The 72,089-nt window shown below is 42.6% G+C and overlaps 1 long non-coding RNA gene across 1 annotated transcript; it reads left to right on the top strand.

Annotated features, from left to right (window-relative positions):
* The first annotated feature begins 36,572 nt into the window (after nt 1-36,572).
* Nucleotides 36,573-59,516, top strand: LOC137546794 (uncharacterized). Its single transcript, XR_011026375.1, has 4 exons — nt 36,573-36,651; nt 43,942-44,026; nt 52,935-52,962; nt 59,287-59,516. It is a non-coding gene; the product is annotated as an uncharacterized lncRNA (long non-coding RNA).
* Nucleotides 59,517-72,089: the final 12,573 nt, after the last annotated feature.

The following is a 72,089-nucleotide window of genomic DNA, read 5'->3' as shown; positions in this document are numbered from 1 at the left end:
TGATTAAAAAAAAACATTCAGTGTATATTTACTGGATTGGGTAAAAGTTATAGCGTTTACAAACTATGGTGCCAAAAGTGAATTTTCCCATTTTAAAGCATCTCTGATTTTTCTAAATACCTGACATGTTTCATGAGGTGCTAAAATTCCAGGATAGTATTAATACCCCCCAAATGACCCCATTTTGGAAAGAAGACATCCCAAAGTATTCACTGAGAGGCATGGTGAGTTCATAGAAGATTTTATTTTTTGTCACAAGTTAGCGGAAAATGACACTTCGTGACAAAAAAAAAAAAAAAAAAGGTTTCCACTTCTGCTAACTTGTAACAAAAAAAAAAATGAAATCTGCCATGGACTCAACATGCCCCTCAATGAATACCTTGAAGTGTCTACTTTTCAAAATGGGGTCATTTGTGGGGTGTGTTTACTGTCCTGGCATTTTGGGGGGTGCTGAATTGTAAGCACCCCTGTAAAGCCTAAAGGTAGTCATTGCACTGTGGGCGCCTTAGCGCAGTTTGGCTGCAAATAAGTGTCACACGTATGGTATCGCCATACTCGGGAGAAGCAGTGCAATGTGTTTTGGGGTGTATTTTTACACATACCCATGCTGGGTGGAAGAAATATCTCTGTAAATGACAATATTTAGATTTTTTTTACACACAATTGTGCATTTACAGAGAGATTTCTCCTACCCAGCATGGGTATGTATAAAAATACACCCCAAAACACATTGTACTACTTCTCCTGAGTACGGCAATACCACATGTGTGGCACTTTTTTGCACCCTAACTGCGCTAAGGGGCCCAGAGTCCAATGAGTACCTTTAGCATTTCACAGGTCATTTTGCGACATTTAGTTTCAAGACTACTCCTCACGGTTTAGGGCCCCTAAAATGCCAGGGCAGTATAGGAACCCCACAAATGACCCCATTTTAGAAAGAAGACACTCCAAGGTACTCCATTAGGAGTATGGTGAGTTCATAGAAGATTTTACTTTTTGTCACAAGTTAGCGGAAATTGATTTTTATTGTTTTTTTTCACAAAGTGTCATTTTCCGCTAACTTGTGACAAAAAATAAAATCTTCTATGAACTCACCGTAGTACTAACGGAATACCTTGGGTCATTTGTGGGGTTCCTATACTGTCCTGGCATTTTAGGGGCCCTAAACCGTGAGGAGTAGACTTGAAACGAAATTTCTCAAAATGACCTGTGAAATCCTAAAGGTACTCATTGGACTTTGGGCCCCTTAGCGCAGTTAGGGTGCAAAAAAGTGCCACACATGTGGTATCGCCGTACTCAGGAGAAGTAGTATAATGTGTTTTGGGGTGTATTTTTACACATACCCATGCTGAGTGGGAGAAAGATCTCTGTAAATGGACAATTGTGTGTAAAAAAAATTAAAAAATTGTCATTTACAGAGATATTTCTCCCACCCAGCATCGGTATGTGTAAAAATACACCCCAAAACACATTATACTACTTCTCCTGAGTACGGCAATACCACATGTGTGGCACTTTTTTGCAGCCTAACTGCGCTAAGGGGCCCAAAGTCCAATGAGCACCTTTAGGCTTTACAGGGGTGCTTACAAATTAGCACCCCCCAAAATGCGAGGACAGTAAACACACCCCACAAATGACCCCATTTTGGAAAGTAGACACTTCAAGGTATTCAGAGAGGGGCATGGTGAGTCCGTGGCAGATTTCATTTTTTTTTTGCCGCAAGTTAGAAGAAATGGAAAAGAAAAGTGTCATTTTCCGCTTACTTGTGAAAAAAATGAATATCTTCTATGAACTCACTATGCCTCTCAGTGAATACTTTGGGATGTCTTCTTTCCAAAATTGGGTCATTTGGGGGGTATTTATTACTATCCTGGAATTCTAGCCCCTCATGAAACATGTCAGGTGGTCAGAAAAGTCATAGATGCTTGAAAATGGGAAAATTCACTTTTTGCACCATAGTTTGTAAACGCTATAACTTTTACCCAATCCAATAAATATACACTGAATGGGTTTTTTTTTAATCAAAAACATGTTTGTCCACATTTTTCGTGCTGCATGCATACAGAAATTTTACTTTATTTGAAAAATGTCAGCACAGAAAGTTAAAAAAATAATTTTTTTGCCAAAATTCATGTCTTTTTTGATGAATATAATAAAAAGTAAAAATCCCAGGAGCAATCAAATAGCACCAAAAGAAAGCTTTATTAGTGACAAGAAAAGGAGCCAAAATTCATATAGGTGGTAGGTTGTATAAACGAGCAATAAACCGTGAAAGCTGCAGTGGTCTGAATGGAAAAAAAGTGGCCGGTCCTTAAGGGGGGTAAAGCCCACGGTCCTCAAGTGGTTAAACTAACTGGAACATGAAGATTTACTGGATGTATATATTTTAACAATAGCGTTCTTTAATAATCATATATATGATAATGTGTGGAGCATTTCCTTTTTCAAACAATACCACTGAGACAGAAAAAGAAGTTTAATGTAGTTTCTGTTCCAAACAAGAAACTTAATCATGCAATAATACTGCACAAAATCAATGTGGCTTTACGAGTGTTCGCCATAAAAACACATAAAAAGTGTATATTTATTACTGTAATATACAACCAGTCATCTGTATTAAACCTTCACATTAATACTTAATCTGACATTCAATCAATTCCCCTGAGAGCTAGAAATGATTTGTTTTTGTTTTGTTTTTTAATTTATTATTTTATTTATTTATTTCAGGAATACTGGTGCTACTGCTGCATATACTACTGCTTATAATAATGATAGCGTATAACGATCAGAGCAAGATCATCCACAAGGCAAACCTCGGGAGTTGCCTAGGGCCTGGAGAAAGTCTAGGGGCTTGGAGGATGCAAGCCCCACCAAATCTTACTAAAAAAGCCAGATGATCATCAGCTGTGGGCAAAAACTGCTATCTTGCCTAGAGCCCCATTTCATCTAATCCTTCTCTGATAACGATGTTGTATGTGCTATAATAATATTTGACCAACCTTGACAATTCACATGTAAAACATTTTTTTCGTGATTGTTAAACTATACCAGATTAAATACACAACAGAGATGTAACTTGTTTTAATGATCTGCTTAAATTCCTTAACCTATTTTGGTTCCTGGACGCAGAAACTACGTCCAGGTACCATGCGCGCTACCGCGCGCTCACGCGCGCTCCCGTGGCCGATCGCGCGCGGCCGATCCCGGTCGCGGATTAGGTAGCCAGGGAATCAATGTATCGGGCTATGGTGCCCGATCACTGATTCCTCTCGGAAGCTGCGTCTTTTCTGTCCGTTCCCTCCCCGATGCGTCACTCTAAGCGTGTGTTACGCTTAGAGTGACGTCATGTAAACAAACTCATGGCCGCCATCTTGTGGCCAAAAAGTAATACTACAACTGAAAATAAAAATAAATTAAAATGAACACACATTTACATTATAAATCTATTGTTTACCTCCCACCCTCCGAAAACTACCCAAATAAAATGTTTACTATAAAAAAGAAAAACATTACAATAAAAAAAACATGTAAATATTTACCTAAGGGTCTAAACTTTTTAAATATCAATGTAAAGATGAAATATTTCTATATTTTTTTTATTTTAAACTTGTTAATAGTGATAGATGCAGAATGGAAAAAATGCACCTTTATTTCCAAATAAAATATTGTCGCCATACATTGTGATAGGGACATAATTTTAACGGTGTAATAACCGGGACATATGGGCAAATACAATACGTGAGTTTTAATTATGGAGGCATGTAATTTTTTAAAACTATAATGGCTGAAAACTGAGAAATAATGAATTTTTCCATTTTTTTCTTATTCTTCCTGTTAAAATGCGTTTACAGTAAAGTGGCTCTTAGCAAAATGTACCCCCCAAAGAAGGCCTAATTGGTGGCGGAAAAAACAAGATATAGATCAGTTCATTGTGATAAGTAGTGATAAAGTTATAGGCTAATGAATGGGAGGTGAACATTTCTCACGTGAAAACCACGGAACCTGAATGGGTTAAAGAACACCTGAAGCATGAGTGATATGGAGGCTGTCATATTTATTTACTTTTAAACAATACCAGTTCCCTGGCAGCCCTGCCTATCTATTTTGCTGCAGCTGTCACACCTTAAACAAACATGCAGCCAATTCAGTCAGATTTTTACAAGAAACATCTGATCTGCATGCTCGTTCAGGGTCTATGGCTAAAGGTAATCTAGGCAGGGGATCAGTAGGACTGCTAGGCAGCTGGTTTTGTGTAAATGCAAATAAACATGTCTGTTGGCATTTAAACAGTATACGTATGTTCCCGGCAGTGGTTAGTTGGGCGCAGGGAGAAGCATGGGGGCTCTCCTTAGGCTAGACAATATAGGGGAATATAACAAATGTATTCCCCTACTGATGACCTAATTTGTCCCTTCAGACACGTAATTTGGGGGCCGACTATTGCCGTATCCCGAATTACAGTGATTTTAGAAGAAATTCCCCCTGCGCCGCTATAGCTGTAATTAAGATTAGTAATTAAGATTACAGTCTATGGTGGAGCCCGAGTCAAACGCTACTTGGTGCCGTGTAGGCGCTGAGTTGACCTGACTCATTTAAACAGTCTGCAGCCTTTTTTATTGGGGTAAAGACAACCAATTAAACTTAACTTTCAACAATTACATATTTTGCGTTTTTCCATATTTTACGTTTTCCTTGATTTATATAACACATCCACCAAAAGAGATTGCTGGTCTGTGGATCCAAGCAATCCCACCAGGCCAAGTCCATAATTGAAAATTACTGGGAAACCATACTATACTCCCAAATAAACTAGCCCGTGATAATACTTAACGTAGGTAAGGGCTGGGCACACAGCTCTTAAAGGACAATTGAAGTGAGAGGTATATGAAGGCTGCCATATTTATTTGCTTTTAAACAATACCAGTTGCCTGGCAGCCTTGCTGGTCTATTTGGCTGCAGTAGTGTCTGAATCACCCCAGAAACTAGAATGCAGATAATCTTGTCATATCTGACTATAACGTCAGAAACACCGGATCTGCTGCATGCTTGTTAAGGGTCTATAGGTAAAAGAGGCAGAGGATCAGCAGGATAGGCAAGCAACTGGTATTGCTTTAAAGGAAATAAATATGGCAGCCCCATATCCCTCTCATTACAGTTCCTTTAAATCCAGTCTCCAAGTGCCACAGAAGAGAGATCTGATTCTTTATATAAACTCCAGCTAATACCCCGAACGGCCGAGCTACACCTGGAAGCAAAACTTCAACATCAATGGTGCCAACGCTACATCTCATTGGCTCGACTCCCAGATCTGCACGGCAACAGCATCCTTCTGGAAGGTGAGTAGTTCCGCACCATCTCTAACACTCAAGAACACTGCTAGTACCACAGTACACACATTAATGTTTAGTCCTCAGCAATGGGTACTGCGGCTCCATACAAACTACAGCACCTCCATTATCCTTATAGTACATAAAGAAAACAATTAGTAAAGACTTGTTGTCTTTTATTGATGTAAGAGTCATATCAACCTCTAATTGTAATAGCTAAAGTTTGAGATTATATCACATGTGGAGGAAAACACATTTTTAGATTTTGCTAAGTTTTATTACAACTTTCAAAACATTGTAAATAGTCCCTCTATGGGAATTGTATTCCGCTGACCTTATTTTCCATGATCAATACAATATGTCTTGTTACAGGCCTGAACCATCCTCTCCAGAGACATGGCATCATCTCTGAGTATATTCTATTAGGCGACAAACAGGCACTTGCTACCCACATATATTTACTGAGTTTGTCAAGCACCTGTAGGAATCCCTGTAGACTGACCAGGAACCATGACTTATACTATTGCTCTAATGATGAGCACCCCTGTCCCCACTGAACACTTAGAAACTCCTATTACTCAATGATCTATGACCCTTCAGGGACAGCTTGCAATGGTGAGCATGAAGGGCCTGATGTGTCCTAATTTACTCTCTCCTGACACACTAAAGTGCTGTGACTTTGTGATGGGTGATGTTTTCCACATTCTGACATACTAACATGTACTGACAGTGCAGTGTTCTGACACAATTAGTTGTTCTGACAGTACAGCCTTGTAACATAGTGATGGGTTGTGACACTTCTATTTGAGAAATGTACACATTCAGCCAGCAACAGAAAGCGCAGTACTTTTATATACGCACATGCAACGTTTATTTCTTTTATATATTTTTACTATTCAGAAGACAAATATACTGTTGCTAGATTTATGTTTGCGGTAGAATATTCGCTGGCACTGGTTGATAATACATTCAGTGGTGTTGCTTTTATGTTGTAGAAATCACTGAGAGTCATCAGTTTGATCATGGAGCTACATGGGAAAAAAAAAGAACACATAATAGTGATCAGCAAATCAGAAGCTTACATTGTGGAAACTCAGGTAGCAATGTTTAGAGACACTGGCATAGCAGTAGGGGATGCAGAGGTTATGACTGCACTGGAGCCCTATGGACTAGAGAGCCCACTCCTTCATCCACCTTATTAGCTTTTTATTTGTGCTGGTAATGAACACCTTTATATGTGCATCACATAGGGGTTATCCTCAACAAACTGTTTCCTTACCCTAAATATATCTCTCTGATTCTGCAGCTACCCGTTATAGGTTTTTGGGCTCAATATCAATAGATAAAGTGTAGAGAAACCGAGAGCCCAATATAGTGTAGTATGTTAAGCATAAATGAAGTAGAGGTTATCGTGAGAAATTTATACTCACAAACGTGGGTTACCACAAAGGCAACCACTGTATAGGCAGGTGAGGAGATTAGACCTGTCCTCACTCAGGTATAAGAAGTCGCTCTCTGTAGATGCGAAAGGGGGTATATCACCCCTCCACCAGGGATAGACACGGTATAGCAGTAGGTTAACAGAGGCGCCAGCAGGATAAAAGCGGATAAAAACTTTAAAATTTGCTGGGAGGAAGTGGTGGACTTACCTCCATAAAGCAGACACGAAAGACTGTCTGAATAGTAGCAATCACATTTATTAAATAGTACCCCAAAAAAGTGCAACGCGTTTCGCAGGCCCAGCCCGCTTCATCAGGCAATAAACTTGGGGACAAAACAGAATTTCGGCAATAGCAGGTGTAGCGCCTCAATATCAATAGAGTGCTTGGGCCCATGTAAAACTCGCACTGGGACCCCAAGATTTCTTGTTAGGCCACTATTAAGATAGTCTAATGCTGGATACACATGGTGCGTTCCCACACTCGATGCGCCGCTCGATTTCCGGCCGCTCGATTATTTCCAAGCATTTCCAGGTGCATTTCAATGATTGTTAGGTCGATTTAATAATAATAATAATTCCTTTTTTTGTATAGCGCCTTTCTCCTGTCGGACTCAAAGCGCTTGCGAGGCAGCCACAAGAGCGCACTCAGTAGGCAGTAGCAGTGTTAGGGAGTCTTGCCCAATGAACTCCTTACTGAATAGGTGCTGGCTTACTGAGTAGGAAGAGCCAGGATTTGAACCCAGGACTCCTACATCAGAGGCAGAGCCCTTAACCATTACACTATCCAGCCACTGTAAAGTATGCCAAATCGACCTAACGATCCATCGAAATGTGAATCAGACATGTCGGAAATAATCGAGTCGGCACAAATCGACGGGAATCAAGCGGCGCATCGAGTGCGGGAACGCACCGTGTGTATCCAGCATAAAACCAACACCTCCAGCAGATTCTAATCCCCTTAGTCTCATTCTATATCATATTTCCACAGTGGAATATGAAGCAAAATTGTTTGTGAGTACATTTTTGGAAAAGTGGACTTTCTGGAAGCTGGCTATCCTAATTCCCTCTTCCCATTTCGGCCTGAGATTGTGGTCGGGTCATGGTACCTGCCCTGCCTGCCATCCTGGCTCCTTACAAAAATAGGAACCAACGGCATAAAACACTGCTAAAGTTCCCCTCTTCAACCAAAGGAGCTCCAACTACCATTGGATTTGCTACAGTAGCTTGTCAAAAGTGGTAGAGCAGGACAAACGAATGTTAAAGAGACACTGAAGTGAAAGAAAAATGATTATATAATGATTTGTATGTGTAGTACAGCTAAGAAATAAAACATTAGCAGCAGAAACATAAGTCTAATATTGCTTCCAGTACAAGAAGAGTTAAGAAACTCCAGTTGTTATTTATCCTTAAGAGCCATTGAGCTCCACGACTTTCAAAGTCGCAGAGAGTTCTGTCTTTTGAAGCTTGTTATCTCAACTGTCAGTCATTGTAATGTTTTTTCTTCTGGTCAAAAGTTCAAAAGTTCACTGGGCTGCTCTGTAAAATCATTTAGAATGCTGAGTAGTGTGTAAACTGCAAATATTAGAGAATGATGCAATGTTATAAAAAAAACCTATATAACTGAAAAAAATAGAGGATATTTTCTTTGCTTCTAATATTCTAGTAATTATCCATACCAATTAATTATCATTACATCATAATTTTTTTGCGCTGCAGTGTCTCTTTAAGAATAATCCTATACTGTGCATTTAAACTCATTTAGGAATTTATCCCTGCTTTTAAGTACAGTAAAACCTTGCATTGAGAGTAACTTGGTTTAAGAGCGCTTTGCAATACAAGCAAAAATGTTTGTGAAATTTTGATTCTTAATATACAAGCAAAAAAAAAAGTATACATGCATCACATCATCAAAACTGAGCCAATAGTTCTCCCTTTGGCACTGCAGGATTGTACTTAATTGTACTTAATCTGAGTGCAGAGACTGTGCAAAGTCACGTTTCCATGAAATCCTCAAAAATAACTGTCATTGGATAAGTTCCTTGTTAAACCCACACACAAAAAAAGGTTTGGGTAAAAGGAACACATGGTGGCAGCTATCTGCACTGTATAAATCCGATACATAATAATGATACCCCAGAGCCATTTGTGGCAGTATCTCTATATGCTTAAATGCAGCTTTCAATAAGTATATACACTAGTAAGCTTAATTTATTAAAAGGGTAACCTTGCAAAAGGAGCACCCATGATTTTTTGTGTTTATGAAGGGGAATATACTTTGATTGTCTATATGGAAGACTGCTGCAAAACAGGCTACAGGATACAGAATAGAAAAGTAATGGCAAGTTTTAGTAATTCATAGCTGACTGCAAATTTATATGGAAAGGAAATTTCAATACAGTAACTTTAAAGGGTGTTTAAACATCCAAAAATAAAAAAATGTCTTAAAAGATTTAGTGCACCAAATGAATTATGTAAACCATTTTTTCACTAAAATAGTTCCCTATACAGTATGTCCCTAAACTTTTTTTATTTATTTTTTTTTAACTTGGTCTGTGTGCCTATGCTGAACTGAACTTTGCAGTGTCAACAGGCTTGTGGGAAGTCTTTTTGTAGCCAAAGTAACAAGCTTATCTGAAAATGCAAATAACAAAAACTTCCCATTTTATGTAAAATAAGGACACTGAACAGAAGGTAATTTTGGCATCACAAATAAACAGTAAATATGGAAACCAGCCGAAATATTATTTTCTTTTTTTCATCTCACATTTCTTTTAAATCAGACAGTGAACACTAAAAACAACTGGGTAGGTAAGCTAAATAAATAATTTCTTATAGGATGATTTATCCCACTTTAAATTGCAAAACAACAAAAACAAAAAACATTGTGGAGCACCAATACATGTTTATGGCAATTTTAAAAAGAGTGAAATCTCTCTTTAAAGAGGATCTGTAAGTTCAAAACGTCCCCTGGGGGGTACTCACCTCGGGTGGGGGAAGCCTCCGGATCCTAATGAGGCTTCTCACGCCGTCCTCCGTCCCTCAGGGGTCTCGCTGCAGCCCTCCGTGAAAGATGACGTCAATATTTACCTTCCCGGCTCCTGCGCAGGCGCTCTGACAGCTGTCGGCTCTGAAGTAGGCGGAAATACCCAATCGCCGTCGGGTCTGCTCTACTGCGCAGGCGCAAGTTTCCGGCGCCTGCGCAGTAAAGCGGACCTGACTGAGATCGGGTATTTCCGTGTAGTTCGGAGCCGAAAGCAGCCACAGCGCCCCCGCTGGAGCCAGCAAAGGTAAATATTGAATTTACAGTCAGGTCTGTCGCCGGCTGTTCGGAGGGCTGCAGCGAGACCCCCGTGGGACAGAGGACGGTGTGGGAAGCCTCATTAGGATCCGGAGGCTTCCCCCACCTGAGGTGAGTACCCCCAGGGGATGTTTTTGAGGTTACAGAGTTTCCTTAAAGTAAATATGAAGTAACTCCCCCCCCCCCAAAAAAAAGTTACCACTTTAGAGGGAAACCTCAGAATGCTCTATAGGCTTCCCTGGTCTTCTACAACTCTTTCACTGCCAGCTGGTAACATCTTCTTCTTTCGGCTCCACTCCCGTATGTGTACAAGTGTGGCCACACTGTGCAGGCACTAGTAGGGCTCCGTCTGTGTGTGCAGTAGCACGGAGGCACTTGTGCACAGAGGAAAAAGCCATGCATGAGCAGCTCCATGCTGCTGCACAAGCATAGGCTGTATTCCATTATTGCGCAGTGCTGCCTGGCAGCCGTGCTTGTACACATAGGGGAATGCTGCAGCAATGAGGCGCTACTCCAGTGCTACTGCTGAAATTCTGTTTGTCCCCACGTTTATTGCCTGATGAAGCGGGCATAGCCTGTGAAGCCCGTTGCACTTTTGGGGTACTATATAATAAATGTGATTACTATTATACAGACAGTCTTTCGTGTCTGCTTTATGGAGGTAAATCCACTGCTTCCTCCAAGCAAATTTTGAAGGTTTTATCCACTTTTACCCTGCTGGCGCCTTTGTTCCCCGTTTGCTGTACCGTGTCCACCCCTGGTGGCGGGGTGGTCTACCCCTTTTCTGATCTACAGAGAGCGACTTCTTAATCCTGAGTGAGGACAGGTCTAATCTCCTCACCTGCCTATACAGTGGTTGCCTTTGTGGTAACCCACGTTTGTGAGTATACTCTTCTCACTAATTATCTTTACTAATTTTATGCTGAACATACTACACTATATTGGGCTCTCGGTTTCTCTAACCTTATAGTGATTTTTTGATTTAAATATGTGTTGTTGTTGTTTTTTTTTTACATTTAGTTGTAGTTTTACTTTTTGGCCACAAGATGGCAGCCATGAGTTTGTTTACATGATGTCACTCTAAGCGCAACATGTACACTTAGAGGGACGTAGGGGGACGCAAGAGTCAGAAAAAGCGAAGCCTCCGAGAGAAGCAGTCGCTTTTTCTGCGGGGTCGAGGAATCAATCATCGGGCACCATGGCCCGATTGATGGATTCCTGGGCTACCGATTCGCGGCCGGGAGCACGCGTGCACACGCACAATGGGCCTCGGGAGCGCGCGGGAGTGCACATGGTCTCCTGGACGTAGCTTTTACGTCCAGGAGGCTTAAATGGTTAAAGGGAACCTAAACTGAGAAGCATATGGATTTTTCCTTTTAAAATAATACCAGTTGCCTGACTCTCCTGCTGATCCTGTGTCTCTAATACTTTTAGCCACAGCCCCTTAACAATCATGCAGCTCAGGTGCTTTGACTGAAGTCAGACTGGATTAGATGCATGTTTGTTTCAGGTGTGATTCAGCCACTACTGCAGCCAAAGAGATCATCAGGACTGCCAGGCAACTGGTATTATTTAAATAGGAAACATCCATATCCCTCTCATTTAAGGTTCCCTTTAAGCAATTGAGCTATTATTACATTTCTAGGTTCTGTATCCTTAAACGGGACCTGAACTCATAACTTCATCTCTACTCTAAATGATAAGTAACAGCAGAATAAAGTTTTAACTACTTTAGGACCATGGTGATGAAATCTACGCCCTGTTTTGGTGGTCACCCGGCTGGCAGGACGTAGATTTCAATCAGCCAGTGCTGCACGCATATGCCATTTCCGCCGCTCCCCGTCGATCTCGCCGCTTAAACCCGATGTCTCTCGCCGCAGCTCACTGGCTCTGCCTGTCTCTATGACAGCAGAACCATGTGACTGGGTGAGGAGCCGATTTCATTGACTCATGGCCGTGTCTATCAATGTAAGCCGCTCCCATAGGCTTACATTGATAGACACAGTCAGGAGCCAATGAAAGCGGCTCCTGAAGGCTCACATGACTCTGCCGTCATAGAGACAGCAGAGTGGATGTCAGGAGGATCCTGACGTGCAGCAGTGACAGCGGTTGCGATGGGTATGCGCGCTGATACGTCGGGATTCCGTCTGTATTATACCAGCCGTCTCTGGTCATTAAGGGGGCAGAGACCGCTGGTACTTAGGTGGTTAAAGAAAAACATGTCTTTATTACAGCTGATATAAATCCTGCAATAAATCTGCATTGTGTCTACTTCCTGTTTTCGTGGGAGCCAATTAGCTGCTCTGCTGTTGCAGCAAGCTGACACAGCTGAGAGATCAAATTACACTGGTGATTATACCTGTGATTAGTGACAGTTGAGGGGGACTTAGGCTTAAAGAGAATGGGAATCGATTCAGTAAACGAAAAGCCAGATACTTACCTAAGGAGAGGGAAGGCTCAGAGTCCTAATGAACCTCCCCTCTCCTCTCCCAGTGCCCGTTCCAGCGCTGGCTCCCCCGTAGCAGTATTTGACTAAATTGGTCAAATATTGCTACTTCCGCCGCCGAAGGGAGGCTTCGGCAGTCTTCGGGAATCCGAGTGCTCCCGAGGACGGGCCGCTCCAAACTGTGCACACGCGAGCGCCCTCTATCGTGTACTCGTGCGTGCGTAGTATGGAGCCACCTGTCTTCGGGAGGACTCGGCTCCTGAAGACTTCCGGAGTCCCCTGCGGCGGGGGATTTGAATGGAGGAGCTGCCGCTGCAACGAGGGCACCAGGAGAGGAGAGGGGAGGCTCATTAGGACACAGAGCCTTCCCTCTCCTTAGGTATGTAGCTAACTTTTTTTTAATTAATCGGGAACCATTGGCTTTAATTCTCTAAATACATACAGGGTGCGTTTCTGTTGTTTTCCTTCTGTCCTGTGCAAGAGTTCAGCTCCACTTTAGCTGTATTTTTCCCCTTGCTGCTATCCTGATCATTTTATGTTGATAGTTCATTTTACTAAACCTAGTAGAAAATGCTAAAGCTGAACATTTAAAATCGTAATTTGAAGAATTTTCAGTAAGAAGAAACCTTATGTTCTTGTTATCAGTTTTCAGAACATAGCTTCTTCCCAACTGAAAATGAAATCTGCTTTATCAGTGCAATACTAATTTATTCTCCTTTCAGAATAGCAGTCGCAGTTAAGGAGCTTCAAAACTTATTTTAAGTGAGGAAATGGCAGACATGTTATGACTTTAGCGTTACATAAAGCAGATTTGCCATAAGTAGAAATAAACGTCCCTTTAAGTTTGACAAAAATACTTCTTAGAGTTCACTGATGTAAAAAATAATGGAAATTCAAAGGAGGCCTTCTAGTTGCACGAATCGCGTTGTCCCTGTCTGTCTGTTCAGAGCAGCTGCTCATCAGTTTCCCAGAGTGGAATAAGTTTGGACTGATAGCCGCAGGCTCTGTAGTAATCCGAGGTGGTGAAGAATAAACAAGTACATGTTAACAAATGCTGAATGGCATTGAGAAGATACACTAAAGAATACCCTATCATTTTTTGCTTGCAAGAGTATTCTGATGACATGTGGGCAATGACATTCAGAACAAAACAAATCTTGAGTACTTGCCATTAGTATAACCAACAGACCTTTTTTTATCCTGATATAGTAATCCTTGTACCTTCGTGCTGCAGTGATTGCCCAAACACCAGGCAAGCAGAACTGGGTGCTCAAAAATGTACATTTTCCTATACTGTATATTGCTGACTATTGCACTGTATGTGCCCATAAGCATGCACAGTGTGTCAATAGGTTGGGAAAAATTTGTTTTTTTAAATATTTGTTTAAAAGATAAACATGCCCCCTGCCAAGCCCTGTTTACCTTGCTCCCATACAGGCTTTTACAACCCAGGTTATGAGAAGCCTACTGACATCAATCTCAACCAACTGGGCAGTATTATTATTTAGTATTTACTGTATATACTGTATTTATATACTGGGCATTGCCAGCCCTAACTCTTCAAAAGGGTGAGCAATATAATTTTGTTTACTGTGGCCCTTGGCTCTGTAGCCATACCCCAGGTGAGGAGAAGCTGGGGGTGGTATCTGGCTAGTGTTGGTGTTCAAATTCAGTGTACATATATATACGCCACCGGCGAGATGGGCACAGGGTGAACTGAATGACGGCTCACCCTGCTGCCTCTCAAATCCCTGGTGGGGTTTAATATTATCCCCCCCCCCCCCCCCAACTTGTAGCAACTCAGAAGGAGAAGTAATTTGGGGTCCGGCACCCTGAATTACCCTGGTTGGAGGAGGGGAGTGTAGTATAGCACTAAAGCTATAGCGGAGCCCAGTTTACTGCCGAAACAACCTGCTTTGCAAATTCAGGTTATTGAATTCAGAAACCCAAATTCTCCTGAACAACACATTTCAGCACCTGAGCAAGCGGACAGGGTCATAGGGAGTTCACTTAGTTGCACCGCATGGCACCCTTTATGTAACTTTGAGGATAGGAATACACTAGGCAGAAACGCTAGTGTTGCGTATAAGTTTGGCATTAATGCATATAATGTTAGTCAATAGGCCGCATGAAAATACGTATGTGTTTGCGGTCTGCAATACGCATTTTTAAAAACGCTGGTCTTGCTGCATATTTTTTAAAAACGCATCTAAAACACAAATAATGTATGTCAATGGTAGTGCAGAAGTATTGCATTTTAGTGCATTTTTTATGCGTTTTGTATGCATTTTTTATGCGTTTTTTTTACAAGTTTGATGATGTATTTCCACTTCCTGTTGACTTCCTCGTGATTTGCAAGAGCAACGGTTATTTCTAAGTTATTTCTTGAATTTCTGTTTTACAATGTCGGACTATAGGGCAGTGGGGAGGGGTTGTGAAGTGGGAGTTCGTATGACAGGTCGAATTTGAGTGACCTGATATTTATGTGCTGTATATGAACAGCTGGGTTGGTGCCGTACTCTTTCCTTATCATCTTAGGTTGCTTGTTGCTTGAAATGCTTTAGAACCAAAACAGTATAATGTGAATTTTATCACTGTCTCCTGTTTATTTTCTGGCTGTTACATTTCTAAATGAGCCTTTTATTTTGCAGTTTCCCCCAGGATTCCTCATTAGTTCTGAGATGCGTCATAGTGAACTGTTATAGGAACACTGCTTTCACAGAAGATTTATTAGGTTGTAAAGTAACACGACTTTTCTCATAATTAAACAAAACAGGCCAACAAATAAACATATCAAGCTCATATTAATGAGTTGTAGAATCAGTGAGAAATGACCGGGTTAAACTTTAACTAGATAGTTATGAAGATAAATTCAAACAAAGTTGGGCAGCTTTAAAAGTGTGCTGTATCTTCTTCTCTCAAGACAATATATTTGTTTGTTTAATCATCATATTTGTTTTTGTTCCTATTTTACGCTATATTTTTATTAGATATCAAATAATCCATCCCTATTTATTTTTCATGTTTGTTACTAGCAATCAGCAAACAATTAACTAGCTTGTCAGACCATTGTTTAACAGACCGTACCCTATTCCGTTCACTGCAGTTGAGCAAATGATGGCTCAAGACAGTTCTGGCCAGTCTAACCCATAATGCTTTGCAATGAGTGCCCTAGTCTTAATATTTCTGTAACACAAACTTATAATGTAAATAGGGAAAAATGTATAAAACATCAGTATGTAAACATTAAAAAATACAAATGCAAATAGAGAAGTTAGGGTGGCCAGATGTGCCATGATAGAAGGTCCTTAACCTCCCTTAACCACTTCAGCCTACAGTGTCGAAAACCGTATGCATCCGAGCAACGTTCACCTCTCATTCATTCGCCAATAACTTTATCGCTACTATTCACAATTAATTGATCTATATCTTGTTTTTTTTCACCACTAATTAGGCCTTCTTTAGTACATTTTGCTAAGAAATATTATTTTTATAAATCCATTTTATCAGGAAGATTAAAAAAGAATTGGAAAAAAATCATTATTTCTCAGTTTTTGGCCATTGTAGTTTAAAATTAATACATGCTACCGTAATTAAAACTCATGTATTTTATTTGCTCATTTGTTCTGTTTATCACACCATTTAAATTATGTCCATATCACAATTTATGGCGCCGGTATTTTATTTAGAAATAAAGGTGCATTTTTTCAATTTGCGTCTATCCCTATTTACAAGCTTATAATTTAAAAAAATATAATAAGATACTCTCTTGACATGTATATTTAAAAAAGTTCAGACTCTTAGGTAACTATTAATGTTGTTGGTTTTTTTTCATTGTTGTTTTTTTATTAAAAAATGTATTTGGGTAATTTTTGGTGTGGGAGGGAAACAGATATTTTTAAATGTAAAATAATGTAATGTAATGTAAAACATTTATGTGGGTGTAGTTTACAATTTTTTTTTTACAGTCAAAAAAGTCCTGGAACGTACGATCACACTACCAGAAACCACAAGGAGGCTGTGAAACTTTTTTTTTGCAGAAATACCGCGGTCTCTGATTAGAGAGCGTCGGTTTTTCTACGGGGGACTTAAATTGGTGAATGGGAATTATATTCCCATTCACTGATTGGGGAGGGGGGGTAAAGGCAGGCATTGGAAGCGCACGCGATCGCGTGCCTCAGGCATCAGCAGCTGCACACTCTATCTGGATGGATATATCCATCCAGATAGACTTAAGTGGTTAAAGTATGATTATTTCCTGATTTTAGGGTCTAAAAACAGTGCAATTTTTTTCACATGCTTTTAGACCCTAAAACCAGGAAAAAAAAACACACCGCAGAGAGATGTGCAGCTTACCACCCTGGGATCCAGTGCTGCAATTCTCCCTCTGTCCTCCAGGTGGCACTGTAGCTCTACAGTGAGATCACCATCTGTCATGATCTGATCATGATGACAAATGGTGAGCTCACCCGAGGGATCCAGATCCTCCGAGGACCGAAAAAAGAATGGCTGCCAGCATCTGGATCCTGGTTGTATGTAACTATGTGAATAGAAATACCTGCTGCACACAGGCTCTGCAGATACCTCCCGGTGGCTACCCCAAGTCAGGCTCGGGATTATCGCTCCTGATAGCTATTTTTTCCACTCAAGCCTTGCTCGGGGTTATACTGCCAGGAAGGTTAAAGTGGGATAAAACTCTTGACATGACATTCAATAAAATAGAATTTTCCTACTTTGTATTTACCTATAACCTTACCATATTTGTTTTTGTGCACAAGTATTATTGTCTGTTTACAAATGACAAGTTATCCAAGTAATGTTTATCTGCTCTAAAAGCTGCAATTGCATTTTATTGCATAGCTACTGTATTTATATATTAAAAGCTATCCAGTGATCATGCATCAGATGATGCTGCATAGCCATTTTTATTGATGTTTCAATAAAGAGCTTTATATTTGTGGAAGTGCCAGCCTCCATCGTGTTTGCTTTTACTATGGTTGGCAGCTCAGTTCCAGCACTGCTAATGGTAACAATCCATTGTGAGCTACAATAAGAAAACGAAAGATAAGCTATCACATCTTTGGATGCGGCCACAAGCTGCTTATTGAAAAAGAAAGTGCTGTGTTAACTGTTTAACTGTTTAAATGCTGTTTTACTTCCATTTTTTTGTGTTTATAGGTTTTATGGTGTAAATATTGTTTTACAGCAAAGAAGTCAAGAAAGTCATCTGGGGTTTTCCTTTTATTACCTGAGATAAGTCCTGTAAGGTGCAGTTGTTTATCACAAAACAAATGGCAACATGAGGGCTTTGTTATGGTGCTTCTTAGATGTCTCGGAAGTATTCACAATTGATTTGGAGAGGTTTAACTTTCTCATCACAGAAAAGCTCCATTAACTCAGGTTAAGTAAACCAGAAAGAAAACTGTTTTATTTCGGTAGATGTACTTAAGTATTGCAAACACACCTCTTGAGAGATTTTGACTTCCCATTGCTGTACACTGCTGTCAGAAAATAAGATTGAGTTAAGCTATGTACACAATTACCCAAAACATTTGTTCATAATAGTGGGGATATTGTGAATATATGTCAGGTATCCCTACATTTCAGTAGCCACTCATTCTGTGGTCTTCTGCAGCGACTTTATTGTAGTGGCCTACGCTCCTGTTGCTACTGCTGGGGGAGGGTGTGATGCTACCATCACTGCCAGTTGGAGTGGATGTTTAACAGGTACAGGCATTATTCACACTCCCCCCAGATGCAGATGTGGGAGGTCGAGATAGGATGGGGCAGCACAAATGGAGACAAAGTGGCTCAGAATGGAAGAACTGTGGCTGTTCTCCCTGATGGTAGGACTGCATGATGCCAAAGGTGATTACCCCTGTACTTCACTATACATACTATATGTATTGTAGGAAGCAGGGGAGGATTAAAAAGAATGTTGCTGGTGAAAGGGGATTAAGGTAATAAAAAAAAAATGACGGGAAAAATAATCTGATCCTAGGTTTCCATTAAAAAGATTGAGATTGAAAAAAATGCAACTTAGTCAAAACTATATTTTTCATACTCATGCAAACATATGACTGTAATAGAAAATCAATGCTCTATATTCAAATATGCATACTAGCTCAGCACAGAAGGCAAAGCAATCCCCCAATGTGTTATCATGATGTGAGTTGATCACATTTGATATGAAAAAAAAAAACGAATGCAGCTTTTCATTACCTGACACATATGTTAAGCTGCACAGGAATGTTTAATTTAAATTCTGTATGCAGGTGTATGAAAAATGAAAATACATTGAATAATGTCTTTTGACCTTGAGAAAGTTAAACGTTACACATAAATATTGTACTTCAATTTACTATATATGGTATTAGTTCATTTCCATACAGTGGGATTGTGGTGCTCAATGTAAAACGTAGGCTATTGTCAGTAGGATGCTTAATTTTGGTAAAGCTTCAGGCTTTTATGTAGTGATATTCCATACCAGGTTGGAATTGCTTAATGGTAGTAGGGGTGCTTGACTCTGGTGCTGACGTTTTGCTGAAATGCTAGACCCTGAAGATGGCAGAAGGTGAGTATCTGTTTCAGTTAACTATTAGGGTTTGTTATAAATTAGAATGGTTAGGGGTTGGGAGACATTAATTTTAGTTGTGATAGACATCAGGAAGGGGTTAGTGCTGGGGAAGAATTGGTTAGGTTAAAGCATCAGGAAGGGGATAACGTTAGGAGGGAGGCTTGGAGTAGGCCTCAGAAAGAAGTTAACACTGGGGCACAAATGGGTTAGGTGTTGGAAACGGGTCAACATTAAAGGTGAAGTTTACTTCCCCTTATTTTTGAAACTAGTCATTTGTTGCAGTTAATATTATTACTGATTTATGTAGCGCAGACTGTTTTTCTGGGGCATTGTACAAAAGTCAACAAGACAGTACATAGAATATTTAAGTGCATAGACAATAGATACAGAACATATACAGTCTAATAGCTTAGTTAGTAATTTGTACACAAATATAGAAGAGATATATACAGTATGTATATACACATCGTCTATACAAAAAAGGCACATATAGTACAATAATGAGAACACAAGTTTTCAGGAGGAGCACCACCAATCAGCTTACACTTGGAGTGTGCCTCGGTCAAAGCCTCTGTGCCAAAAGAGACTTGCAACAGTCCATTTTCAAGTAAGACCGGCACCACTCAAAAGGAATAGTATTTGTAGCTCTTTAATCAAACAAACATGGCTTTAGCAAGACAGATGCTGTTTCGGGCCTAGCCCTTTATCAAATTGCAATAGCCTCAATACAACACCACACCATGTGTCCTTAAATATCCCTCCCCCACTAAAAACACCAATCGGTGTCCTGCTGGGCGTGGTGTGAAGCGGCGGACCTGATGGGGAACAAGTAAAATAATATGTAAATCACAAAGACGAGACATCAGCACCAATCACCTGTCACCCGTAGTCCTATGGCAGAAGACCAACAGCGCGTAGAATCCACGTCCCGCACCTCGCCATCTCACTCCAACAACGTCATGGGCTCTCCTCCCCACGCGCCGCCCCCACCAATCAGCGGCGACACATGGGAGGCAGTGCCCGCACGCATACGTGGAGCGCACCATTGCGCTCCATCAGGAGCCCGAACTTCCGGTTAAGACAGATGTGACGTCACCGCAGCTCGTCGAATCCGCCTGTCACCAAGCAACCAGTCTGCGTGTACACAATCGAGTTCAGCAGTGCAACGCAGCATGTCCGCCCGCTCCAGAGCCGGGGAAGCGCCAATTAAATGCCAAAAAAATGCCAAATAAAGGCCAAGGTATGCAGACAAAAGTCTGGCTGCTAGTCTAACACTGCAGACACAAGACTTGTCACACAATCAGCATGCCTATGACGCTACTAACCCATGTCTGGACCGGGAGAACAAGCCAAATAATAAAAAATACAAAAATATAAAAATAAAAATAAAAAATGACAAAAATTGCAGGACTATACACATTGCCGCAGACAGGTGAACGGATCAATGTCCCACCTTACATAAGGATGGTCATACATACCACCCAGAGAGACCCTCCATCAGGACAGCCATACACACCACCCAGGGGAACCTAAAAACACATAAGAAGAGCAATTAATATATAGAAGTTACAACAATAACAATATACATAATATACTTGAAGAACATGGTCAGGTAGCCAAAGCTCCCCAACAAATGACAAGCTAACGGGTATAGATACAAAAACCTAAGTCATACTCCCGATTCATTCCCTTAGGTTCTAGTGTGTCCAGCTTCCTGATCCAGGCCGCCTCTTTTTTCAATAATGAAGTCTCCCTATTGCCTCCCCGCCAATTAACGGGGACCGAGTCAATTATTGTCACCCTCAATTGTGATACTGTATGTCCCTTTGAAGTAAAGTGTTCAGAGACAGACTGGCCACGCACCCTATTACGAATCGCCGATTTATGAGACGATATGCGGTCTTTTAGCCACTGAGTGGTCATTCCAACATACCCAAGGCCACAAGGGCACTTGAGTAGGTAGACCACAAAGCTAGAATCACAAGTGTATCGACGGTTAAGGAAGAAGGTATTGCCTTGCGATGGATGTGTGAACCTGTTGCCTTTCAGCACCATTCCACACATGTGACATCCTGTGATGATCCGCTGAGCTGGCTGCACAGGCAGACAGCTGTTTGTCCATTCCTCTAGTCTGTGGGCTGCAGGTCTCTGGAACAGAGACCTGTCTTTCCATTGCAAGTTTCTGGTCTGTTCTCTTGCTGGGGAATTTGCATACATTCGTTATGCAAATCCCCTACCTGCCTTCTTTGATGACTGGCACTATAAGAGCTTTATGGTTCCCAGAATGCTTTGCTGGACATTTCCTTTCCATGGTCTGTTCCTGATGGACACTGCTGGAGTGTCAGCCATTGCTATCTAGTATAGTTAATTCCTGGGGGTTGCTTTAGGCTCCCCTTCTAGCCCAGTCAGGTTGTATTATCTGTATTGCCTGTTCTGTCTTGCCTTGCCTGTTGCCATTGTCCTGCCCCAATGGTGGTCGACAGGAAATGGTTCTGATCTCTGTTCTTGGAGTATAGCTGGTGCAGTGGTTGCTACCAGCTATCTCTTCTGTTCTGTCTCCTGGGATCGCGCTAGCTACTTTTCGCTAGTGCTGTGGATCCTATCTCTCGTTTGTCCCTGTTTTTCGTGTGTCTGTCTTGTCCGCTACGCTTGCTGCAGGCTCGGTGAGGTAACCGTTAAGCAAGCGCTCGCGTCCTCTGTTTCATTTTTGTCTGTTAATGGTTAGTTAGGCGTGCTTGTCTCTATTGTGCTTATCACGTGGAGATCGCGCATTAACCGCGTGCACTGTTGCGAATGAGTGCGGTGTTCGCAGTTAGCTAGCATTGTTATTTTCCGTATCTCCTTATTGTATTTGCTGTGCCTTTGCTACCCTCGTATTCTATTCTGATCTGCCTTGTGTCACGTCTGGCGATCGCACCTCTCGCGATCGCGTTCCTATTTCGTATCTGCTGTTGTGTGTGCGCGGTCGCGGGGTGGCGACTGGATTGGCGCACACACATACAACCTATCCCTTTGCTCAATCTCATTCGCAATCGCCTCTCTTGCGATTGCGTTCTGCGCTTCGTACAATTCCTGTCTGGCACTTGTGGAGGTACAGAGGATTGGTTCCTCTGCACTCCCCAGCGCCATCTGCCGACAGGAATTTCCCTCTACAGGTGCGTAGCACCTTTTGCTGGGTGCCTGCAAATATACGCTTGTGGAGGATTTCCGCCGTGTCAGCGCACGCGTTGTGCGCTGATCACGGAGAAAGTTCCACAATCGTTACAGAATGTCCACCCCAACCCAAAACCCCAGTGTAGACGGAATTTCCGATTTGTACGATTTTGTCGAATATTGCTCTTGTACCTTTAAGAGATTTAAAAAACTTGAACCTGAATCAGCAGACGAATTTTTGTCTGAGTGTACGAAACTGTTAGCGAACCCTGAATTCCAATGCACCCCAGTGTCTACCTGGGCCCCCCAAATGGTCTACATTCTGTTGGGGGGCGAAATGTCAATGTGGGGTTATGATGTGTTAAATCATACCACCCTGAGTCAAAGACCCCTGGAATTCTTGGCCTTTTTAATTCACAATTGGCTGAGATTACCTCAATTACCATACCCCCTTAATGAGTTGTTGTCAGCAGCTCAATCAGCTGTTCCATCTACTCTTTCATCCACAAAGCAGCCATCCAAAGCCTCTAAGTCTAAACGTAAAAGATCTAAGAAGGCTTCCCAGCGGAAAGATCCATTGCCCATGGCAACCACAAATAAAGAGGTTATTTCTGTCAAGTCTGAAATGGGCAAAACCATGCAGTATGATAATGATGTTTATAATGCATCTGCTGATCAGTTTCCAGGTTTTTTGCCCCAATCCAAAGCTTATGTGGATCCTGCTATAGGTAGGATCGCACACTACATTAAAGCAGTTAAAAAATCTGTTCTTGTTCCTGAACTCCACCCCTATGGAGATTATTTGGATACTGGCCTGTTTGAACCCCCATTTGCTTCCTGGGATCTTGGGGCCTTGCTGGAAGAATTCGATTTTGATTGGAAAGCCTTTTGCGATTTTTACATCGCAAAAAGCGAAGATGTCTTAAATGCTTGTCTCGATTCTATGTACCTTCTGATTGATTCCTATGAATGTGACAAGGATGATGTGGATCTGGTGATCTATGTATGGCAAACGATTTTGGATGAGTTGCACACACACCAACCAATTGATTCCAATAAAGAGACATCGTTGTCGGATGATTGTTCCTGCCTTTCTGGGGTAAAGCATGAGAGTCTTGACTTTGTGCAATCTGAAATGAATGAGTGTGCCGCTGTGGTTGGTTCCTGTGCGAATCCCGAAGGATTCTCTCCTGACAGTGTGCAGTTTGAATCTGTGCGATCTGATGCCTGTTTCTCGGATGTTCCTGCAGATTGTGATCGGCATGAGTCTGCCGGTTTCCTCAAGGATGTGTGGGATCCTTTGTCAGTTAGAAACAAATCTTTGAGATCTTCTGTCTGTGACCCTGCTATGGGGAAAATTTCTCTATGCAGCGTCAAAAGTAAAATTTTTATGCCTAATAAAGTTTATCCTGTTGATGTCGCCATTTCTTTTGCAAATGAATCTATGTCTTATTCTGTTCGCACCTGTGCAGGCCTGTTGCCTGATGACAGTTGCTCCAGTGTTTCTGTCCTAGATGCCTTGCAGTCTGCTCTGCAGATCGCGGAGGTTTGCGATATGGAAGCGTCAGTTTCGCAACCTAAAGCGATCTTGGATCCGCAAATTTTGCGTTCTGACTCCTCGGATTCGACATTGTTAGCCGAATCTAAGAGTGAGACAGCGCTTCGGTTTTGTGAATCTGATGCTGAAGCTTCTTTGCCTTGTCCAGAGAAGCTTTCTCTGAACCTGCCCTGTACCATGAATGAAGGCATGATGTCCACTTGCATTGACGTTTGCGAGCCTGATTCTGAAGAAAGTATTGACTCTCCACCCAGTACTCTGGATGAGTCAATATTGCCTTGTACAATATCTCCTGCCCTGCCCCTAGAGGCTCGTCTAGGTATTGCTGCTATTTTTACCTGTCTTTCTGCAGTTTTGGAATTGCAAGCTAGTTTGACTACTACGCAGAGTTCTGGGTGCAGCGAGATTAAAGTTAGGGAGTCAGTGTGTGGTCCAGTGAATATTCCTGTACGTTCCACTCATGATGATGAAATTCAGTCTCAGTTTATGGTGGAACCTTCCCTGGGACATCTGCCCTGTTCTCAAAATAAAGTTCCAGTTTTGCCCTGTAACATGGATAGTACAGAATCCTTCTTAGACAACTTGAAAAATGATGTTCCTGAGGTCTTGTTTGATGATCTAAAGGTCTCCTAGTTCCTCCCAAAGGGTGCAGAACTTGTAGGAGATGTCTCCTGCCCCCCAGGTCCTTCTGAGGTGTTGCCCACTTCAGTAGGCATTGCTGCCTTGCTGACTACTTTTGCAGCTCTTGTGGAGCTTCATTCATGTGTAGTCAATGATGATATTACAGTTACAGAAAATTCTGAATTTGAGTCCGAGTCTTCTTTTGAAAGACCAGTACCTGTGACCTTTACTCGTGATGATTTTCTGCCCGGTTCTGGTTTTGGCCTTGTCGTGTCGGACTCTGAGGTTGGCAGTTCCCCGACATGTCCTGAGGTTTCTCCTGTACTAGTGCACCCCGATGTGCTCTGTGACCCAGAAAGCCCAAGTGTGCCTCGGTTACCAGCGTACTCAGATGCTTCCTCAGTGGAGACATGTTCTGATATAGCCTGCCTGCTTGCATGCCCAGAAGTGGTCCCTGAAAGTCCTGATCTTGATGGGTGTCCTGCTAATTTTGAGTCTGGAATGATCATAGGTTCCATAGGGGTTCTTGGTGGTTCTCCATGTGAGCCTGGTGAGCGTTCTGGCTTCTTGGGATCTCTGCGGAGCTTCAAGACGTTCTGGGAGATTCCGGGAAAGGTTTTGCTTGGTGCCCTGAATACAATCAGCAATGGCTTTGGTGTTGTAAGGGACACTTCGAACAGGTATTGCGGCAGGTTTGGTATTCTTGGACGCTCCTTGGAAGGTGGTGGGTATTGTCTGGAGGGTGTCGATGGCTTCTTCTCTGGTGTCCACAGTCCTGATGGGTGTTACGCTGAGACTTGCAGTGCTGATGGGCATGTTTCGGTGGCTTCTGCTTCCGATGAGGTCGGTTTCGGATGGACTGACTCTGGAATTGGGCCTTGTCGGGCTGTCCTGACCTTCATGAGTCTTCAGTTAGAGTTTTGTGATGATACCAGTTTTGAGGGATGTCTGGAATCCATCCCTAGAGGGGGGGGGGGGGGTACTGTGATGATCCGCTCAGCTGGCTGCACAGGCAGACAGCTGTTTGTCCATTCCTCTAGTCTGTGGGCTGCAGGTCTCTGGAACAGAGACCTGTCTTTCCATTGCAAGTTTCTGGTCTGTTCTCTTGCTGGGGAATTTGCATACATTCGTTATGCAAATCCCCTACCTGCCTTCTTTGATGACTGGCACTATAAGAGCTTTATGGTTCCCAGAATGCTTTGCTGGACATTTCCTTTCCATGGTCTGTTCCTGATGGACACTGCTGGAGTGTCAGCCATTGCTATCTAGTATAGTTAATTCCTGGGGGTTGCTTTAGGCTCCCCTTCTAGCCCAGTCAGGTTGTATTATCTGTATTGCCTGTTCTGTCTTGCCTTGCCTGTTGCCATTGTCCTGCCCCAATGGTGGTCGACAGGAAATGGTTCTGATCTCTGTTCTTGGAGTATAGCTGGTGCAGTGGTTGCTACCAGCTATCTCTTCTGTTCTGTCTCCTGGGATCGCGCTAGCTACTTTTCGCTAGTGCTGTGGATCCTATCTCTCGTTTGTCCCTGTTTTTCGTGTGTCTGTCTTGTCCGCTACGCTTGCTGCAGGCTCGGTGAGGTAACCGTTAAGCAAGCGCTCGCGTCCTCTGTTTCATTTTTGTCTGTTAATGGTTAGTTAGGCGTGCTTGTCTCTATTGTGCTTATCACGTCGAGATCGCGCATAACCGCGTGCACTGTTGCGAATGAGTGCGGTGTTCGCAGTTAGCTAGCGTTGTTATTTTCCGTATCTCCTTATTGTATTTGCTGTGCCTTTGCTACCCTCGTATTCTATTCTGATCTGCCTTGTGTCACGTCTGGCGATCGCACCTCTCGCGATCGCGTTCCTATTTCGTATCTGCTGTTGTGTGTGCGCGGTCGCGGGGTGGCGACTGGATTGGCGCACACACATACAACCTATCCCTTTGCTCAATCTCATTCGCAATCGCCTCTCTTGCGATTGCGTTCTGCGCTTCGTACAATTCCTGTCTGGCACTTGTGGAGGTACAGAGGATTGGTTCCTCTGCACTCCCCAGCGCCATCTGCCGACAGGAATTTCCCTCTACAGGTGCGTAGCACCTTTTGCTGGGTGCCTGCAAATATACGCTTGTGGAGGATTTCCGCCGTGTCAGCGCACGCGTTGTGCGCTGATCACGGAGAAAGTTCCACAATCGTTTCACATCCCAAGCACGGAAACATGCCAGCACCTTTACTGCTGGCCTGAGTATGTTTTTTGGTAAGTTTGTCTCAAATCGTCGGTGCTCTCTTAAAGGACATAATTGGAGGATAGCGAAACTCCGAAACAAAAGGAAATCCATCAGTGAGGATCCTCCAGTGCCTGCGAATCACTCACGGCACAGCGTCACTGCAGGCACTGAAGGTCGACACAAACGGAATGCGTGGGCCCATCTGTCTCCGCCCCCCACCGGTACGGGGCATAAATGTAGATGGGGGGTAACCTCTCCTGCGAAACTTGGCTTTCATTTGTTCCCTCCGAGAATTGCATTTAGACTCATCACTGACTATCTTATCCACTCTACCTAACTGGCTAATGGGGATACTATTCTTAGTCCCTGTCGGGTGAAAACTTTTGTAATGAAGAAGTGAATTGCAATCAGTGTCTTTAATGTAAAGATCAGTGGAAAGTCGCTCACCTTCTCTAACTACCACTGTATCCAAGAATGAGATAGTCCTCAAGTCACAATGAGACGTCAACCGTATATAGGGACATGAGTCATGTAACTGAGTCAAGAATTCCATGAGGGTCGAACGGGGCCCCCTCCAAATGCAAAAAATGTTATCAATAAAACGCCACCAGCATAATGAATGCTGGTGGAATAAAGAATTACCATAAACAAAGGCCTCTTCATAGAGGCCCATGTATAAATTTGCATAGGAGGGGGCCACAGTCGACCCCATGGCTGTCCCTCTAAGTTGTAGGTAAAACTGTCCCTCAAATTCAAAGTAGTTACATTGAAGTACAATCTGCATTAACCTAGTACAAAACACCCTCTGCTGAACAGTTAAGTCAGTGCGAGTCATGCGGAACCAGTCTATTGCCTCTACAGCCCCATCGTGTGGGATGGAGGTGTAGAGGCTCTCGACGTCCAAAGTCACAAGGAGAACATCCTCCCCCGGAAGTTTGATCCCACTCAATTTCTCCAAAAACATGGAAGTATTTCTCAAATATGAAGGGACAGCCTGGACCAGTGGCTGAAGAATAGAGTCCAAAAATTTAGCTAATGGTACAAATAGCAAGCCGACACCAGCCACAATGGGTCGGCCAGGAGTGTTCATAAGACACTTATGAATTTTGGGGAGGGTGTATAATTTAGGTGTCACCGGGTAGTCCTCCCTGAGGAACTTAAACAATCCCTGATCTATGATGTTTTTCTTAAGAGCGTCAGTCAGGAGGTCATCTACTTTTTTACGAATCCACACAAGAGGATCTCCTGGTATGGGCTGATATACTTCCTGGACAGATAACTGTCTCTTGATCTCTGCCACATACATATCTGTGTCCATCACCACCACTGCCCCACCCTTATCAGCAGGGCGGATGGTGATGGACACATCCTGCTGCAATGATAACAATGCCTCCTTCTCTGACCTGGTCAAATTCTGATGTACAAAAAAATCACCTTTTTTACTCCCCCTTTCAATATTCTTAATGTCCTCCTGTACTTTGGACACAAAATTATCTATGACAGGATGATTGGTGGTAGAAAAGAACTGGGATTTCTGAATCCTAAAGTCTTAAGTCTAAAGCAACCATCATCATCATTATATGAATTGGATGGAAAATGGGGTAAACATGCAAAAAAATGCTTTAACCGTATACTTCTGAAAAAACGAAACAGTTCCTGGTCCAACACAAAAAAGTTCGTAAAGTGGGTTGGACAGAATGAGAGTCCATAGTTCAAAACATGAATCTCTTCATCTGAGAGGATACGAGAAGAGATATTGACCACTAGGGACTCTACAAATTCTTCCTCTGTCGTAGAACCCGTGGGCTCATTTTCTTCTTGGGGATTTCTCCTCCTACGGCGCCTCCCCCCTCTGTGCCTCCTCCGCCTCCACAGTTTGGGGAGGCATCACGTGAGGAGGCACCTGACTCATCACGGGCCGAACCAGCTCCGGAATTAGGAGGCTTCTTCCCTTTAGGTGGTTTTCTCCCTCTCGATACTGGACGGGTACTCGGTAGACGTTGCCAGGAATATACATAACCTGACACATAATCACATGCATCTCGGGTAAATTTCCCTCTCTTTTCATCCTTGATGGTTTTGGTAAGATTGTCCATTTTAGTTCCCAAAGCATCCATAAATTCCACAAACTTGTCACCAGGTAGGGTATCTTTGATTTGCTTGGTCAACACTTCAATCTTTGCTGTGAGAAGAGGAAGCTCCTGTTGAATGCGCACAATCGTGTGCAGCATTGCGTCCAAAGACGCTTTGTTCCAAATATTTGCCCAGACCTCACAGTAAGATGCATCATGTGGAAACATAACAGGCGCTATTTGGGATCTCATGGACCTAGGAATCCTTTTCGTGTGGCAGTACTCCGCCAAGGTCTTGGAGTGTAAATCCAAATTAATTTTCCGCTTCATGGTCACTTCCAGTTCCCATTGTAGAGGTTTAGGGTCTGGGGTATTCAAGAATGCTGTGCCCCTCTCAACCAGCAACAGGATCTCAGATGTCTGCTGTTCATTGTAGCAAAATGTACCTGCCACCTTCTCCATCTGGTCGTCATGATGCTCCACTCCTTTTTGGCACCAACTGAACCAGAACACAAGTTTTCAGGAGGAGCACCACCAATCAGCTTACACTTGGAGTGTGCCTCGGTCAAAGCCTCTGTGCCAATAGAGACTTGCAACAGTCCATTTTCAAGTAAGACCGGCACCACTCAAAAGGAATAGTATTTGTAGCTCTTTAATCAAACAAACATGGCTTTAGCAAGACAGACGCTGTTTCGGGCCTAGCCCTTTATCAAATTGCAATAGCCTCAATACAACACCACACCATGTGTCCTTAAATATCCCTCCCCCACTAAAAACACCAATCGGTGTCCTGCTGGGCGTGGTGTGAAGCGGCGGACCTGATGGGGAACAAGTAAAATAATATGTAAATCACAAAGACGAGACATCAGCACCAATCACCTGTCACCCGTAGTCCTATGGCAGAAGACCAACAGCGCGTAGAATCCACATCCCGCACCTCGCCATCTCACTCCAACAACGTCATGGGCTCTCCTCCCCACGCGCCGCCCCCACCAATCAGTGGCGACACATGGGAGGCAGTGCCCGCACGCATACGTGGAGCGCACCATTGCGCTCCATCAGGAGCCCGAACTTCCGGTAAAGATGGATGTGACGTCGCCGCAGCTCGCAAAATCCGCCTGTCACCAAGCAACCAGTCTGCGTGTACACAATCGAGTTCAGCAGTGCAACGCAGCATGTCCGCCCGCTCCAGAGCCGGGGAAGCGCCAATTAAATGCCAAAAAAATGCCAAATAAAGGCCAAGGTATGCAGACAAAAGTCTGGCTGCTAGTCTAACACTGCAGACACAAGACTTGTCGCACAATCAGCATGCCTATGACGCTACTAACCCACGTCTGGACCGGGCACTGGAGGATCCATCAGTGAGGATCCTCCAGTGCCTGCGAATCACTCGCGACACAGCGTCACTGCAGGCATATGTGTTTTTAGGTTCCCCTGGGTGGTGTGTATGGCTGTCCTGATGGAGGGTCTCTCTGGGTGGTATGTATGACCATCCTTATGTAAGGTGGGACAATGATCCGTTCACCTGTCTGCGGCAATGTGTATATTCCTGCAATTTTTGTCATTTTTTATTTTTATATTTTTGTATTTTTTTATTATTTGGCTTGTTCTCCCGGTCCAGACGTGGGTTAGTAGCATCATAGGCATGCTGATTGTGCGACAAGTCTTGTGTCTGCAGTGTTAGACTAGCAGCCAGACTTTTGTCTGCATACCTTGGCCTTTATTTGGCATTTTTTTTGGCATTTAATTGGCGCTTCCCCGGCTCTGGAGCGGGCGGACATGCTGCGTTGCACTGCTGAACTCGATTGTGTACATGCAGACTGGTTGCTTGGTGACAGGCGGATTCGGCGAGCTGCGGCGACGTCACATCTGTCTTTACCGGAAGTTCGGGCTCCTGATGGAGCGCAATGGTGCGCTCCACGTATGCGTGCGGGCACTGCCTCCCATGTGTCGCCGCTGGTTGGTGGGGGCGGCGCGTGGGGAGGAGAGCCCATGACGTTGTTGGAGTGAGATGGCGAGGTGCGGGACGTGGATTCTACGCGCTGTTGGTCTTCTGCCATAGGACTACGGGTGACAGGTGATTGGTGCTGATGTCTCGTCTTTGTGATTTACATATTATTTTACTTGTTCCCCATCAGGTCCGCCGCTTCACACCACGCCCAGCAGGACACCGATTGGTGTTTTTAGTGGGGGCGGGATATTTAAGGACACATGGTGTGGTGTTGTATTGAGGCTATTGCAATTTGATAAAGGGCTACGCCCGAAACAGCATCTGTCTTGCTAAAGCCATGTTTGTTTGATTAAAGAGCTACAGATACTATTCCTTTTGAGTGGTGCCGGTCTTACTTGAAAATATAGTACAATAATGGTAATTTTATCAATAATCTGCTATCTGCAATAGTATATTGTATATATGTGTATATATATATATATATATTTATATATATATATATATATATATATATATATATATATATATATATATATATATGTAATTTTACCGATTTTCTACCATTACCCTCCACACCTTAACTCTCACATGAACCGTCCCCTATATATGCATAACTCCAACCTCCCCACCTACTCCTAACACTAACCTTCCCCCATCTACTCGTAACTCTAACCCGCCCACTCCTAACACTAGCCTCCTCCCACCTATCCTTAACTCTATCCGACCTTCACCAGCCTTTATTTTACATCGGAGTTCAGTTACAGTGTAGCCAAACGCCAGTAAACTACTGCTCCCAGCATTCCTCCCACAATTCCTAAAGAATTCTGCTAAATAGTAGTGGTACTCTACCAACGTTAATATACACTGGAGTTTGGCTATATTGCAGCCAAAATCCAGTGAACAACTGTTCCTAGCATGCTTGAAACTGCAGTTTTACTACTCCAAGCTATTTTAAAGTATTTTTATCAGGTGTCCCGCCCCTAAATTTCCAGCAATAGTCAGTATTTCCCTAATTTAATATGAGTGTCCATGGGGGCACCCAAATTTCCCTGGCACCTAATTTGCCAGTTGCCACTATGGCCCTAATTCACCTAACAGTGGTATGAAAGTGCCATGCACATTGCAGGGATAATGTGTATGTTTTGGGGCTACATGCGCGGCACTAATGGGTTAACGAGCGGTGGTCCCTCTGCCTTAGTACTGGTAAAATGGATGTGTGCTACCTACGCACAGCAATATTAATGCTGTTTAATGAATCAGGGCCCTTTTGCAGTCAAGCAGTCAAATGCTTTGGGATCGATGCACATGCCACTGCCCTTGCCTTGTCTCAACCTGTCTATATTACTGTAAGACAGGTAAGGCACAACTTCACAGGAGCATGCATGCAGGGAATCCCATACTGTATCTTGGCATTGTTATGGTTCAGGAGAACATAGAAATTAAGATTATGACAACTCAAGTTGGTAAATCAGAATATTATATAAAAAATTAAAACATTCTAAACAGTATATTATATAAAACATTATATCTATGCCCAAATCTATTAGCCATAGTGCTGCAGCAGGTAAACTGCTGCTTACAATGCAATTTTCACTTAAAAGCATGTTTTCATATTAAATATATTTAATACATATTACATAAAAGATGTTACAGTATTTATCTTTTAGCTGTATATGTAAGGCTACTGAGCAAATAAGTGTTCAGTTACAGCAGTTATAACAACTAAACATCTGCTACAACGCGTCTATCAAAAAAGGGCGCGTGGAAAAAAGGGCGCGGGGTGTAGCCGAAATTGTACGTTTGAATGCAAAACCATATTTTCGTTTAATATGTTATAAACGATAATTTAGTGCTAAATAGGTGAAATAAACGGAAATTAAATGGCAAAATACCGTCTATAACAGTAAACGAATTCTGAAATAAAAAGTCAAATAGCGTCTATAGAAAAAAAACGCTATTTACACGTGTATTAAGCATAGTATTAGAATGGTAGGTTTTACAGGTATTTTACTACAATTATACCTAACTTTAGGGTCACAGATATATCTCCTTATCCCTATCCCTCTCACCTAGACCCCCCTTTTGTGTAAATACACATAATTTAATAAATTGTATATATGACATATATTGTACTATAACTATACCTAACCTTACTCTCACACAGAGCCCTCCATGTACCTATCCCTAACCCCTAGACCCCCCTGGTGGTGCCTAAACCTAAGACTCCCCTGGTGGTGCCTAAAACTAACCACCCCCCTGGTGGTGCCTAAACCTAACCATCCCCCTGGTGGTGTATATTGCACTGTAAGTATACCTAACCCTCCCTGTACCTATCCCTAACCCCTAGACCCCCCTGTTGGTGCCTAAACCTAAGACCCCCCTGGTGGTGCCTAAACCTAAGACCCCCCTGTTGGTGCCTAAACCTAAGACCCCCCTGTTGGTGCCTAAACCTAAGACCCCCCTGGTGGTGCCTAAACCTAAGACCCCCCGGTTGGTGCCTAAACCTAAGACCCCCCTGGTGGTGCCTAAACCTAAGACCCCCCTATTGGTGCCTAAACCTAAGACCCCCCTGGTGGTGCCTAAAACTAACCACCCCCCTGTTGGTGTGTATATTGCACTGTAACTATACCTAACCCTCCCTGTACCTATCCCTAACCCCTAGACCCCCTAGTAATGCCTAAACCTAACCATCCCCACTGTACAAACACGCTAAACACATATAAACAATAATATATTTAATCCTTAAAATACTTCACTCCAAATAACATGAATAAAATAATTTATATATTTGTCATGGAATAGGTAGCCTTAAAATCACGTATACATTAATAATATTAGAAGTAGAAAAAGGTATATATAATATATATACACATACAATACAATAGATAACCTTAAAATCACTTATGCATTAGAAATCTTAAAATAACAGTAATATTTAAAGCGATATTTTAGTAACTATAATCAACGCATTATAAATGTAAAAACAAAGTTAATACCAAAAGCGATGTATTTCTAATACAATCAGGTTGAGAAACGTTATTTAAGCATTATACATATGAAAATGAATTTTAAATGCAAAAAGAAGTGTAAACGAAATTTTAGTTGTAATAGGTTTGTAAGCGTAATTTTAAAACGAAAAAAACTAGTTAAAACTCATATAAGCGAAATTTACAAACGAAAAAATAAGTATAATACAAAGTCAAAACGAACTTGTAAACGATATTTGTTATAAACTTTATCCTGTAAACGGAGCCTTTTGTTAACACGATCCCTGTAAAACGCTATTTCTCGGGCGCCCTTTTTTCCTGTCGGGCGCCGAATAGCCGATATTTTGCATTGCAGTCTATGTCGGCGCCCTTTTTGTCCACTATCCCTGTGCGCCCTTTTTTGCTAGCCCGCTGCTACAACAGGACTCTGACCAATATTATCTAGATTCCTAATGCCCAAATACATCTATTGTCTACAGGGTGTCTTCTAACCCTACCTGCAGGTGTTACATAATAACAACCCAACCAATTAACCTTATAAACAGCACTTGCAAAACTGTTCATATGAGTCAAAACAACACAAAGATCACAAAGTCCCACACTTAAAAAGGCACTTGAAGCAAAATCACTGAACATTAAAGAGAATCTGTACTCTAAAATTCTTACAGTAAAAAGCATACCATTCTATTCATTATGTTCTCCTAGGCCCCTCTTTGCTGTTTCTGCCACTCCCTGCTGCAATCCTGGCTTGTACTTGGCAGTTTTAGGTAGTGTTTACAAACAAAAAACATGGCTGCTAACCAGCATGTGATAGGCTGAGAGAAGCTCAGTCTGTGACTCATACAGAGCCTGGAGGGAGCATGGAGAGGGTGTGTATAACTTCTACCTATCACAGCAGAGCAACACATTCCTGCCTGAGCCGACAAAGCCGGCAAAGGAAAGAAGATTCATTATATAACAGAGATAATACAGCCACTGTGCAACTAGGAAAGGCTGCAGTAAGCCAGACCACATTAGAACAGGTATAGGAACTTATAGGATAGAAGAAATAGGGCTGACATTTTTGTTACTGAGTCTCTTAAAGAATGACAACACTTTATGCTCCAAATCGCTCCTTCTAACTAGTGTAGACATTTGTGTAAACTAAGGACTGCTGCTTTGGTGAGTGAACTACGTATGTTTTTAAGGGTGAACTTCAACTATACTACTTATGCACATTTAATCACTAACTTTCCCTGTAGGGAGTTACAAGGGTCCTCTGGTCTGGGATATAAGAGCTCATGAAAACTGTATAAATTGGAGCACAAGACATTTCTTGCTCAGAATATGATCCAGGACCAGGATATGTATTTCATGGACAAGGCCATTAAAGGTCTAGTCTACCTTATGTGTCAAACCTGCAATACAGCTATGGTGATGTATGTATGTTTATGAAATATGCTGTACCATGTCTGCCATGTCATTGAGCTGTTTCTACTATTTTTTGTGGGCTGGCGGTAGTGGGAGATGTATCATGTATTAGCTTTGTTTATCTAGCCGAGACACTGACTTTTTTTAAGGCTAACCTGTTGTAGAGTTTGCCAAAACCTTCTACTGGATACCCATAAGAGAAAGTGCGCTCTGTAAGACAGAAAGAGAGTGAGATGTGGGAGTTGAGTTGTATGTTTGAGGAAAAGCATGAAATTGTGCTTCTCCAGAGAAGTTTACAATAATATGTGAAAAAGAGGCCGGTGCATCATAGTCCAGACCTTCAGTTAGTGGAAGGGGACAGTGCAACATAGTCCAGACCTGCAGTTTGTCAATAAGTCTCCTGTTACTTTCACAGGTACTTCTAAACACAGCACCTGTTTTCTGTGTCAATATTCTGACTATCTGCCAACAACTGGGTCTACAAGGAGACAATTCAGCAACACAGCAATAGTGAGTAATGAGAGGTTCACTGAAGAAATCTCTGCAGTGGATGGTGGACAATAAGCACTGAAACATCTTCTGTACTAAATAGATCTTTCAATATGGAGGACTATGCATTGTTTACAGATTGCAGTGTATGTGGGGAGCCAGAGCACTGATGTATAAAGATTTTTGCTAGAAGTGATTTTTACATTCTGTGGACCTCTTTTTTTGCAAAAATATAAACCACCAGGCTTAACATTTGTACATTTGAAGGCTCCCAGGGAGGCTGCAAAAGCCATATGCTTTAATAGACAAATGATATGAATAAATCCGAAGCAGAATATTTGGGGGCACCTGTTAGCGGTAGAAGGTTGGGTGCTGCATAGGTGCCCATAGAACATATCTATGAAAGTGTGAAATTTGGCGCCCATTTATCAGTTGCCTCGGGCAACCAAATTTCACACTTTTAACTATATTTCCTATAGGCACATATGCGCGGCGGCCTAAATTTTTCATTTTTTACTTGTTGGAATTGTGGAAAAGGGGGTAGTTAAAGTTAGGCCTGAGGGTTCTTAAGGTTAGGCATGGAGGGGGAAGATTTAGGGTTAGGCATCAGCAAGGGTGTCGTTAAGGTTAGGCCTTGGGGGATCTTAAGGTTAGACATGGAGGTGGAAGATTTATGGTTAGGCATCAGCAAGGGTGTAGTTAAGGTTAGGCCTTAGGGGTCTTAAGAATAGGCAGGGAGGGAAGAGATGTAGGATTAGGCATCAGCAAGGGGGTGGTTAAAGAGGAGCTTCAGCCTAAACAAACATACTGTCATTAAGTTACATCAGTTACTTACGTTAATTAAAATAGATAGGTCATATAATCTCTTTTTTAAAAGAACAGGCAAATGTTTGATGTCATGAGGACAGCCATCTCTTTGGTTGAAAGGAGGTGACAGGGAGCATGAGACACAGTTCCAACTGTCCTGTGTGCTGATCAGCCCTCCGAGTTGCTAGGCAACATGAATAACAACATAGGGAATCCCATCATGCTTTGCACAGCATCAGGGAAAAAAGCCTAAGCAGTTTTTTTTTGATGGGTGAAGCTTAGCTAAGAATGCAGCTAAAAATGATGCTTTGGTAAGAAAAACAAAGTTCTGATGCTGTGAAACTGTTAAAGACTTAAACACCAAGCCTTTTCAGTTCTGCTGAGTAGATTTTTAGTCCTGAGGTTCACTTTAAGGTTAGGTATACAGTAGGTAGAAAGAGGGTTCCGGTTGAGAATAGGTTTAGTTTTTGTTGTAGTCAAACATTGGTATAATTTTATCTCACCAGTATAATATAATCATAATTGCCCATTTGAAAAGAGTAAAATGAGAGGGGCAGGAAGGATTAACAGATGCATCCAGCAATGGTTTGATCGATACTTGAGCAGTTTTCTGCTGAAATATGATAAAGATTGAGCCAGGTAAACAAGTATATTGCTTGCTACTACCTGATTGTTTTCTAGTTGAGGAGTAATCATTTGCTTGCCACATCAGACTGTTATCAGATTGTAACTTAAAAAGGAATTTTAATGAATATAACTAAATTAATAAAATTGCTTTCTTTTTATAGTATAACTCTATAATGTGTTTGGTCAAGCTTTGCCCATTGTGAAATCTTTCTGATTTACATTCTTATATCTGGGGCAATACAAGCCTACGGTGGTGATTCCCCTGGAGTGATTGCGATTTGCCAAAATCACAATTGCAGCACCTGCAGCATTTTGCGAGTGATTTAATTCCAAAATTCTTTGAAATCGCAGTGGAAACTGGTTGTGCAATGTTAAAATCATTCTCAAAACAATAACGTTTTAGAAAGTAATTTGTGATATCTAGTGGGCCTCAGCCTATACTGCTGGTGAGGTGCATCACTAAGCAATGTTTATTTGTTGTTAAGTGAGCAAGAACAACATCTGATCTCCTAGAGTGCTTTGGGGTAGAATGCTGTCACACCGTAGCCTAGGCTAAGCATAAACATACAGCAATATATACAGTGGGTTGCAAAAGTATTGAAGTTTTCCACATTTTGTCACATTACTGCCACAAACATGAATCAATTGTATTGGAATTTCACATGAAAGACCAATACAAAGTGGTGTACACGTGAGAAGTGGAATGAAAATCATACATTATTCCAAACATTTTTTAGAAATAAATAACTGCAAAGTGGGGTGTGCGTAATTATTCAGCCCCTTTTGGTCTGAGTGCAGTCAGTTGCCCATAGACATTGCCTGATGAGTGCTAATGACTAAGTAGAGTGCACCTGTGTGTAATCTAATGTCAGTACTGTACAAATACAGCTGCTCTGTGACAGCCTCAGAGGTTGTCTAAGAGAATATTGGAAGCAACAACACCATGAAGTCCAAAGAACACACCAGACAGGTCAGGGATAAGGTTATTGAGAAATTTAAAGCAGGCTTAGGCTACAAAAATATTTCCAAAGCCTTGAACATCCCACGGAGCACTGTTCAAACGATAATTCAGAAATGGAAGGAGTATGGCACAACTGTAAACCTACCAAGACAAGGCCATCCACCTAAACTCACAGGCCAAACAAGGAGAGCGCTGATCAGAAATGCAGTCAAGAGGCCCATGGTGACTCTGGACGAGCTGCAGAGATCTACAGCTCAGGTGGGGGAATCTGTCCATAGGACAACTATTAGTTGTGCACTGCACAAAGTTGGCCTTTATGGAAGAGTGGCAAGTTGAAAGCCATTTTTAACAGAAAAGCATAAGAAGTCCCGTTTGCAGTTTGCCACAAGCCATGTGGGGGCCACAGCAAAAATGTGGAAGAAGGCTCTCTGGTCAGATGAGACCAAAATTAAACTTTTTGGCCAAAATGCAAAACGCTATGTGTGGAGGAAAACTAACACTGCACATCACTCTTAACACACCATCCCCACTGTCAAATATGGTGGTGGCAGCATCATGCTCTGGGGGTGCTTCTCTTCAGCAGGGACAGGGAAGTTGGTCAGAGTTGATGGTAAGATGGATGGAGCCAAATGCAGGGCAATCTTGGAAGGAAACCTCTTGGAGTCTGCAAAAGACTTGAGACTGGGGCGGAGGTTCACCTTCTAGCAGGACAACGACCCTAAACATAAAACCAGGGCAACAATGGAATGGTTTAAAACAAAATATATCCATGTGTTAGAATGGCCCAGCTAAAGTCCAGATCTAAATCCAATCGAGAATCTGTGGCAAGATCTGAAAACTGCTGTTCACAAACGCTGTCCATCTAATCTGACTGAGCTGGAGCTGTTTTGCAAAGAAGAATGGGGAAGGATTTCAGTCTCTAGATGTGCAACGCTGGTAGAGACATACCCTAAAAGACTGGCAGCTGTAATTGCAGCAAAAGGTGGTTCTACAAAGTATTGACTCAGGGGGCTGAATAATTACGCACACCTCACTTTGCAGTTATTTATTTGTACAAAAATGTTTCCACAACATTCCACTTCTCACGTGTACACCACTTTGTATTGGTCTTTCACGTGGAATTCCAATAAAATTGATTCATGTTTGTGGCTTTAATATTACAAAATGTGGAAAACTTCAAGGAGGCCGAATACTTTTGCAAGCCACTGTACATATTGAAAGTGTTTCTGATGCTGAAACCAAGATAATTTCCTTAAAACTGGGTATCCTAAATAATGCATTACATTCTACTTTACATTGTTGAGATACCTCCTTAAATGATCTCTCAATACCGTATTAATACTTTTCAAAATTTGATGGATAAGCTTGAATAAATAATATGTTATTCAGTAGCGTAGATAGATTGCTAATATAATGAGCACACTAGGGGTTTTAAACAAGCTGAAAACCTTTTGTGGCCCTGCTGTCCAGAGAACAGAGATGATGACTGGGGGCACAGAGGTCATGTATTTTATGTATGATAACACACTGTTAACAAAGAGTCCAGCAGTAATATGTAGACTTTGTTTCTGTCTGTCAGCTCTATATTTTGAGCCGTGTTTTGATTTATCACACAAAGATATTCATCATCATATCTGTGTTTGGAACTTGTGTGAGCGATTTTTATTCCCTAGTAATAATGTTTTAAGCTAGCATCCTCATGCAGCAGCTCTCAGCATCTGCCAGAACTGAAAAGTAAATTTGCGAACAAACTTTATTTTTTAACTTTTAAAATGGTTTATATGAAAACAGATAAAACTGCTTCTTCCATCCTTATGGTTATGGTTAGAAATGGTTTATTTTCTGTAATTGCATTGCTATGTAATGGGTTCTGGCAGTAAAACAACCTATAGACCCATTAGAGCAAGGCTGGGCTGGACTGAGGCAAGAAAGACACGAGCTTTTGGGAGCACCAGCCTCCGGGGGCATAACTCAACTCCCTATCAAACTCACTACCCTCAGTGCTGTGCACTCCCATAAGGGGAAGGGGCGGGGGCTAATCCTGCTGTGAATTGTATGCAGAGCAGAGGCAGCAGAGCATCGTACCTTACCTATTTCCAGGGGATAGGACCTTATCCCTCTCTGGATCGAAACCATGCAGCCTTTCTCTTTGTAGCTTCCAATGGCTGTCATGTAACATGCAGAGATAAGAGCTGCAAGGAGATAAGCTGCCCGATGTGCAGCTATGAGGCAGAGAGGAGTGAGGACCTGTGTTGTTGCTGGAATTAGTTCAGGGATGACGTTCTGCTGCTGCTACTCTAGCAGTCGTAGCAGCAGCGGAGCGTCACTCATACCTGTCATACCAAAGGGATAGTAAAGGATCATGGTGGAGGCTGTAATTAACTGAAGATGGGTTCCTTGACACTCACAAGCAATAAAACACTATTGAGACAGATATTAGACACCAGAATGTAGTATCAAATTATTATTGTGTATTTATAAAGAGCTGACATCTTCCACAGAACTTTATGGAACACATAATCATGTCACTAGCAACCCCTAGGGGAATTTACAATCTTACGATCTAATTCCTACCTAATCAAGTCAAAGCCACAGTTATAGTGGAAGACCAATTTTGTAGGGTGGAAACCGGTGTTCCTGGGAAAAAAAACCACATGGGACGAGCATACAATCCCCATACAGTGTCCTGCCCAACATTTGAACCAGTGACCCAGTACTACAAGGTATAAGTGCTCTTCATTATGACACCATGTGACCCCACCATGTTTCATTTCTCTTGCCTCAATATGCACTGTTGGCATATAGCATGGTCCCAAACACATCATCATATGAATTTTAGCATAATTACGTCAGTTTCAGTAACTAAAAACTAAAGTTATACCTATATTACTTTATATACAGTATGAGTTTTATTCAAGTTTTTTTTTCCATTCAGTGTTGAGCCTCCTGATCATGCAGCATGGCATAGTTAGACAGATCTACAGAGAGACAATATTATTGGTTGTGCATCTGCATGATCATAGTAACGGGGGACATGTGTTTAATGCCCTAGTTCAGGCTCATGTTTTTCATTCATTTTGAGGGGAATACATCATCATTTGCAACACACAAGGGCCCTGTGTCACTATGCACTGGTAAGATTCTCTTTTTGAATGGCCTTTTGCCACTGGCCTTTCTCCACTTTGCTCCGTGCAGGTACAACAGCTGGTTCAGTGCTGCTTTCATATTAGTTTAAAATTGTTAGGCTTACATTTTTTAGTTTATTAGGTGCCAGATTTGCATAGGTGCTGTTCTGCAGCAGCAGGAAAAATAGCACCTTAAAGAGAATATGTACTGTCCGATTTGTACAATAAAAAAAACATACCAATCGAGTCACTGTGATCTCCTGGATCCCTCTTTGCCCTTTCCGCCGCTCCCCGCCGTTAACCTGGCTTTTTAATTGCCAGTTTTAGGCAGTGTTTACAAACATTATACTACAAGTTTTTACTGCACTCCAGTCTGGGATTCTCACAGTTTTTCAGCATGTGACAGGCAGCTCCCTCCCCCCCTCAGCCTCACAAACTGCATCAGACAAGCTGAAACTGAGAGCAGAGACGCTGAGCCTGCAGGGGGTGTGCATTACTTGTATTCATTACAACAGAGGCAGCCCATTCCTCCCTGGGTCGACAAAGCTTGACAAAGACAAGAAGATTAGATATATTACAGAGACAGTGCAGCTAGAAAAGACTGCAGTAATCCAGACCACATTAGAACAGGTATAGAAACTTATAGGATAAAATAAATAAGGCTGAAAATGTTGTTACAGAGTCTCTTTAAATGATGAACTATACCAAGCAGAAAATCCCAGTATACATTTATGTGTTCACAAGGCAAGGCTTTGTAGCTTAACATATTAAAATATTATACCATTATCCACCAACCCAGAACAAATAGTGTTTTCTACTAGGAAAGCATTTGGAAGAATACTTCCTAATGCAGCACGTGTTGCGTTCTGTTTTGCATTTGGAAACCTATATGGACATCGCTTTCAGATGAAATGTAATCTTTGTTGAGAAAACAGTAATAAAATGAGGAAACAGAAAACAGATCTATACAAGAATTTTATGAAACATCATTTTAGATTTAGCTTTAGCTTGTTTATCTTCTTGTCTTGGTTTTCTCTGACAGAAAAATTCAGATTACTCCAATTAATCCAGGTTTATAGGAGGAATTGCAATACTTTCTGCTATGTGTAGCCAATTAGCCATGCAATAATAGATATTAGTAAAACCTCCATGGTGCCCGATATTTTTCATTTTTTGTGGCTGGTTTGTGGCAGGAAGGACCAGTTAAGATAAAGCAGTGGTAGAGGGGTTGTTAAGGTTTAGGCGAGGGGGGTTAAAGCTAGGCATTGGTGGGGGTTGGTTAGGGTTAGACATAGGCAGGAATGATGGTTAGGGTTAGGTATCGGAGATGGAGTGGTTAGGATTAAGCATTGGTAGAGGAAGGGGTCTGTGTGAGAACTTAGGTTTAGCTGTAGTAAAATATCGGTATCATTTACAGATATTTTACTATCGGAATTCACACTGCAAAATAGTACAATATCAGTAAATTCTACAAGCAGCTATTTTGGGTGACCAAATTACCAGGAGCCCTTTTTGCGTGTACACTTGGTTGGGGTTAGGAATAGATAGGGAAGGGTTCAAGTGAAAATTAGTGTACGGAGGTATTACAGAGATTTCACACCCATTTTTCCCCCATGCCTATTTTGCATTGATGCCCTCTAAGGGACATTTAGGGACATGAGTTGTTAGCTGTACTCTGTGAAGCATTGTGAAATTTGAGAGCACTACATAAATTATTAATAATGTCTGAAAATGACTGTTTCATCAGGTTCTTCCATCCATGTCCTACACGGTCTCCAGAGACTGATCATTTGGTCATATTACTCTCCCCAGAAGTGTATAGGCAGCAGGTGACCCTGACAATACAGGCGGTTGAATCTTTATAAGCACAAGAGCATTTTCAAAGCCCTCACAGACTGTCATATCACATATTGTTAGCCATGCCACTGCAGCTGCGATTTGCAGTATTTATTGGAATAGACACACATTACAGCTGGAGACACAGAATTTCCTGTTGATAGGATATATTATTTGGTTTGAATTAATATCAGAGTCTCATCATGATTTTCAGTATGTGATTGTGTTGTTGGGTAGCTATCCCATCTGCAAGTTTATTTACCAGATACTAATAGCGAATACAGAGATGCTTTAGAATAGCTAGTTAACCTTGTCATAAGGCAATTGTTTTATTATATAACTATACTTCATCTGGAAGGTTATTTACAAGAAGATAATAATAAATGTAGGTAGGCTTTAATATATGATACATAACACTGTCATAAATTGTATTTGGCAGAATCCTGTTACCAATTTATAAGCATTATGTATACATCGCTATACACTGATGATGACCTTCTGTTTGTAAATTATATATTTTAAAAATGAATTAACAAATGGCAAAACCACATTGTAAATTATATAGACATCAAGTTTCCTTTCAACAAGGAGTGACAACAAGATTTTCACTGGTGCTTCTTCCAGCCCCCTGTAGCCTGCCGCCTCCCCCGGTCCTAAAGGTCTTACCTATTGTGCTGCTGTAGCCAAATAAAAGTCAGTGACCCAGGGGCTACTGTGCTCCTGTTGCGCTACACATACACATTTACAAGTCTGAACAAACTACGTATGCACAGATTGCTCCCGCCCTTAGGAGTGTGATCAAGGAGGAGCGGGGCCGGGACAGTGGATGCACAGTTTTTAACGGGGGATTACAGTAGCACAAATAATCAGATTGGGAGGACACAAAGGGAGCAGACAGACTACAGGGGGTGGTAGAAGCCCCAGGTAAGTAAAGTTCCTCTGGTTATTCCGTATCAAGTTTACTTTATGCAACTAGTTGCAGCATATTTACTCATTTTTACTCATTTTAATTTAATGGATAGTACTCTTACCTTGTAGTTCTAAAATTTCAGGTTCAGGATACCATATGCATGGAGTATGTATGCTTTCCCTGTGTCTCCGGGAGAGGGGTTCCTCCCACTTTACAAAAATCTACAGGTAACAACATTTCTCATTGATATTGACTGCAAAGCATGTCTAGAACCCTTATTTCAATGAAAAAAAACACTTCTCTCCCTTTCAAGTGAATATGTTTTTGGGGGGTGGGGCGGGGGGATTGTGGGGCTCATTCACAAAATTTTCTGTTGAATTTTCTCATCTCATGTTTTATCTCCCCTTATCTAGTTTAACTCTAGATTTAAAGAGAGATCAATTGTGAGTTAATAAGTAAGGTGAGATAATTTGAAATAAAAGGTTTGTGAATAAGCCCCTGTGTGCCTGCATAAATAAAAATAAAAAAATAATAGAAGAATAAAAGAGAATAAACTTATTTCAAATCAAAAACCTTTTCACCCATTTTAAAATAAAATGTTTGTTCCTTGCTGTAATTCAATACTCTTCTTTCTTCATTACTAATCTTCTCAACTTCATCTTGAAAGTAATCTACAGCAACAAGCAGCCACACAGATCGCATCCCTTTCAGCAGGAGACTAGTCAACAAATACCAGTGTCCACTGTCCATAAAAATCCCACTTGGGAACCACGGTGATATCAGTTACCATTTCTGCATACTTAAAGGGAAGGTTCAGGGAGGGTAGTGAAAAAATAAAAATCAATTTCCACTTACCTGGGGCTTCCTCCAGCCCGTGGCAGGCAGGAGGTGCCCTCGCCGCCGCTCCGCAGGCTCCCGGTGGTCTCCGGTGGCTGACTCGACCTGGCCAGGCCGGCTGCCAGGTCGGGCTCTTCTGCGCTCCAAGGCCCGGCACTTCTGCGTCCCACGCGGGCGCGCTGACGTCATCGGACGTCCTCCGGGCTGTACTGCGCAGGCGTAATACAGTTTTTAAAATAAACATCTAAAATTTATTGCACTTACAAATTCCTTGGTAAAACATCCAGCACGAGTTTTAACGGTCTATCCCCCGTATCGGTGGCCTCTGGTGGGCTCTCTGGTGACACTAACAACTGCTAGGTCTGGCCGCCGCACTCTCAGCCGTCCATCCGTCTCGGCGTCTGCCCACCGCTCTCACACTCCACGCCACTTCCTGGGTCCCGCCCTACTAGTTTCGTCACATCAGTGACTCATCAGGAGCTGGGGCCCTGATTGGCTTGGAGTGCTTTAACTTCTAACTCCCTCCCCTTCCCTTCCCTTAGGCCAATAGAGCTTTCCTATTCTTGTGCATATTAATTAGCCATACGTTTCTTCTACTACCCGCGCTGGATAACATTCGCCGCAATTAAAATCACAAAACTTATATATAAATATGCAATCCCGCATGTTGGGCTAACCTACCACCTCTACCGTTAATTATATCCTTGCCCAACGTACGGGATCTATCAGAGCCCAACAGAGTTGCGAATGGTGAGATCTCGTTTTACATAAAATTGCATGAGAAATCCCCACACATACAATGAATATCTACCCCTTCCTCCAGTATATATCTCCCTCATACAACATACCGCCTGACCATTAATCTACCTTTTCCTAATCTATTGCTTCATCGACTACAAATACATTTTGCAAGAAAACAACAATTTGCATGAAACAACATTTTACATCACGTGTCTCCCAAAAAAACAGACCACATCAATGTCTATGTTTAGACCCTCTGGTCTCATCGTTCCAACTTCGTATATGTATCTAGTTTCTTCCTGGGATATTTTTCTAAGAATATCTGTTCCCCTCCATGCAGGTTTTATTTTCTTTATAGCACAAAATTACATTTGTTTGGAGTCACATCCATGAGTCTCCCCAAAATGTACAGGGACACTATGATTTACTCTCCCTTTCTGAACATTCCTTGTGTGTTCCCCCATCCTTTCCTTTAATTGCCTAGTTGTGCGTCCAATATATTGGTACCCACATGTACACCATAACATATAGATCACATATTTATCATTACAAGTTATGAACTGATTTATTTGAAATCGTCTACCATTGGAAAGGGATACTACCTCCTTAGTTCTTACTGGGGTGGCTTCTCTGCATGCCTTACACTTACGGCATGGAAAGAAGCCCTTTTCCTGCCAACCCTGCAGTCTGTCTTGTCTTTTGGGGGGGGTCCACACAGCTAGGCACCATAAGGTTCCTTAAGTTTGGCACCCTTCTGTAAATGGACCTTGGATGGCTTGGAATGATTGATGCCCCTTAGTACGTGATCTGTGCCCAAAATGCCCCAATGTTTTTTAATTATTCTCTCCCAGTTACTGTATTGGGAATTGTAATCTGTTATTATAGCCATCTGTTGATCCCCATCATCCCCATTATTCCCTCCCCCCAAAATAAGATCATTTCTATCCCTCTGACTAATCTCATATATTTGTTTATCCAACTCCTCCTCTTGATATCCTCTCTAATAAATGTATCCAGTTCACCCTCCCCTCCCCCCCAAACTATAAATAGGTCATCTATAAAACAAACCCATTCTTTATTTTTCCTTTCCGTAACATCCTGTATTACTTGCTCTTCCCATTTCCCCATAAACATGTTTGCCAGACTAGGGGCAAAGTTTGCCCCCATCGCACAGCCTTTGTGCTGTCTGCAAAACACCCCTTTATGCCAGAAATAATTTTTCCCCTTGCATTCCATCCTCTTTCTCCAGATAGTATTTAGCTGCTTCAATGCCTTGATCATGGTTAATATTTGTAGTATGTTGTAGTAGCAGAAACGTATGGCTAATTTCTGCATACTTGGAACACAGACAATTCTGTAATGAAAATATAAAATTAATTTTCTAAAGGTGAGCTCTGTTCCACCATCTCCCACTGCCTATGCCTTACTGTTGGCTATTGAAACTGGACTTCATATTGCTGCTCCAAAAAAGAAATATAAGGGTGTTAAAAGGGACAGTGTAGTCTGAGGGATATGTAGGCTGCCATGATGAGATTCTCTGAAAGCAGATCCGAGATGAAAAACTAACTCTAGCAAGTAACTTGTCTATATATGTTATCTAAAGTTTATATCTAAAGTTTAGATGGTTTACACAGAAAATCTATCTACAAACAGCTTCAACAGTATATGATTATTTCTTCCTGTGATACAATGAGGGCAGCCATGTTTTGTTTGTCATATTACACACAAGCAAAGCTGCTTTGCATCTCCAGCCCTCAGCCTGTCTCATCTCCTCCTCCCTCCTCCCCTCTCCGCCCCCTTGCCTCTGAAATCTCAGGCATGCTCAGTGTGTGCTGGGGCTGTCATTTGAGTAAAGTAGCTAAATCTACTGGAACACGACCTGTGGAAGGAGAGGCATAACTGCAGATACAACAGTTTCTGGAGTATCACAGCTATATTCAAGGAAAGAGTGAAACCCTTGTATTCAAACCCAATTTAATTTATAAAACTATATTTTTTTAAATTGTAATAAGATAAAAGTATTACTCTGCAGTGACATGATTTATTGCTTATTTGTAATTTGTGTTATGATGGCAGCAGATTTTTTCTGAACCAGTCCATCTCAGCAGAGCTTTGTAACTGCTGTTGCACCCAGTCACCTGATGCATTCGGTGTAAGGGTGTGGGCAGCATGGTGGCAAGCACTCTCGCCTTGCAGCACTGGGCCCCCAGTTTGAATCCCAGCCAGGTCTACATCTGCAAGGAGTTTGTATGTTCTCTCCAAGTCTGTGTGGGTTTCCTCCGGGCACTCTGGTTTCCTCCCACATCCCAAAAACATACAGATAAGTAAATTGGATTGCCCCTAAAATTGGCCCTAGACTACGATACATAGACATAAGACTATGGTAGTGATTAGAACTCCACATGATATACAATAACAGACCTCAAATCAGTGCAGCTGACCCCCCTAAATGACCAACAGCAGTGGGCCCATTGGTGCAATTGTCACCACATGATATGCAATGACATCAGAACTCATATCAGCATGGCTGACCCACTTATATAAGTGACAGAAGTGGGTCCCTTAGCGCAAATGTCACCACATGATATGCAATGACATCAGACCTCATCTCAGCACGTCTGACCCCCCTAAATGACTGACATCGTTGGGCCCCTTCGCTCAAAAGTCCCCACATGATATGCAATAACAGATCTCAAATCAGTGCAGCTTACCCCCCTAAATGACCGACAGCAGTGGGCCCTGCAGTGTGAATGTCTCCACATATATATGTACGTACATACCCAACCTCATGCACAGAAGTTATACAAGACTCCAAAACACACACATAATCTCAAACACAGAACTTACACCCTCCCTCCACACACAACTTATACACACCTCCCCCACACACACAATCTCATACACAGAACTTACACAACCCCCTCACACACAACTTATACACAACCACACACACACACACAATCTCATACACAGAACTTATACAACTTCCCTCCCCAACTTATACACACACACCCACACACACACTCTCATACACAGAACTTACACAACCCCCCCGACTTATACACACACACCCACACACACAATCTTATACACAGAACTTACACAACCCCCCCCTCCCAACTTATACACCAACACACACACACACAATCTCATACACAGAACTTGCACACACACCCCAGGCTTACAAGGCAGACAGGAGGGGGAAATGGACAGGTAAGAGGTAGATATGGCGAGAAAGAGGAAAAGAGAGAGAAAGAAACAAGTAAGCAGCAGAGAGCCAGATACACTGGCTGCAGCAAACATTCAGCTTCAGGAAACTTACAGCACTCCTTTCATGCCTGACTATCATTCAGGAATGCATCACCATGATCTCTGAGATGCATCCCCCACCCCCAAGAGCTCTCTTTAGCCTGTCAGCAACACGTGCTCCAGCCCCCCTGCACAGTAACAGCCAGCTTTTGTTTCTCACCGTGGGAGGCTGTGAAAGGCTGAAGCCTGTGATGCAAAGTACAGTACGGACTCTCTATGCCAAGGTGTCTCTATGTCAGGGGAGCCTTTATGCTTCTGCCTAGTGACTGCTCTCAATGCCAGGCATTAGCACTGCACTAAAGTAAATAAAAGACTCACCTCTTACAGTAGCAAGCCAGGGAATCTCGCGCTTCCCGGAGCTGTCAACAGGAGGGACCACGTGGTCAGGGACACTGCACTGTGATTGGAGAGCGGCAGCAGAGTGCAGTGCACAGACATGGTACACAATGGAAGGAGAGCAGAGCCAAAGCGTGTGTGACACCCTGCCACAGTGCAGGAGAAAGGTACCGCACAGTCCCTACATAGCACTGCCAGCTGATTTCTGCAAGACGGGTGGCTCATGCACTCCTGCTTTTCTCCTCCCCCACCTCCACTATTTCTCTGCTGCCTGTCACTGACCCTGATGATGATAAGTGCTGAACTCACACAAGCATCGCGCGAGTTCAGCTGCTCCTGGCTGGGAACGCCTCCTCCTCCTCCTTTATCAAAAGCCTCCGCCTGCTTAGACTAACTTCACATCAGTATGTGCGGCATGGGACTCAAGAACGCCGAGGCGTTGGAGGAGAGGGAGCATGGCTTATTAAATTATAAGGAAATAAAGTAAAAAAGAACTTAAGAAAACACTTTTTGGGGGGAATATTGCCCTAATAGGTATATCAAAGGGTTACATTTTTCAAAGATACAAAACGTCACCTCAGATCCACTTTAAACAATGCTAATTCCCAAGTTGCCCTGTTGATCCTCTGCCTCTAATACGTTAAATCCCTGCCCAGAATACATATGCAGATAAGGTGCACTAACTCAAAGCAATAGGATGAGGTGCTCTACTCAAAGCAATAGGATAAGGTGCTCTTACTCAAAGCAATAGGATAAGGTGCTCTTACTCAAAGCAATAGGATAAGGTGCTCTTACTCAAAGCAATAGGATGAGGTGCTCTACTCAAAGCAATAGGATAAGGTGCTCTTACTCAAAGCAATAGGATAAGGTGCTCTTACTCAAAGCAATAGGATAAGGTGCTCTTACTCAAAGCAATAGGATAAGGTGCTCTTACTCAAAGCAATAGGATAGGGTGCTCTTGCTCAAAGCAATAGGATAAGGTGCTCTTACTCAAAGCAATAGGATAAGGTGCTCTTACTCAAAGCAATAGGAGGAGGTGCTCTACTCAGAGCAATAGGATACGCTGCTCTTACTCAAAGCAATAGGACAAGGTGCTCTTAGTCAAAGCAATAGGATAAGGTGCTCTTAGTCAAAGCAATAGGATAAGGTGCTCTACTCAAAGCAATAGGATGAGGTGCTCTTACTCAAAGCAATAGGATAAGGTGCTCTTAGTCAAAGCAATAGGATGAGGTGCTCTACTCAAAGCAATAGGATAAGGTGCTCTTACTCAAAGCAATAGGATAAGGTGCTCTTACTCAAAGCAATAGGATAAGGTGCTCTTACTCAAAGCAATAGGAATACTTGAAAAAACAATTAACAAATATGGTATATTGCTAAAAAAAATGCAAGAAGTGCAAACATGAAGCTCAGACACATTATAAGCGCTCTTCTGAACGTTTTTTTAGCCTCCAGAGCTTTTTCAGAGCTTTTTAAAAAACACTCCCATTGACTTACATTAAAATTGCGGTAATATTTTGATTGTTTTAAAATCTAATGATTTTACCACAATTTTAATGTAAGTCAAAGTGAGCATTTTTTAAAAAGCTCTCAAAAAGCTCTGGAGGCCAAAAAGCACTCAGAAAAGCTCTTATAGTGTGTCTGAGCCCTTAAGGAGGAACTGTAGTGAAAATAATTTAATAAACTAAATTGTTTGTTTTTTGTAATATTAACTTATACATTATTAGTCAGTGTTTTCCCATTATAGAATCTTTCCTCTCCCTGATTTACATTCTGAAATTTATCACATGTGGCAACATCTTTAGCCCTGTCAAGTGATCTCTGCGGAAGTTTTGTTTTTGTGTGCATTCTTTTCTATTTCTGCACATTATATTATGCAAATAATTCTGAACATTTTCTCTATCAATGAAATTAGCTGTTGTGGAAAAATGTGCATGTTTTTCTGCATACAAATGCACATGATGTTCAGAAAACACGTGCAGAAAAATGTGCACAAAAAACTGAAAGACAAGTACAAAATATACCTGGGCTTCCAGAATGCTCGGGGAGGAGATTCCTGTATAGCTTAATAGCCTGGGATAAACATCAATGGGAGGGCAGAACTATAGATAAGTGTTTCTGATACTAAAACCTGGAATATTACTGTAAAAATGGGTAACCTGAATTATTGACTGCATTTTACTAAATGCCACTACAGTGCCTCTTTAAAGTAATTGATCTGTGCAACTCTCAAAAGTTTGAATAATAAAGTGATTTGCAAATCGAACAATTTTCATCATATTATGGCATTCGATTGTTCTACTTTGTTGATAATTTTTTGATACATACATAGGTTATTGCTATAACTTACTTTAACCAACTAGAAATCCATTTTTGGTTGTCGCATATCAGGCTTTTGTAGTGGAAATTTTAACATCTGAAAGCCTAAGGCTATAAAAAGTTTTCCTTATCAACTTTTTAGATCTTAATTTTTGTCACAGCCAGGTTTCATTTTATACATGCCATCGGCTCTAAGAGCAGAGAAAAAGGGGAACTGATGCCATTTCTCTTGTGATGCAGGATTTTCATGGAACATCATAAAACAATGTAATCACTATCATAAATCAGGCACTCATGTCAAGACACTAAATCAATATACTATGCCTAACTTTGTGGACAGAGGAATAAGGTCACACAAAGCCTAGTTAAGAATACCAGTAACAAGGCCCTCTCAAAGTCCCAAATAGTATTTTTGAAGACACAAATCAGCTTACAATAATGTATTAGCTGTCAGTGGTTTTGTTAAGGGCCTGGAGAACTCAGGATCTGTGCCTATTACCTCTGCAATGATAACGCTAATGACCTGTGAGAGCTTTAAATAAAAGAGGGTAAAACTTGCACCACAGCCATCAACAGGAGCTATACCTGCATCAAATCTATTTTATATTCCTCCTCCTCCTGTAAGAAACTCATAAAAACGCATTTGCCATATATGAAAGAATATGTCTGGGTTTTTCCATTACAGAGCATGAAATTATGATAAAGTAAAATTATATTTTTACAGATGATAAAAGAATAGTCTGAGTTTTTACATTGATCAACAGGAATGTAAAAAAAAGTACAAAAACAAAAAAATAAATAAAAAACAAAACCTCTCAAGCTCTGTTGACAGCAAAATTACAAATGGGCATGTCAGTTTGCTGATTACTGCAGATGACTACTCTAGAGTTGGAGTGTTTCTAGCTTTCTGCAGTGCATTACTCATGCAGTCCAGGCTACTGGATTTCCACTATACCGCTATGCTGTACCCGTATATGTGACTGAGGCCCACAAAAGTGTTAGTGGCTTATCATTGTGCTATTTAATGCCTAGAGTGCTCAGCATCTTTGTGTGTTTTTCCTTCTTTCATGCCAGAAGCACACACCACAGGGAATGCCCATTACCTTCTCTTGGGTCTCCTTTTTTTTTTCTTTGCAGGGATACAGCCTATAAGTGCAGCACGTATGCAGAAAGCTATGCTAATGCATATAAACTATTGTTTATATTTTCTTCTTATCTCTGGAAAGGAAAAATCAGAACAAAGAAGGATAGGTGAGCAGAGCCTAGCAATTTGAGCACATATTCTCTAAAACAAAGAGGCTGGCTAGTGTGTGTGCCTTCAGAATGTTTTATCTCTGCTTGATGGAAGTATATAATGTTATTACGTTGAGAAGAGTCAAACGCGCTAATTTGGAGGAGAGTATCCAGATGTGCTTTTCCTTGGAGTGCCAGAGATACAAGTGTAATAGGATAAATTCAATAAAGTAAAGTGATCTTGTCAAGAAATCTCATTTAATATGTTCCATAATATGACAAAAAAAGTAGTTTGATTTGTTTTCAGAAACTCTAATTTGCGGTTTATTGATTTTCTATTTTTTTGTTATCTTCTTTTAACAGCCTGCGCACTTGTTGCCATATAAATGAGGTCAGTCATACCTTTATTCAGATGAAAAGGCTTTCTTTATTCAATTACTCTACTCCATTGAAGTCCTGCTCTTAATAAAATTTCATATTAACAATATAATTATTTTTCAGGAAAATAAATGTATCTTTTGTTCAAATAAAAGAGCTTTTCTTTTTTAATTTCCTACGTGAATAAAAATCCTCAGTTGACCTTTGATAAGTATACAGCTAAGGATTTCAATCTACTGGGTAATAGAAAAGCTTCATGGACCACAGAAAGCCTCTTTTGAGCTATGTAATTTATTTCGGCAGTTGATACTCTTTGTATTCTGTGTACGTAGTGTATTTTACATAGCATGTGTAACGATTGGTGTCAGCTAACAGATTTTCTGATTATTGGTGATCTGCAGTATGACCAATAATACAGATGCTATACCTGATTATGTGGTGATCTGCAGAATCACCAATAATGCTAGTATAGCCAGATACAAGACTACCAATGTGAGATAGTGTTTGGTGTAACAGTAATTAGGATGAGCGGGTTCACCCGAGGAGCGGGTGACCCAGACAGTACTGCAACCGGTGCTCACTATTGGGCAGGTGAGTCAGACCGTGTTGCAGCCAAGAGTGTTGGAAGCACAAACGCAAGTAGAAGATAATACAACCAGAGCTGAACAACTGATCACCTGTGGAGCAGGTGATTCAGGTAGTACTGCAGCCTAGTAGTGTTTGGTGCACAGCACAAGGAGGAGTAATACAATTAGTACTGCACTAACGATCCCCTGTGGAACAGGTGATACGAACTGTATTGCAGCCTAGGCGTAGTTGATACAGAAGGTACTGCAGCCTAAGTGTAGGCAATACAGACAGTACTGCAGCCTAGGAGTAGATGATACAGACAGTACTGCAGCCTAGGAGTTGGTAATACAGACGGTACTGTAGTCTAGGTGTGGATGATACAGACAGTACTGCAGCCTAGGAGTAGATGATACAGACAGTACTGCAGCCTAGGAGTAGATGATACAGACAGTAATTTCCCTCACCAGTGGCTAGGCCCACTGGTGCGGGTAGCGAGGTCAGACAGGCAGAGTAGGCAACGAGCAGACAGGTACAGTACAGAAACGGAAGACTGATTCAGTGTCAATAGCAAGCAGGGTCGGCAACGTGAATCAGATGGCTGAGGTACAGAATCGACAAACAGGAGGATAGTCAGAGTAAGCAGAAAGTCATAACAAATAAACAATGCAATTAGTACTTTAAGCTATCAACAGAATCTGGCTAAGTGTGGGTCCCCAGCTCCGGCCAGTTCTAGCATACTTTGGGATCTGACTAGGGTCTGAGTGCTAACACGATAGCATTTGCAACAGCAGACGAGGAGCTACTGACAGGCCTGTCCTATATATACCCAACCATGCTCCACAGCGCCGCCCCAGTCACTCAGCCAATCCGGATGCTGGCTGGAATCAGCTGACCGCGCGTCAGCTGACTCCTCTCCTAGCTGCATAAAGGTCCTGTCGCTCAGCTCGCGCATGCGTAGCCCTTAACCGGTGAGCGATAGAAGGACCAGGCAAAGTCTCAGCATGTAACCGCGCGGCAGCGGCTGCTGGCTGATATGCGGAGATAGCCGCCATGCCGCTTGTCTCTGCGGCGGTATATCCGCTATCTATTACAGCATGTCCCTCAGAGACAGGCTCAGTTAGCAACAGTAAATCCATGATTATTAGGGAAGACCATAGTCATCAGTACTAGATTGGTCTTATTAAAGCCAAGTATTTCCAAGTTTCAGATTTTAGGCCAATCACAATACTTGGAATTTGAAAGTACTTGGTAGTATTGGACCAATCACAGAATGCAGAGGTTTACCTCAGAAGTGGGAATACCACGGAAATTGTAGACCAAATTGTAGAAAAATTGTAGACTTGGATACTACCAAGTTTTACTGAGTCTTGTGATCGGTCTAAAATTTCTGTGGTTTTCCAATTTACATGGAAAAATTCTGCTGCCTGAGGTCGGTCCAGTGTTTCCAAACTGTAATTAGGCTATAATTTCCGAGGTGTGCTAATGTGGTATTTCTGTGGAATACCCATTTGCAAGGCTTATTTCAGATTAACCCTGCGGCAGCCCATTTCCGGTCAGGAACTCAGAAATTGGTATTCCATGGAAATTTTCCCTACATTTCACACAGCATTTGCTGTGTGAGCTTACATTGGTTGCTAAGGGCAACAAATAAACATTTCTGGCTTTATCAGGAGCTCTGTGCTGGCTTTATTGCCTACCTAGCTGTACACCAATAGTAGAGGAAGATATTTTCGTGCCCGAGCCCTTAGGTGATTTATTTGCACATCACCTGGCTGGTCAAGTGGTATTTATTATATTGTTTTTGATATACTCTATAAGGTGGTACCTTGTGAGCAGTCATCAGATATGTCCTGTATCTGCTTTAGTTTGTGGTTTAGACATGAATGGCGGTGTGTTGAGTTATTTTTATGGTACAGCAAAAATTGTATGTTATACAAGCTGCACACTGATACAATTATATACAAAGATATAATTTCAATGAAACTTGGTATATAGATCCCTTACTACCTAGGAAGATATGTTCTCATGCCTCCCCCCCCCCCCCCGCAGAACCACAAACAGCCAATCAGATTTCACTCATTCACAACAATAAGGAAATTTAAAAGGCAAAATTTTCAAAGTAATAAAACCAGAGTTCCCAAACTTGGCACTGTTGGTCACTTGGTGAACGAGGTTAAAAAATTCAGGGAAAGTGGGCGGAACATAAAACAGCCAATCAAATTTCAGCCATTCATTTAAATGGGAAAATATAAAATGCAGCTATTGTTGGGCTGTTAATTGCAGGGTACTCAAACTTGGCACAGTTGATCACTGGGTGACTGGGATGAATATTCAGGAAGTGGGTGTAGCCTACAATAGCCAATCAAAATTCACCTATTGATTTTCAAGGGGAGTATTTCAATTGCTGCCATTCTTACACTGTTAATGGCAGAGGCCTCAAACCTGCTACCTGGTCACTGGAGGACTGGGGTTCAAATTTGATAAAGGGGGCAGAGCCACAAACAGTCAATCAGATTTGCTTGACTGATAAACTGCTTCCATTCTCACATTATTGATGCCAAGGACCGCAAAGCTCACAAACTTAGGAATTGAGTGACTGTGTGTAAAAAGGATAGAAAAAATGAGCAAATCCAACAACAACCACATTTTTAAATGGGAAGATGTGAATGGCAACGATTTTTACACAGTTTTTGGCAGGGTTCTTAACCACTTCGGGACCGGCCGCCTAACCCCCCTTAAGGGCCAGGCATTTTGCGGTAAAGGTGGGTGCGTGCATTTGGGGGGGTCAGGAGGCTGGATCTCATCTGTGGCTGGCTGGGCAGTGTCCCCCCCATGGTGGCAAGTGTCCCACCTTGCACCAGCAGCCATCACTCAGCTTCCAGGCTCCAGCGATGAGCCGCAGTAGCCCCTTTTTCTCCAGCCGGCATCTCCGCTCCAAATGACGCTCAGGTCGGGTCACGGCTTGATGACGTCATCAAGCCGGGACTCGGCGCTGATGTCAGACGGCCAGAGCAGAAGGGGGCGCCGATCGTCGCTGAAACAGCAGGGAGGTAAGTGGATCCTCTTCTTTTTTCCCCTGCCGGCCGCCACTGGCTGCTGATCACTGAGGGGAGATGACAGCTGTCATATGACAGCTTAATCTTCCCTCTCGGGTGCGCACGATCGCGTCGGGATGTTTCTTTTGCGCAGACATTGAATCAACGTCCAGTCAGAATGGCAGCACCACCTGCTGGACGTTGATTCAATGTCTGTGGTCCCCGAAAGGTTAAACTTGGCACAGTTGGTTACTGAGTGACTGGGATTAGTATTCACCTATTGATTTTTAAGGGAAATATTTAAATTGCTGCTATTATTACACTTTTAATGGCAGAGGCCTCAAACCTGCTACAGTTGGTCACTGGGTGACTGGGGTTCAAATTTGATAAAGGGGGCAGAGCCACAAACAGCCAATCAGATTTGTTTGACTGATAAACTGTTTCCATTTTCACATTATTGAGGTCAAGGACCCTAAAGCTCACAAACTTAGGGATTGAGTGACTGTGTGTCAAGGTTAGAGAAAGTGTGCAAAGCCAACAACAACCACATTTTTAAATGGGAAAATTTAAATGGCAGCCATTTTTGCACTGTTAATGACAGGGTTCTAAAAATTGGTACAGTTGGTCACTGGGTGACTGGGATTAATTATTCACCTATTGATTTTCAAGGGGAATATTTAAATTGCTGCCATTCTTACACTGTTAATGGCAGAGGCATCAAACCTGGTACAGTCATTTACTGGGGAACTGGGATTCAAATTCTGAAAAGGGGCAGATCCATAAACAGCAAATCAGATTTTTTTTTTTGCTTGATTTCAATGGGAAAAGAGTTGAATGCTGAGAGTTCTTTTGAATGCTGGCAGTTCTTTTTACCTATAATATATTCCTCCTCTTCCATTTATTTCCCTGCCTAGCTGGTCACTTGTGTTTACAAGCAAGGCTGAGGTGACTCAGTGATTGGATGTGTAAATATACACAATGAGCAAGAGAAGGGAGGGGGGAAACAAGAGTCAGGGAGGATATGATGTCAGCATTAGCTTTGCAAGATGGCCACTGCCTAGAAAAGGATGTTCTGCTGGATATGAAGGGACCTATAGAGTTAAGGAATATAAATGCATACAATAGAAAGTTAGCACAGTAAGGGCAGAGCCGGGACAAGGTCCTCCAGCACCCAAGGCTGAGACACCAAAGTGCGCCCCCTCCATCCCTCCCACTCCAGCCGTTACACACTGATTGCTATTAGACTGAGGCAGGGAACACACTACATGCGTTTTTGCGCGTTTTGCCGCAAACGGAAAAACGCGCACGATTTTCGAGGCTATTGAAATTAATAGCCTAGCACAGGAAACGCTGTACCGCATGCGTTTGTGTGCGTTTGCGTTCGCGTTTTTTTCTGCGTTTTCTAAACGCACAGTTTTCTGCTTTTTCCCGCACGTTGCATGGCAGTACATGCCATGCAAACGCATAAACACGGAAACGCACGCGGAAAAATGCACGCGTTAGATGCGACCGCAAAACCCAACGGAAACGTGGGAAACGCAGGGGAAAACGGCCCTGCAAGTGTGACCCCAGCCTAAGAGGCGCCCCAGGGCCCCAAACACCTTTATTTCTAGTTATCTGGCTTGCAGTCACTGCCATGTTTCCCCTTTTCTTATTTCTCTCTGCTTCAAACACAATAGGGGAGTGATAGTGTAACCCTTTTTATCCTCTGTGTTCTGCCCTGGCTGAGAGGATTCCACCAGACACTGACTCAAATGTGAATATCAAGGATTTATTTGTGACCTTAACAATGGTCAAGTGGTAACTTCACTCAACCAGTATAACTCTCAACACAAATATCCACTTTCCCTGCACATCACAGAGCAAAAATACAATCTTCTCCTCTTCACAGCCGGTGCACCGCTAGAAGCTGCAGGATAAAAAGGTTAGGTTACACAGACACTTTTATACATAAATAGAGCTACAAAAGATCTTCTTCTCCTACAATCATCAACCATTTTTTAATACAACACTTTTGATCACGGTACCATTTACTGAGGTATAGGGCTTGGGTAGGGACAGGTCTACTGAGCAATTCAGCTCCTATACAGTCTCAGTCCCTTGATACCATGTCCAAGCTATATTGCTCAACAAAACCTTAAAGGGGGGGGCGGGGGGTAGAGTTCTTCTTTAATATGGTACTGAAGCAACTTTCACAGTTTGTTGGTTGGTATATGGCATCCAAATGATGTTTACTTTACTCAGAAAATCTCTCAGACATTTGCTCTATCTACTGTATCTCTCAATTTCTCTTTTATGTAGATCCCCAAGTAAAATAGTATAACAAAATAAAAATAATCAAATCAACCAATAAGGGGTTAGAGAAATAAAAGGAAAATACCATTAAAAAACAAAATTAACCAATGCACCCAGCTGTCCCACCAGTAACTCTCTCTATACTGTATACTGAATAAGCTCTAACTACTGTAATTGTAACACTGGTTTACCGACTTTGTTGACTCTTTTCTCTGTCAGATGTCACTCTGCTTTTCACTGTAGTTCTCTTAGTAACATTGGATGCAGTGGGGTGATTCCACCACCAATCTTCTCATTTACTGTTGTCAGGTTAACAGATCTAGTTATGTTTCACTGACATGTTCTCTTTATCTCAAAGGCTCTTGCTCTCTCTCTCTTTCTTATGCCTTGCACTCTGGTAACACAAAAATAACACTTTTGTTCATTTCTCATATCAGGCTTTTAGTAGATAACTGAAGAACAAATCAACTGATGAACAAATCAACTGATGAACAAATGAACTGATCTGATGCAGGCTGACAGGCAAATGTCTCTGAGTCAGGATCACTGCTAGCGGCTGAGCTATATATCACTGAGGGGTCTGTCAGAGGTCTTTCACTCTCCGGTAACAAAGTTCACTCACACTTAATATATTTGACCACAGTCTCTGTTTCTTTGGAAATTCAGTACTATATTGCATAAATGAACTGATTATCATCACAATGTCACTGTTTCTTTAAGGCTTTATCAGATTTTAGTCACACCACCTTCATCAGAATATGCCATTCAGTATGCTGGAGTTAACTGTCACTATTCTCAAACAACCTCCACTGAACTCTGGCCCTTCTCTGATCACAACCTGTGGCTTGATGCTGGCGCAAGGCCTATACTCAACTGGCCTGACAGGATCTCTCTCCTCCTGTGCCCGCCTGGATCTGGCCTGCTGTCTCTTTAAATTGTCTCTGGTCAGTGCTTTAGGCTCTGCCACCGTTGCCCCCTTTTCTTACTCGGGGGGTCTGGTTGCTGCCGCCAGGCTCCCACTTGCCTCATGGGGTGGCTGCTACGGCTGCTCCGCTGGCCTCTGCCTCCCTCACTCACCGCCGCTGACTGACTGATGAGCGCTCTGTGATCCAATCATATGCAAGGTTTTTGAATTCTTCAGCTTAAGGATATGAAAAACATAAGAAAAGTGACTATAAAACCATAGATAAATGTGCCATTTAAACTCCCCTCTTATTAATAAGATATATTTATTGCCGTGCTCGCTTTAGATATAAATAATACATCCGCGTAATTTATTGCCATTTCTTCCAACTGGCAGAGAAACATGTATTTATGTAACACTTTTGCTGACCTGAAGGGTGCATTATGTACATAATCCCTTGTCATGTTTATGAGATCCTGCTGTGAATTATGCACCACTTTATATAAACATTACCTGAAGTGTTGATAATAGCATCTCAATTGATTCTAGAATTGTCTTCTCAAGTACTAAATAGACTTCTGCGATATATTTGGTAAACTGACTTTCAGGAATTAAGGATATCATCTTCTTTACAGAGCATCCAAAAGCAGAGATCTTATCGTAGTAAATAAGTTAACAAAATTGAATACAACACAACAATATTTCTAAACCTGTAGAAAAAAAAGAAGAGTTGGCTTTCCATGACAATTACTCCTATCTCACATTCTGTAATGTGTACTAGCAATTTATCAGCTGCAGTCTTACTAGCTGCTGTGGGAAACAGGATATTGAGGTGAGATGAATACCCAGACTTTTCGATTTGTTGTTGGCACCACCTGACCTCTCCTGAACCTGAACTTCTTAAATGATTGCATTGTGAACCTAGACATTGAAACATTTGAAAATGTCTATGTCTAGGTTCACAGCGGGACGTTGCTTTGTGATGCGACGTTAAAGTCGCAAAGAAACATTACAACGCACCGCACCAAAAAAGTTGCAACGCACTTTAACTACCTAATGACCGTGTCACGCCAATGGGTGTGAATGCGGTGGTTCTCCCAGGATGGCCTAACGCCAATTGGCATCAAGTCCTGGGGGCGGAGATTGCAGGGGATCGTGTATGCCGATGCGTGTGCATCCCCGCTTGAATGACGGAGATCTGCTCCGTCACTAGTCTCCCAGCAGTGAGTGCCAAAAAAGAAGACTGTTAGATGGCGAAACCACTGTCTATTTACATGGTACAGAATAAACATACATATATCCAGGCACATCGCCTCTAGTTAGGACATTAAATAAATTATTAGGGAAAGGGAGGTGCTGAAGGGGGTGTGGCTAGAAACAGCAAAAATCAATTAACCCTTCGCACTCTCACATGCAAATGTTCAAACAAATGCATTCACAGATTTACTCATCCAGGCACAACTGTTATCCCTACAGCTAAATTAAAAGCCAGGGTTTTAGTTCACAGAAGAATGCATTCTTATGCTTAGTCACCTATACTGCGTAGAAGTACCCAGGTAAACATAGGTGTCCTAACTCTGGCCCTGTAACATGCATAGTGCAGACATGCAAACACATTCATTGCATCAAACCTATCAATGGATTAGGAGCACACATCCTATCTTCCTCTCCTGGGAAAGACAGTGCATCTTACCAATCGCACAAGGGAGCTAACATTATGTGTCCATGTGCACCATGCGCATACACCAGCATAAGCTGTCTGCATGCTGACAAACATACAGGGGAAGGGGGGAGTGCACCAAATTGGACCCTAGCCACAGGGGTCAATGATAAGAATAAACATACATATATCCAGGCACATCGCCTCTAGTTAGGACATTAAATAAATTATTAGGGAAAGGGAGGTGCTGAAGGGGGTGTGGCTAGAAACAGCAAAAATCAATTAACCCTTCGCACTCTCACATGCAAATGTTCAAACAAATGCATTCACAGATTTACTCATCCAGGCACAACTGTTATCCCTACAGCTAAATTAAAAGCCAGGGTTTTAGTTCACAGAAGAATGCATTCTTATGCTTAGTCACCTATACTGCGTAGAAGTACCCAGGTAAACATAGGTGTCCTAACTCTGGCCCTGTAACATGCATAGTGCAGACATGCAAACACATTCATTGCATCAAACCTATCAATGGATTAGGAGCACACATCCTAACTTCCTCTCCTGGGAAAGACAGTGCATCTTACCAATCGCACAAGGGAGCTAACGTTATGTGTCCATGTGCACCATGCGCATACACCAGCATAAGCTGTCTGCATGCTGACAAACATACAGAGGAAGGGGGGAGTGCACCGAATTGGACCCTAGCCACAGGGGTCAATGATAAGAATAAACATACATATATCCAGGCACATCGCCTCTAGTTAGGACATTAAATAAATTATTAGGGAAAGGGAGTACCTGGGTACTTCTACGCAGTATAGGTGACTAAGCATAAGAATGCATTCTTCTGTGAACTAAAACCCTGGCTTTTAATTTAGCTGTAGGGATAACAGTTGTGCCTGGATGAGTAAATCTGCGAATGCATTTGTTTGAACATTTGCATGTGAGAGTGCGAAGGGTTAATTGATTTTTGCTGTTTCTAGCCACACCCCCTTCAGCACCTCCCTTTCCCTAATAATTTATTTAATGTCCTAACTAGAGGCGATGTGCCTGGATATATGTATGTTTATTCTTATCATTGACCCCTGTGGCTAGGGTCCAATTCGGTGCACTCCCCCCTTCCCCTGTATGTTTGTCAGCATGCAGACAGCTTATGCTGGTGTATGCGCATGGTGCACATGGACACATAACGTTAGCTCCCTTGTGCGATTGGTAAGAGGCACTGTCTTTCCCAGGAGAGGAAGTTAGGATGTGTGCTCCTAATCCATTGATAGGTTTGATGCAATGAATGTGTTTGCATGTCTGCACTATGCATGTTACAGGGCCAGAGTTAGGACACCTATGTTTACCTGGGTACTTCTACGCAGTATAGGTGACTAAGCATAAGAATGCATTCTTCTGTGAACTAAAACCCTGGCTTTTAATTTAGCTGTAGGGATAACAGTTGTGCCTGGATGAGTAAATCTGTGAATGCATTTGTTTGAACATTTGCATGTGAGAGTGCGAAGGGTTAATTGATTTTTGCTATTTACATGGTACAGCTCTGCAATCTATGGCAGCGCTGTATTGGGGACAGCTGTGTAACACAGCTGTCCCCTCTGTAGGCACTAAAGCGATCGGCTGTCATAGGCTGATGCTTATGACAGCCAGTTGCGTTGATTGGTTGGCGGGGGAGGGAGGGCTGGCAAAAAAAATAAATAGCAATATTTATAAAAAAAAACAATTAAATATGTATAAAAAAAATAAACACAGGATCAGCAATCACAGCCCACCAACAGAAAGCTCTGTTGGTGGGCAGGAAAGGGGGGGTGGAAATCACTTGTTTGCTGAGTTGTATGGCCCTACAGTGAGCCTTTAAAGCTGCAGTGGCCTAATTGGTAAAAAAATAGCCTAGTCCCGTGGAAGTATGCTTACCTGTATCTGTTAACATCTGCATTAAGAGGTAATGCACTGCAGCAGTGCATTACCATAACGCAACATTTACAATGCGACTTTAAAGCGGAACTGAAAACTGTTATTATACAATAATTTGTTAATGTGGGTATGTCCCTTTAAACCTCACATACCTCTGCGCTGTGTAGTTTTATATCTGCAGGCTCTCCCGGTCCCGAAATCCGCCCATTAAAATTATCAAATGAGTTGACTTTGCGCTGACAGGCAGAGCCTGTGCTCTTCTGTCTGTGCGACCTATGCAAATTGCATCTGCCCACATTCTCCGCCCTTTCTCCGCCCCTCTGCGGCCCCGCCGTGCTCGTTCCCTCAGCTCATCGCGACCGCTGCTTTTGGTCACCAGAACGATCCTGGACATGAGCAGGAGAAGGAGTCGTTGATCCTGGATGCGCAGATGTGACAGTTTGTACCGGGACACACGCAGGGCATAACAGCGAGGCATGTGTATATACAGTACTGAACATATTAAAAACCAGGCTGTTTTACTTGTTTTATTTTGCTGCCTGAAAGAGTTCATTTCTAGGCATGGAAGTGACAACTGGAAGTGACAACTCCTGTCTACCTGTCTGGTACCTTGTTGGGAATATAGTAAACATCACTGATAAGCTAATTACAGCCACAAAAGTTTTCCTGGCAGAATACAACTTCTGAGGGCAATGAGAGATAAAATACATAAACTATTGACCTGTTTCTAACTTTGGGGCACTTAATAGGCTGCCACTGATTAGAGACCGTAAAACATTCAACCTATTTTATTAATGGTTAAATATTTTTTTTTTTTTAAAAACCTGGGATACTTGAAAAAAGTAATTTTTAGGTGTAGGAGGAAACATATAATTGTTTATCTCATCAGTTTATTTTCACCTCAGGTTCATTTTGAGCTTTTGATAAAGTCTTCACTTCCTTTTCCCCAAACAGTTCAGTGATCATTTTAACTGCTTAGTCAGTAAGACTGGGCAAGCTAAGTAAGGCTGGTTTCACAGTGGGATGTTAAAGTCCCACGTTACAGCAGCCAGTAACGCAGCCTAACTCACAGCACTGTAAAATCAATGTGCTTGTTCACAGTGCACAAGTTGTGTTACATTGTAACGCAGCACGTTTAAACAAAGTGCTGCATGCTGTAAGTTATACTGGGCTAAGCCACGTTAGACTGTTTGCACATGCTCACTAATGCTGGAGGAGGAGGTCTCCCCTCCTCCTCTGCCAGCCACATGGCTAATTAATATTCACTGCACTGTGGAGACTGGTGGTGGAATTGTAGTGTTGTCTGGATCATGAACGAATCATTCATTTGATCCGGATCTTTTTTGTGAGTCGAATCATCCGGATCATCACAATGAAAGATTCGGTTCACAGTGGATGTCTGTCTGGAAGAAACAGTAACATACAGAATGTACAGTGCAGAGAAAGTCCTGTCCTGCTATTCATTTCACCCAGTCTGCTTCCCTAGTAAAATGATTCAAATGATTCGGTTCAAAGATCCAGATCTTTTCAATGATCCGATTCAAATGATCCGAATCCTTAAAAAGATCCGGACTTCCTACCACTAACCTGGAGTCGCTGCTTTGAGAGCTGCATAACGCAGCTCAATCTGACGTCCAACTTCAACACCACCATGCGTTGTGTTAGGGGCACGTTATGCGACCTTAACGTCCCCTAAAACGCAACGTCTTGGTGGGAAAGTAGCCTTAAGAAAGTTCAGTATATCAACCTGCAAGTTAGGGTTGGGTTGGCTATACAGATTTGAGTAGTACTCATGGAATGTTTTATATATTTTATCAGGGCTGCTGGAAATCTGACCATTGGGAGTGCAAACTTTACTAATAATATTGAATTTTGTTGATTACGTAGTTTCGTCCACTAACCAGCCTGTTGTCCGGCTTGTTGGTGTAATGCATTGACAAATTCTAAGAGAGATTACAAACTTTAAAGCAAATGATTAACTTAATGGTAGTGCTATTACTTCATACACTTATTCCTGTTATCCTGTTATTTGGAGGATCTCTATGAGACTTCCCCAAATTTCATGCTCTGAAAATCTTCTCTCCTATGTTCTTTCTTCGTCTGCCTGTATGGCTGCTGTGGTAACATAGAGAACCTATTTTGGCAGTTTTAGGACAAAGAGATGTTTCTTCCCTTTATCTCCTATGCTTTAAAGCAATGCTGTAGTAGGAACATAGTAAACAAACTAAATCCAGCCCCGTGTAGAGCATTGACCGTACCATAGTCAGCTGTACCTTCTGTTACCTGACGTACGTATGTACAGTTTAGTATCCATTGATGTTAAAGCAGTAGGATTTGCCATACTATACCAGGGAAAAAAACACATACTGTATACAAGTAGATAAATACTTGATCTACTTACATAATACATGTATTGTACTGTCCATGTTTTGATTTCAGTGAATTTTATATAGTAAATGAAGAGAATTCTGTTCCTGGTTGGAACCATGTCTTTTGCCCACAGTTTAGGCTAAATCCTGATGTCATTTCTGCCCTTTACTTTTTTTCTTTTCTCCTCCAATCGCTTAGTCACCTCAGCCTTGCTTGTAAACACAAGTGAGCAGGGGATCATGTTTCAGATAAGCAGCTAGGCAGAGAAATACATGGAAGAGGAGGAATAGAACCCCCAGCGTGCAACTGTTTGGCACTGACTACTAAAGGGCCAGTGCTCCTTAAGTATGTGATAACTCCGAATCATAGCAGCAGGAAAAGTTTTAAAAGTTTTGAATGCAGGAGTAGCATCTTTATCACTTAATACACTCAGACCAGTTGCTGTTGAAACTCGATTTTTATGGTGACAATCTTTCGCTTTAAGCTCCATGCATGTCCACCTAGAAGCATAGTCACAGGGATCTTGACCTGGGTTGAGTGGTGGGCTCCACCGATCTCTTTCCTTCCACACTGTAAGGTTATGAAGTGTCCCCTTACCCTGATAGCTGGATAGTGTATTGGTTAAGGGCTCTGCCTCTGATGTAGGAGTCCTGGGTTCAAATCCTGGCTCTTCCTACTCAGTAATCAGAATCAGCTTTATCAGCTTTATTCGCCGAGTGCAACAGGTGCCGCACCCGGAATTATTTGTGGACACATGGCCAGGGCCGGATTACCGACCAGGCAACAAAAGCAGTCGCTTGGGGCCCCATTCAGAGTCAAAGGGGCCCCATCAGCACATAAACCAGCCCTTGCCATCCTGTCAACGGTGGCTGGATGGTATAATGGTTAAAGGGACTCTCAGCAGTGCAGTAACTATGGAAAGATGCATATCATTTTAAAGCTCTCTTTCTCCTCTTTCCAATGATATATAAACAGCTGCTCTATGCCTTTTAGTTTTCGATATTTTCGCGATCGAAATCGCGGCCACAGGACGACTTTTCTCCAAAGTCAGCGGTGGCTGGATGGTATAATGGTTAAAGGGACTCTGAGCAGTGCAGTAACTATGGAAAGATGCATATCATTTTAAAGCTCTCTTTCTCCTCTTTCCAATGATATATAAACAGCTGCTCTATGCCTTTTAGTTTTCGATATTTTCGCGATCGAAATCACGGCCACAGGACGACTTTTCTCCAAAGTTGGCAGCTCGATTCAGCACAATGCAATGAAATATAAGGAACCCAGGGGGATATAATTACAAACATCATGCTGGTAGGTGTGAGGATGTAATGAATTAGTTGTGGGTATGCTTAAAGGCATATCCACAGGCACTGCTTGGAGTCCCTTTAAGGGCTCTGCCGCTGACACAGGAGACCAGGGTTCGAATCTCAGCTCTGCCTGTTCAGTAAGCCAGCACCTATTCAGTAGGAGACCGTAGGCAAGTCTCTCTAACACTGCTACTGCCTATAGGGCGCGTCCTAGTGGCTGCAGCTCTGGCGCTTTGAGTCCACCAGGAGAAAAGCGCGATATAAATGTTATTTGTCTTGTCTTGTCAAATGATGCCGTGTGCTGCTGATTGTCTTCAGAGCCAGGCTCTCCTCCTAGGTCCCCCTCCTGCTACTGTGCGCTCTGCCGCTGCCCACTCCACCCTCCCTTCCCACAGAGAACCACAGCTGCAGCAAGAATGATAGCAGCAGATGGCAAACGCTCACTCACCTATCCATGATCCAAGCGATAGAGATCCCGTCATCTGAAACCCATCTGTCTCTTCTACAGTGCAGCCGCTCGCTCTGAACTTCCTGATTCTCAGATCAGACAGGAAGTAGGAAGTAGTAATAGTAGTAGTAACAGAGCGGCAGCACTCTAGAGGAGACAGATGGGCTCCGGATGACGGGACCTCTATTGCTTGGATCGCAATAGGTGAATGTGATTCATCTGGTGCTGTCATTCTCCCCCACTGCGGCTGCCTTCTCTGCTGGACTATCGTATTCACTGGGATGGAAGCTGCATGGTGGCTGTCTAGTTTGGGAGGAAATTGGTTGTTCGGTGGTGGGAGTGGTTATGTAATTCTGTCTGGGGAACGGCTTCCGGTTTGGCGGTGTCCAGAGCTTTCTGCTATTGCCAGGCTGGAGATGCAGGGGGAAAGTGCTGCTGCTGTGATATCTGGCGCCCTCTTCACAGGGGTGCCCCAGCCCCTGAGTGCAAATGTCCCAGCCATTCATCTCTCACTCTGCATTTTGCCGCTGCTATTCCCTGCATTGTGCACCCACAGAGGAAAGCGTGCTGTTGCCCATAGCAACCAGTAGCTCGGCTGCCCGGTGTGTGCGGCATATTGCTGTGCAGCTGCATCTTCTGATTCTATTACGACATGATGGGGGGGCCCAAATCAGTTACTTTGCTTAGGGCCCCATTTAGCCTTAATCCGGCTCTGCACATGGCAGACATTGATGGTATTGCGAGTTGACAGCATTAGTAGTAGCTACATAGGAATGCAACAGTATAACAGCAGCAATATAGGAGTACGACATAGGAATACAACAGTTAACAGTGACAATATAACAACAACATTGATAGTAACAATAACCAAGCATAGTGTGGCTGAAACAGCCCCCTTGTGCAAGAGTAGCGTGATACAATTATAAAACGTGGAACAGTGTGGACTACAGGCATGCACGCATGCTCTCATTCGTTGAGTAGGAGAACTGCCTGGGGGAAGAAGGTGTTTCTGTGCCTGGTGGTTTTGGTGGGGATGGTCCTCTAGCGACGGCCTGAGGGCAGGGGGTCGAAGAAGCCACTGCCAGGGTGGGATTGGTCGTCAGTAATCCTGTTGGCCCTGGACCTCATTCTGGATGTGTGGAGGAGGTCTAGGGGAGGCAGAGGTGACCCGATGATCTTCTCAGCGGTGCTGATTACCCTCTGAAGTTTGTGCTTGTCCTTTGTATTTGCCCCCGAGTACCAGACAATGATGGAGGAGCAGAGGACAGACTCAATGGTGGACGTGTAGAAGCTAGTCATTAGCTCCCGCGGCATACCAAACTTCCTCAGCTGCCTTAAGAAGAACAGTCTCTGCTGGGCTTTTTTTTGAGTTACGGAGGTGTTCACATCCCACCTTAGGTTCTCAGTGATGGTGGTGCCAAGGAACCGTGCGCTATGTACTCTGGAGACCTCAGTGCCCTCAATGTAGACTGGACGGGGAGATGGGGCATTCCTTCTGAAGTCCACAATCAGTTCCACAGTTTTTGATGCGTTTAGAACCAGTCTGTTGTCTGAGCACCACCTGAGGATCCGCTCAATCTCACTACGATATACAAATTCCCCTTCTTCTCCAATGAGACCTAGTATGGTGGTATCATCCGCAAACTTGATGACCTTGACAGAGTCAGCGGATGATGTACAGCTGTTTGTGTACAGGGAAAAAAGAATTGGGGACAGCACACACCCTTGCGGGGCCCCCGTGTTTGTAGTTCTGACCCCAGAGGAGCAGCCGCCGATTCTCACTAGTTGTGTCCTGTCGGTGAGGAAGTCCTTGATCCAGGTGCAGAGAGAGAGGTCCACACCGAGTCGTGCCAGGTTGTCATGCAGAATGTTCGGACAGATGGTGTTAAAAGCGGAACTGAAGTCCAGGAGCAGGATCCTGGCATAGGTGTTAGATTTGTCCAGATGAGCCATGATGTGTGCTAGACTGATATTAATGGCATCCTCCACAGACCGGTTGGCCCTGTAAGCGAATTGCAGGGGGTCCATTAAGGTGGCTGTGTGTCCCTTCAGGTAGGTGAGAACCAGTCTTTCAAAGGTCTTCATGATGATTGGAGTTAGAGCAACAGGTCTGTAGTTATTCAGATCAGTGGCTCCTGGTTTCTTGGGGACTGGGATGATGTCCGATTTTTTGAAGCAGGAGGGGACCTTGCCTAGCGTCAGGGATTTGCTGAAGATGGAGGTGAGGATCGGGGCTAGCTGGCTTGCACATGTTTTCAGGCAGGTTGGAGATATGCCGTCCGGGCCTGAAGCTTTCCTGGTGTTGAGCTTCCGGAGGTGTCGTAAGACATCGGCCTCCTGGACTATCCTCAGTGCCAGGGGGAGACTAGCAGCGTGGGGAGATGAAGTGGGAGGAGACTCCCTTGGAGAAGAGGTGAGTGCTAGGTCCACAGGATGGGTGGGTTGTTCCTCAAACCTGCAATAGAATTTGTTGAGCTCTTCAGTTAACGCAAAGCTAGGAAGTATGTGTTGAGGAGGGGGCTTGAGGTTAGTGACTGCTCTGAGGCCTTTCCAGACGTCCCGTGGGTTGTTGGACTGAAGGTTCAGACTCAGCTTGTTAGAGTAGTCTCTCTTTGCCACCTTCAGCTCATGGTTCAAGGTGTTCCTGGCCACCCTGAACTCCTCTGGGGATCCGGATTTGTGTGCTTCCTCCTTGATTTTTCGGAGTCTCCGCAGCCTGCCGTTGAACCAGCACCTATTCAGTAAGGAGTTCATTGGGAAAGACTCCCTAACACTGCTAGTGCCTACTGAGTGCGCTCTTGTGGCTGCCTCGCAAGCGCTTTGAGTCTGACAGGAGAAAGGCGCTATACCAAAAAAAGTCTTCTTCTTCTTCTTCTACCCTTGCAAGCATGAATGGACTCTACTAACCTCCTGAGTGTAAAGCACAGGTGTAGGAAAGGACACAAACTTTGTTAGGCTTTAAAAATAGTGCTTTTTCATGGATGAATCATTGCTTCATTGGGTAATAAGTGGAAGCTGTATGCCTGCATAATAAAAGTGCGGGTAACTCTTTCTATAGGGATAAAAAAGGAAGAGCAGGGTAGCTTGAGGTAAGCTCGAGGGGATAAGTACAGTTGCTGAATAATATGGATAAAAGCTCCACCTAAGCCTGCATTCTGCAGAACATCCAGCATGTATTTCCAGTAGATAGTGTTGAAGGCCTTCTCAATGTATAAGGCCAACAACATTACCCGTAAGCCTGTTTTCACTGCGTGTTGCATACGGCTAACCGCTACCGCTATTTAGCTGGCGGCTCCAGTTACATTTTTAGTGGGCAGCTCCAGTTATATTTTTATTTACTGTTTTGGCTCCTGTTAAAATGCTATTTACTGTTTTTATTTATTTTTTTGTTATTTAGTGGGCGGCTTCAGTTAAATTATTATTTACTTTTTTTGTTATTTGGCAGGCTTCTTCGGTTATTAGTTGCCAGGGGAGGGAGGGTTATTAGTTGCCCAGGGAGGGAGGGTTATTAGTTTCCTGGGGAGGGAGGGTTGTTAGTTCTCCAGGGGGAGAGTTATTAGTTGCCCAGGGAGGGTAAGTTATTAGTTGCCCAGGGAGGGAGGGTTATTAGTTGCCCAGTGAGGGAGGGTTATTAGTTGCCCAGGGAGGGAGGGTTATTAGTTACTCAGGGAGGGAGGGTTATTAGTTGCCCAGGGAGGGTAAGTTATTAGTTACCCAGGGAGGGAGGGTTATTAGTTGCCCAGGGAGGGTAAGTTATTAGTTGCCCAGGGAGGGAGGGTTATTAGTTGCCCAGTGAGGGAGGGTTATTAGTTGCCCAGTAAGGGAGGGTTATTAGTTGCCCAATTAAGGAGGGTTATTAGTTGCCCAGTGAGGGAGGGTTATTAGTTGCCCAGTAAGGGAGGGTTATTAGTTGCCCAATTAAGGAGGGTTATTAGTTACCCAGGGAGGGAGGGTTTTTTTGTTGTCCGGGGGAGGGTTATTAGTTGCCCATGGAGGGAGGGTTATTAGTTACCTAGGGAGGGAGGGTTTTTGTTGTCTGGGGGGAGGGTTATTAGTTGCCTGGGAAGGGACAGTTATTAGTTGTCTGGGGTAGGAAGGTTATTAGTTGCCCAGGGAGGGAGAGTTATTATTTGTCTGGGAAGGGTTATTAGTTTCCCAGAGGGGAGCGCTCTGTGTGAGAGTAGGGAGAGGTTAGTTAACAGTGACATATCGGCTAATATTAAATTGTTATTTACCATTATTTACATTTACTGCAATTAAATTGTACTTTACTGTTATCGTTATTTAACATTGCACCTAAATTAGCCCGCGGCTTTTTCAAATGTATGCTGCAGGAGTGTGTGAATGGGCAGGCACAACCAGTTGTCTAAAGGTTGGCCAATGCACCAATGTAGAGGCTGGAATATAATCCAGTACGATGGAAATAACCTGGCTTGCTGTGACTGTCAACCTGATGGGTCAACCTTACTTAACCATTCAGATATCAAACTACTACTTTGACTAAGTTTTAATCTGAGTTATATATTGGCTACTGTTCTGTGGGCAATGGGGTTTGTGAATAGCCAATGTCTTATGAAGGTGACATTGCACTGCAAATGTTATCATTAGATAGTTATTACCCAAGAAAAAAAGCTATATAT

The sequence above is a fragment of the Hyperolius riggenbachi genome, chromosome 1 (assembly GCF_040937935.1).
Source record: "Hyperolius riggenbachi isolate aHypRig1 chromosome 1, aHypRig1.pri, whole genome shotgun sequence".
Lineage (NCBI taxonomy): Eukaryota > Metazoa > Chordata > Amphibia > Anura > Hyperoliidae > Hyperolius > Hyperolius riggenbachi.
Note: the sequence above shows the minus strand (reverse complement) of the source record. Positions and strands in the feature narration are given on the sequence as shown.